Below are 72,089 nucleotides of genomic sequence, written 5' to 3'. Positions count from 1 at the left end.
TTTAGAAGTAACTTTGTTAGTTTTAGATATGCGAGACTTTGATGTAATTTTAAGCATGGATTGACAATCTGCTAACCATGCAAGCATAGACTGTTCCTGCAAGGAGGTAGTTTATAATCCTCCTTCAGTGGCTAGTTTCAAGTACAAGGGGACAGAGACTGTGGTCCTACCCAAAGTTATCTCAGCCATGAATGCTAGTAAGCTACTCAACAAGGGTACTTGGAGTATCTTGGCTAGCATAGTAGACACTAGAGAGCCTGAGGTTTCCTTATCATCTGAACCAGTAGTAAGGGAATACCCTTATGTTTTTCCAAATGAGCTTCTAGGATTTCTGCCTCACAAAGAGATCGATTTTGCTATTTAGTTAAAGTCAAACACTATTTCCATATTAAGAGCTCCCTATAGAATGACCTTAGTTGGGCTAAAAGAGCTAAAGGTCCATTTGTAGGAATTGCTGAACAAAGGTTTCATCCGATCTAGTGTATCATCTTGGTGAGCACCAGTACTGTTCGGGAAAAGGAAAGATGGGTCAATGTGCCTTTACATTGATTATAGAGAGCTTAATAAGGTGACAGTCAAGAACAAATATCCGCTACCCAGAAATTGATGATTTATTTGATCAGTTACAAGGAGCCACTATATTTTCTAAGATTGTTTTACGTTCAGGCTATCACCAGTTGAGGATTAGAGACAATGATATTCCTAAGACTGTCTTTCGTTCTTGATATGGGTATTTTGAGTTCATTGTAATGTCTTTTAGCTTGGCAAATGCTCCTATTATATTTATGAATTTGATGAACAGGGTGTTTAAGGATTTCTTATATACTTTTGTGATAGTTTTTATTGATGATATCTTGGTTTATTCCAAGATAGAAACTGAGAATGAGGAGCATTTGCATGAGGTTTTGGAGACTCTTCGTGCCAATAAGCTATATGCTAAGTTTTCTAAGTGCGAGTTCTGGCTAAAAAAGGTGTCTTTTCTTGGCCATGTAGTATATATTAAGGGAGTTTCTGTAGACCTAGCAAAGATTGAAGTTGTTACCAGTTGGTCTCGACCTTTTACAATCAGTAAGTTTATAGTTTTTTGGGTTTAGCAGATTATTACAAAAGGTTAGGGAAGATTTCTCTTGTATAGTTAATCCTTTAACTCATTTGACCAAGAAAGAGACTCCTTTTGTTTGGAGCCTTACAGTGCCAGATGGTTCTGGAAGTTTTTTCATTTATAATGACGCCTTTAAGAAAGGATTGGCTTGTGTTTTAATGTAGCAAGGTAAGGTGGTTGCTTATCCTCTCGTCAGTTGAATAGTCAAGAGCAAAGCTGTTTTACATACGATTTAGAGTTGACATGAGTGGTTTTCATAATTAAGATATGGAGACACTATTTGTATGGCGAAGAGATACAGATCTTTACTGACCATAAGAGGCTGAAATACTTCTTCACTCAGGAGTTAAACATGAGCTTGCGAAGATGGTTTGAGTTAGTAAAGGATTATGATTATGAGATTTTGTACCATCTATGTAATGTGAATGTGGTAGTTGATGCTCTTGGTACGAATGTATCACATTCAGCAACTCTTATTACTAGATAGGTTCCTTTACACAGAGACTTTGAGAGAGCTGAGATTGCAATTTTAGTAGGAGAAATCACTTCATAGTTGGCTTAGTTGTCAGTGTAGCTGACTTTGAGATAGAGAATTATTATCGCTAAGCTTAATGGTTCATATTTGTTTGAGAAGCGTCGCCTAGCAAAAGTAGGGCAAGCTGAGGAGTTCTCCTTATCCTCTGATGATGAACTTATGTTTGAGAGATGGTTATGCGTGTAGTGCAGTTAAGAAAGAGCTTTTAACTGAGGCTCATAGTTCCTTATTTTCTATGCATCTAGGCAATACAAAGATGTATCATGACCTTAAATGAGCTTACTATTTGGTGTACTCGTAGTTGAAGGCATGAAGACAAAAGCCAATAGGTTTGTTACAAAGTGTGCCAGAGTAGAAGTGGGAGAATGTGTCTATGGACTTCATCACAGGAGTGCTTAGGACCCTGAAGGGTTATATAGTGATTTGGGTTGTTATTGACAGGCTCATGAAGTCAGCACATTCATTCCAGGGAAATCCACTTATACTGCTAGTAAGTGGGAGCAGTTATATATGATTGACATAGTGAGACTGCATGGGATGCCCATATCGATCGTTTCTGATCGAGATTTCTGTTTCACTTCTAAGTTCTAGAAAGGACTTCAGATTGCCTTAGGCACAAGATTAAATTATAGCACAACATTCAGCCTCAAATTGATGGTCAAACACTGCGTTTGAACAAAATCTTGGAGGATATGTTGCGAGCTTGTGTGTTAGAGTTTTCAGGGAGTTGGGACTCCCATTTTAAGTTGATGGTGTTTGCTTACAATAACACCTATTAGGCTACCATTGGCATGACACTATTTGAAGCTTTGTATGGTAAGTGTTGTAGATCTTCTGTTCGTTGGAGAAAGATTGGTCAGTAGAAAATGTTAGGCCCTGAGTTAGTTCAGACCACCAATGAAGCCATACAGAAGAGTTACGTTGATGTACGATGTAAGGATCTCAATTTTTATGTAGGAGACATGGTTTTTTACTTAATGTTACACCTATGAAAGGTGTCTTTCGATTTTAGAAGAAGGGAAAGCTAAGTCCAAGTTTTGTAGGACCATTGAGATACTAGAGCGGATTGACCCCGTAGCTTATCGTTTGGCGTTGCTTCCGTTATTTTCTACAGTTCATGATGTATTCCATGTCTCTATGTTGAGGAAGTATGTAGCAGACTTGACGCATATAGTTGACTTTGAACCATCACAAATTAATGAGAATTTGAGTTATAAGGAGCAACCCGTTGAGACTTTTGCAAGAAAGGCCAAGTTGCTCCGTAATAAAGGAATTTCATTGGTTAAAGTTCTTTGGCAAAACCTCGATGTGGAAGACGCCACATAGGAAAGAGAGGATGACATGAAAGCCTAGTATCCCGAGCTGTTCGAGGATGAATGTTTCTCAAAGGAGGGAAGATTGTAACTCTAAAAAATAAGGTAATTTTAATTTTAAGTATCTTGGTGTAATTTTTATTGATGTTGAAATTATTTTGAGGTATTAATTTGAGATAATTTGAGAATTATTGTTTTTTGGAAATTAGGATTAATTAAATATTTATTGAAAGAATATTTAATTAATTTGAAGATTTGGGGATTTGATCTTATTTGATTTAAGTTTGAGAATTATGGTTTGATTTAATTGTTTTGGTGGGACTTAAGGGATTATGATTAATTATATATAAATGTATAATTTCAATAAGTATTATTGATTATATTATTAGTTTAGTCTTAATAACCTAAATCCAATAAACTAACATTCTAAGCTGTTTGATGAGTCTTGAACATTATGTAGAGACATACAAGGATCAATGTTCAAGATCAGCTTAAAGGGTCTATGGTATAGAGTTAAGACTGGGTACCTTATCCTAGTAACACTATGGATACGACTCACTATGTATTTGATACAAACGCATTAATCCAACATGTTTATATAGGCGACGTGCGAGTAAGGGTATCCTGTGTAATGACTTTGAATAAGACCGGACCACAAAATAATAACCACAAGATGTAACTCCATTAACTATTTGGGTTTTTAATTTCATTAGGATGACCTAGGTAATTTAGTCTTAATACTGAGTGTATTATGAACTCTTGTTCACAAGGAATTGTCCTTATGATTTGTACGGGTAAGAGTGGCCAAATTGCTGACTCAATCTGTTTATCATTTTAGAGACAAGATCGAGTAGGGAGCTAGAAAAATAATCACACAAGATGGAATTCACTATTTCTCAACTTTAGGGTAAATAGATAAGTGTTCCCTTAAATGGTGTCTCCAGAACTTGAATAAAGGACCCTACCCTTTCTATGGCAGGAGAGAGGTTTCTGTTTAATAGTTGTTCATGAGAGAAACACTGGTATTTAAGGACTAGAAGTAACTCAGGGGTAAAATAATAATTTGACCAAGTTAGTGTTACGAACACTTGTGATGGACTAACTTACTAGTATGGGTTTATATCAATGGACACAGAAATATATCTACAGTGAGAAGAGTTTAGCTGCAAGTCTTTAGTGGAGTGTAGACACAGTTAATGAATATTGATTAATGTGGTTAATGAGTTTAGCCAATTAATCTCATATCGTTGTAGCTTCTGATATGTAGATCCATTAGGTCCCCTTCCTAGCTCATAAAGGGTAATGAGATTTAATTGTATTAGTTGTAATTTGAAGTGTTCAAATTTACTTTAGGAATTAATATAATGTATGATGATACATTATAATATAAATTTTATATTTTAATTATACTTTATTATATACATTTAATTTTGCATATGATTCAAAATTAATTTATGAGAGAATAAAATATTTGAATGAGTTCCAATATTAAGAAGGGGGAGTTATACGCAACTTACATAATTGTTATGCAAACCGTACTGGAACTTAGAATTCTCTTAAGAAAAAATTTTCTCTCTAACAATTTCATTCCACACAAACCAAATCTCAACCGAAAGAATAGGAAGGTTTCGAATTGGTGGTACCCCAATTTAGAGTTTTGTAGATATAGAGACGTCAGCGTGAGTAAGTTTCTTACTTTTTCTCTGTAATTTTTTTAATACAGCATGCTTAGCCATAGCCATAGAAATTAGTTTTGTAATTTCTTTTGCCAATGTATTGGTATTTTTAGGTTCCCAATTAACTTGAGTTCAGATCTCTGTAATTCTTCTGCTGTACAAGGGCTTTCTAATTGGTATCAGAGCCATCTCAATTTTAATTGAGAATTTTAAAAATTTGCATTGGTTTGGTGAAAACTATACATTATGAATGTCGTTTGCAATTGAATATTATTTATAAAATTTGGCCATAGATTTACAATTTTTTATTTGATCAAATGTAAAGGCTCCTGTGTTTTTGGGCATTTTTTTTACTATAAATCTTGTAAATTAGAGTCCATATTTAGATTCATTGCGTTTTTCAGAGAATTTTCATACTAAATTCGTTCAAAACAGATAATCGAAATACTTGAAACGAGGAGTTTTTTAGCATTGCACGAAAAACGAGACGTAAAAATTTTTTGTAGCACGTCTGGAGATTGAAGAAGAGTTGATATTAGCATGACATCGATAGATATTCAAAAGGGCGATGCTTAGAGGCTTGACGATTCGACTTGGTGCGGCTTCGGTGATGGCTTGCACAGACGGCTCATGGACGACTTAGTTCAACTTGGTACAGCTCGCGGTAGGTGCTGATTCAGCTTGTTGGCGCAGTTCGGCTCCGGTTCACCATCTAGCTCGTGGCTGGCATCGATTCAGGTAGATTTTGGATTGGTTACATTCTTCATGTTTTGGGCTGGTTCAAGCATTTTTGGGCCAGTTTAGTGCTGTTTTTTACTGGTTCAAGGTTTTTGGACCCGATTTAAAGCTTTTTGAAGGTTTTGAGACTAGTTTTGGAGCTGTGGAAGAATTTTAGGATAAATTTAAAGCTTAATTAGTGTAAATTTTTGCTTTATTTTATCCTAAAGACCAATTTTACAGGCTCAATTGTTATTTGAATGCTTTATGGATGTCATTTAGATAAATCCCACCTTAGGTTAAGCATGTTCATGCATTTTTATATATTATAAATGTTATAATGTATAGTATTAATGCATGATTGTGAATTTCATGAGTTATTTAAAGTATGTTTATATTTTAAATATATGAAATTGGATAAGCATGATGTATGACATTACTTAGTTACATATGATTTGTTATATTTAAATTAATGTCTTGTAGATGGTTAATTGATTTTCATGTTTTTTTAATATATGTGTTATATTAATTAAGATGAAAATCAATTTATATTGAGCATATTACATCCATAGTTTAATATAATTGTTATATTAATGTAATGTTTTGCATGTAATATGGTTTTATTTAATTATAATTTGATTTTAGTTAATTAAACCATAGTATGCATAATTATAGGGCTAATTAACTAATTTTATAATAGTTATAAAATTTGATAATTTGAAACCGTCAACCTATAATAAAGAGTTGCATGCAAACATTGGATCTTAGGATTAATTTGGTTATTTTTAAATTGTTTAAAATTAAATAGACCTAAGATCACATTAATTCTAATAGGATTAGAATTAAGTTTTATTTTAGTTTAATAAAACTAAATAGGACAAATAGAATTTAAGGTTATAAGGGAACTCTACTGGTAAAATTATGTCTAAGGCCGAGGGTACTTAAGTTGACGGTTTACGATACACCTCCTACCTGGAAATTGACTTGGAACCGGCGTTGAATTAACCTTATTCCTATTAGCATAAGATGCAACTAGGTAAATTAAATGGTTTAATACACCTAGAAACTTTAGAGTAAAGTTTTATTATAAGAGTTATAATAAGAATAAAATTAGTTAGATTCAATTAGCCGAAATTTAGCTAAGTACAATAAAGCCCTAAATTAATTGAACATTTTAGTCGGAGAAAAATAGTATATATGATATATCAATTTTTAGATCTCATGTCCCTAAGAGTTCAGACGTGAGATCCATACTCAGCTTCATGTCGCCCTGGGCGCGACCTTCCATCGAAAAGTGTTTGTATGGGTCAATAACAAGGTGAATAGGGGAAATGTTCATAGTAAGTGGGAGAAGGGCGCGTGTCAATGTATCCTACAGTTTTCTTCATTAGGTTGTACCGTGATATTTCTATGATCCACCTGCGTGCCGTCCTGGAGAGACCATCCCTTCGGAGGGCCTCATCATTTAAGTCGGAACATCGCAAACTCCTGAAATGGGGTTTCTTAGGTTAATCTTCAAATGTTGTCTTTCCTAATGGTAGTCTCTTGAAGCATACCTATGGGATCTGAAAATGGTAGGATCACACTTATGGGATGAATTAAGTTAGTTAATGAATCCTTGATAAAACAATGGTAGCTAAGAACTTTTGGAATAAGTGTTATTATGGTATTAGTAAATAGCTGAGGTTGTCTCAATTTAGGAGATGAGTAGTTGATCACCCTTCGGTGACTGTTACTCTAAACTTCTGAGGTATCGTTGCAAAAAATAAATCATTTGTTTATTAGGGTTCTTTTATTTTTGTTTTTGCTAAATTGATTTGATTATTTTGTGTAATAGGTTAAGACAAAGATAACTAATACGGTCAATTGTTTGTTATTTCAGCATGTCTTCCTCATTACTTGAACTACTTAAAAACAAAAAATTAATCGATAAAAATTATGCGATGTGGAAGTCAAACCTAAATATGATTTTGGTTATTGATGATCCACGCTTCGTCTTAATGGAGGAATGTCCTCCTTCCCCTACTCGAAATGCATCCCGAATTGTTAGGGATGCATATGATTGTTGGACAAAGGCCAACAACAAGGCTCGTATCCATCTGTTATGGATTATGTCAAACATACTAAGCAAGAAATACGAGACCATGGTCAATGCACGTCAGATCATGGACTTCATCCAAGAGATGTTTAAGGAATGAAAAGAAGGAGAGGCAAACGTTGCCTATTCCAAAAGGTTTCAGAAGGGTTCATCCTTTGAAACCAAGTCTAAACCTTCATCCTCTGGGTTTAAGAAAATCTAGAAAAAGAAATGAGGAAAGAGGAAGCGTCCTGTTGTTGATACTAAAAGCAAAGGAAAGGCTAAGGTAGTCGATAAGAAAAAATCTTTCCTCTGCAATGTGAACAGACATTGTAAGAAAAATTGCCCCAAATACCTTGTTGAGAAGAAGAATGAAAAATAAGGTAAATGTGATTTACATGTCTTAGAAACATATTTAGTGTAAAATGACCAAAATACTTGGATACTTGATTCATGACCCATTAACTATGTTTGTTCTTGTTTACAGTAAACTAGTTCTTTGAAGCAGCTCGAGGAAGGTGAGATGCACTCAAGGTTGGAACGGGAATGTCATTTTAGCTTGTGTAGTGGAAGATGTCAAGTTCATTTTAGCTTGTGCAGTGAAAGATGTCATTTTAGTACCATTGTAATGCCCCAGGACTAAGATTTACACCAGGATTCAGAATTCAGATCCCCATAAATTCCAATAATCCCTTATGACCTGGTAATATCATCCTTACTGTCTTAAAGGCTTAAGAGAATGAAAGTTCTCCCTACAAACCAACATAAGTCCTTTTAGCATGCTTTGTCCACACTCACATGCATCCTAGGAAAATTTCCAAGAGGTCACCCAATATAGAATTGCTCCGAGCTAAGTAGGCTTAACTTTGGAGTTCTTATGATCGAGCCACCGAAAAGGAAAGTGCACCTTGTTGGTATAGGTATTAACTTTTAATTCTTTTAAATATTTCTTAACCTTACTTTCATGTCCTCAAGATCCCTCTCATTCAAATGTGATATCCATTCATTCATGTCTCCCTCTTAAACTCAGGGCATCATATGCCCACCAACTTCCGCTTGGTTTATCCCCAATCCACATCTTACTGGGAGAGGTTCTGCTCTAATACCATTTGGTAATAATGTAAGGATTGGTGCAGTAGCAAGCCTCTACTTAATATTCTGGAAACTACTCTTACATGTTGGACTCCAATCAAAAGGAGTCATTTTCTTGGTCAACAGAGTCAAAGGACTGGCTATACAAGAGAAATCTTTCACAAACCTTCTATAGTAACTTGCTAAACTCATAAAACTATGAACTTCACTGACTGTAGAAGGTCGAGGCCAACTGGTAACATCTTTGATGTTTGTTGGCTCTACAGAAACTCCCTCACTAGTTATTACATGGCCAAGGAAAGACACCTTCTTCAGCCAAAACTCACACTTAGAAAACTTAGCATATAGCTTATTGGCTCGAAATGTCTCTAAAACCTGATGCAAAATACTCCTCATGCTCAGCTTCTGTCTTGGAGTAATCCAAGATATCATCAATAAAAACTATCACAGAAGTACCTAAGAGTGAGTATATAAATATACTCAGTAAGGGACCCACTACTAGTCCCGCTTGGTGATCTGTTAACTTTCTGTTAGAAATATAATCATTATGTCGTGTATTTAATGGAGCACACCTGAGTGAGTGAGATCGTACGAACACCCCTAAATCGTGCGAGTGATCTTGTAGGAACACACCTAGTTGTGCGAGTGATCGCAGATACACACTCCATAAACATATATGTAATACGTAGGTATACCCCTAATCGTACGAATGATCCCGTCGGAACACTCCTAGTCGTGCGAGTGACCCGTATACACAATATAATTGTCCTCTAATCATGCATGCGATCCGTAGGTACACCCCTAAATCGGACGAGTGATCCCGTAGGAACACCCTAAGTCGTGCGAGTGATCCCATAGATAGAATTATAATACATGTGGGGTAAAAAGCTCAACATACACAGTTAATAGACACACCACAATCCAAAGCATGTAACATCATCATAAACATCATAAAATGACATGAATATTAATCATAACGTCCTTATTCATGTGATTAATATATCATGTATCATAAACATACCAGTCATCACCATCAATATAATATCAATCATCATCTATAACATCGCATCATGCATGTTAGCTACTATCAATGCATAATCGTAAATACATGTAGTCTCTTAAATTCCGTTCGAAGGTCCAGTAGTAGAATCTTTTACCTGGAGATTAGCTAAAAATATTTCTGTGTTGACAATAATTTTCTAATTAAAGCAGATCCTAAACAATAAGGAAAAATCAATAACTTAATTAATAAACTTTACCAATGGCTTGTAATTAAAATTTCCCAAATTAACTTATCCAAAATTTAAGGTTGAAATCAATTCAACCTTGATTGGAAAAAATCCAAGAATAAATCTAAAATTATTAGCCAATTAAACCGAAACCCCCAATTAGATCCAAAATTAAATTAACAAATTATTAATTTAATTACCCCGACTTACCAAACTTAACCTAATGGAGGTTGAAAAATCATCTAAACCTTGATGAGAAAATTCATCTCTTAAATCTTCAAGCTTTGCCAAAGGGACCAATCATAATTAAAACTAGTGAGGCGGCGGCGACAAAAGGCTATCTTAGTCAAGAAGATGAGGAACCTTTCTCTTTTTCCTTTTCTTTTCAACTTAAGCATTCCAATGCTATTTATAAACTCAAATAATAACAATAATATTTCTTGTTATTATTTTCTTTTCTTTTTAGGATATAAATATAATACCAAAATATACATATATCTTTATTCCCATTATCTTTCTTCAAAATATTTAATTATCTTCCATAATAATTAATTATTATTTATCTTTCTCCAAAATAATTAATTATCTTCCACAATAATTAATTATTATTTATCTTTCTCGAAAATAAATATCCTTTTATAAATAATTATATTCTCCCAAAATATAAATATTTTCCTTATCTCCATTAATAAATATCTTTTTTCTAAAATCAAAATAATCTTTTTCTTAAATAATTATATTTCAACAAATATAATTATTTTTTCCTTTCCCATAATAATTATATATATATATATATATATATATATATTTCCACATACATATAATTATCAAATCTCCAACAAAATTTCTCCTCTACAATTTAATTAAATAACATTCATAATTATTTTATTTAATTCAATGCCAACAACACTAAAAATCCACAACTTTACTTAATCCTCTTAACATACCATTTAATCAAAATTTCAACAAACACCACATTTCAAAACCTCTAATTAATTAAATATTCATCCAACAAATATTTAATTAATTTCAATCCTCACAAAATCAAATAATTCTTATTAAATGAATTCAAATCAATGCCCAATAAATTAAATGTAATTAAACAAAACTAAGATAATTAACTTCAAAATTATCTTAATTTTGGGGGCGTTACAGGCATAGCCTCTCTCGATACAACTCTGACTTTTGTCGACGCATCTCTGCATTGGTAGACCCCTACTTCATATAGTGTTTGTTAGAGGTTTGAGGAATGGTATTAAAGGATTTGTGCAAGCCTTCAAGCCATCTACTCAGACTGAAGCACTATGTCTGGCAGTGGACATGAGCACTCAGGGAGATGATGTTCAGCTAAAGACATCTGACAAAAAACGTTATTTAGACGAAGAGAAAAGCACATCAGAAGCCTGTTTAAGTTCCACAGAGGAACTTGAGGTCAGATGGAGACTTTCGCCGTTATTAGTAGGACTCTACCGAGGCAGGTAGAGCTACTAAAGAGAAACCTTTATGTAACACTTGTGGGAAGCAACATCTAGGTTGTTGCTTGTTTGGGACCAGAACTTGCTTCAAGTGTAGATAAGAGGGGCATACAACTAACAGATGCTCTATGAGGCTTACTAAGTTGAACAAAACTAGGAGGCAGGTACATCCCAGCAGGGTAGAGTCTTTTCTACTAACAAATCTGAGGCTGAAAGAGCAAGCATAATGGTGACAAGTACGCTTCTAGTGTTGAGGCATTATACTTTTTTTTTTTTTACTCTGGCTCATCTCATTCATTCATATCTTAAGTATTTGTAAAACATGCATGTTTAGAAGTGGAGCCCCTAGCTTATGTTTTATTAGTGTCTAATTCATCTGGAGAGGTCATGTTGTTGAAATAATAGATAAAAGCATGTCATATTGGGATAACGAGTCATGTGTTAGATGTAACTCTAATGGTTCTCAATATATGTGATTTTGATGTAATTTTAGCATGGATTGGTTAGCTGCTAATCATGCTAGCATAGATTGTTTCCACAAAGAGGTAGTGTTTAATCATCTTGCAGAGACCAGTTTTATGTATAAAGGGGTAGGAACTATGGTACTGCCCAAAGTGATCTCAGTCATGAAATCCAATAAGCTACTCAACCAGAGTACTTGGAGTATCTTGGCTAGTGTGATGGATACTAGAGAAGCTGAGGTTTCCTTGACATCGAAACCTGTGGTGAGGGATTATCCAGATGTTTTTCCATAGGAACTTCTAAGTTTGCCTCGTCACAGGAAAATTGATTTTGTGATTAAGTTAGAGCCAGGTACTATTCCTATATCTAAAACACCATACATAATGGCCTCAACAGAGCTAAAAGAACTGAAAGTATGCTTACATGAATTACTTAACAAAGGCTTCATTCGACCAAGTGTGTCACCTTGGGGTGCACCAATTTTTTTTTTGTGAAGAAGAAAGATGGGTCAATCCACTTATGTATTGACTACAGAGAGTTCAATCAGGTGGCTGTTAAGAAGAAATATCCTTTACCTAGGACTGATGAGTTATTTGACCAGTTGTTGGGAACTACAGTATACACTAAGGTCGATCTTCGATCAAGATACCATCAGTTGAGGATTAAGGATAGCGATATCACGAACATAGCTTTTCATTCGAGATATGGGCACTATGAGTTCATTGTGATGTCTTTTGGGTTGACAAATGCTCCTGCAATGTTTATGGACTTGATGAACATAGTGTTTAAGGATTTCTTAGATACTTTTGGGATTGTGTTTATTGATGATATCTTGGTTTATTCTAAAACAGAGACAGAGCATGAAGAGCATTTACGCATGGTTTTAGAGACTCTTTGAGTCAACAAATTGTATGCAAAGTTTTCAGAATGTGAGTTTTGGTTGAGGCAAGAGTCTTTTCTAGGTCGTGGTGTCTAGAGATGGTATTTATGTAGACCTAAAAAAGATTGAAGCTGCTACCAGTTGGCCTTGGCCTTCCACAGTCAGTGAGGTTCATAGATTTCTAGGTTTAGCAGGCTATTACCAACGGTTTGTAGAAGACTTTTCTCGTATAGCTAATCCTTTGACTTAGTTAACCAAGAAGGGAACTCCATTTGTCTGGAACAAAGCCTATGAAGATAGTATTGAAATTTATGTCCTAAAACTCATAGTTTGTAGTTTACATTACATTCTATTCAATAAAGTGTTTATTGAGGATTTATTAGTGAAAATAGAATATTATAATTTGAATCCAATAAACTAAGGTCCAAAGGCTATCTAGTGTAGACTTGAACATTGTGTAAAGAAATAAACTTGGACCAAGTTTGAGTATATAGCCCAAACGGTCTATAGTGAATGAATAAGGTTGGGCGCCTTAATCTAGAAACGCTATGGATGCAGCTCACTTTATAGTTAGTACAAACGAAGTGATACTAAATGGTTCATGTAGAGACATGAAAGTGGGGGCATCCTATCATGTAAAGAGTTTACATAAGATTGAAACCAAGAAATAGTCACTTTTAAGTTATAACACCGTTGACTATATAAACTGACTATTTCGATAGTTTGACGAAGTGCTAGAGAGAAGGCGTTTTGACTTGAGTTAGGCAATAAGAAACAGATGTTTGGAGTTTAATGCAAGATAAAGAGAAAGTGAGGAAAGCTTAGAACGTGGGTGAGTTTCTTTACAAACTAAAGACTAGGCGATGAAGAGTAAGGAAACTTCTAGGAAATTTCCTAAGATTACTTAATGGACCATATGTAGAAGTTTAAGCTAAGTATTGTTAAGTTAAACATTAAGCTTCCACGTACACCACTAAGAGTAGGAGCTGACGAGTTATTAAGAGTTTAAGGGATGACTAATCCATTTTGAGACTAGTATAAATAAATGAAGAAGTTAGATTATTAAGTAATATTACTTTGAGAATCTGAAGGAAAAAGAGTAAGTTTAGCTAGTTCTAGACGATAAGAAGAAAGTTGAATTACGCGTTTGGCGAGAAGAAAGAACAAGTTGTTGTGAGTGATTTCTTTTTAAAGTGTTATATATGTTGAAAGCTTTCTTTAAAAGTTTTTACTGATTTAAAATGATGATTTATATATAAGTCTTTCCTAAGAGATTTTGAATGAAAGCTTATGCTATGTTTAAGGTATGTTTTATGATGTTTAAATGAATATGAAATTGTGTTCAAACCATTAGTCTTCTTTCCATCAACGAGCTAACTGTTATGTGCACATAAGAAGTAAAGGCAGCCATGTAGAAAAGGACTATATGGTGGAATGAAGCCGACCAATGCACAAAAGATGTGTGTTGTGTTAGGCGGCTTGAGCAACAATGAATAGTCAGAATATTCTCGGATGCTATTGATAAAAAGGACGTCACAGTAGTCCAAACGCGAGATGATGAGCTTAGCGTAAAGAATGATTCAGGTTTTTGGCAGAACGAATATTTTATGAATAATGTGCATTTATTTTAAATGATGTGTCTATGTGATTTGATATAAAAGATGAGTTTATGAAATGCATTTCACAATGGTTTTCTTAAAACTTCCTCACTAATTATTTGACTTACACGTTTTAAGTTTTCACTTTCCAAGTGATCGAGTGTAAAGGCTAGTGAAAGAAAACGTTTAGAGGCTTGCTAGGCGAGGAGGTGCTGCCAGGCGTTTAGATTAAGCTCAGCTTTGTTGTGCCTTGTATTTTGTAAAGTGTTCTATTACCCATATTAAAGGTTAATAAAGAAATGATTTACTCTTTTATGTTGTGTTAAGTTGCTATACATCTCCCTAAGTATAAATTTCAGTTTAAGTATAAAGTAATTAGGTGATTAAGCAAAGCTTAAGGAACTCAAGCTAAGCGTTTTGACATTTAACGCATTAGAAATGTTCAATCATACCGCATCTCGCATTGCTCGCGAGACGGGTTGTGACATGACACTTGAGTTTCTGTAGTTCACGACAAGTTTTGTTTAGGGTTCAATTCTCTATTAGTTGGGTAAGTTTGTCGAAGTCACATTTGGGTGAATAGATGAATGTGTTTGTAAAAGTGATTGATTTTCTTTTTATGTTTAGGTTGGTTCATTTGGACTTTAGTTCCATCTAGGAACTTAGCTACGTTTGACGTACGGAATTTCTTCTACCGAACCTCAAATTAAGTTGAGATGTATCATATGAGACGATTTGACTGTTCATGCATAGTGTGAACATCCATATCTTGATTGTCTTGACTAGTTGTGCATAAGTTAGGATGTATTGATGACTCGCTACACAGATGATTGAATATGTACCAGCATGAATAATTTGACTACTTATGTGTTGAATTGAAATATTGTGGATGGGTTGGATCGTACTTTTGAGTTGATTGTATTGGACTATTTAGACTAGTATGAATTGATATGGACTAAGGGGAAATTGTTAATTTTAGCTGTGGGATTGTGTACCTTGCAGGCACGAGGTCCTACAAGATCACCACATGTTGTGTTCCTACGAGATCACTAGACTGATTATGTACATCCTTCAGGATCACTAAATTAATTAAGTGCATCCTTTGGGATCACTAGACTGATTATATTAATCTTCATGATCACTAAACTATTTTATGTGCATCTTCGGGATCACTACACTGAATATGTGCATCATTTAAGATCACAAGAGTAATTATGTGCATCCTACAGGATCACTAGACTAATTATGTTCATCCTACGAGATCACTAGGTTGATTGATGTGTATCCTACGGGATCACAAGACTGTTATGATGCAGGGTACCTTAAAATAGGAAGTTGATAGTTTTTACCCCAAGCAAGACCAATGGTGGGTCTCTTACTGGGTATATTTTTATACTCACCCTTTCCATGTTTAACTTTTTCAGGTAAAGGTAATACGAGAGGTAGATCGAAGAGGAACAAGAAGGACTCGTGAATGCCATATAGAAATATTTCAAAAATGTTTTCACTTGACGTCTTACCATTTGTTTTAGTTTGATGAACACATTGAGTTTTATGTTTAGAACGACTGTATGTTTCTTAGTGACTCAAAACACAAATACTTTTGAACTTTTATTTTTGTTTAAAATAGGGACCAAATTAAACTTTTCCTTGATTTTTATTTCTAAATTAAACCAATTATGTCTCGTGCGATTAGCTAATGTTCACGAAATGCTTTGAAATGGATTAGTTGAAAGATATTCAAGATAACGATCAAAATTTATTTTACACAACCAAATCGTTGTTTAAAAAAATCATATTAATGTTTGGTCTTTAAAATCGTTGATTAATTGTAATTAATGTTTTTAAACAAATGACCAAGGGAATAGATTATCCAAGAAAAAAAACTTTGAAATTGATTAATTTGACAATTTGTCATAAAAAAAATTCTTTAATCCCCGGTCTCTAATGTTTGAGGCACAAACTAAAAGTCGGCTAATGAAGTCATTTACAACCAACATATAATCATATCCATTACTTGTAAACATTTTAAATTGGTAAATAATTGATCGATTTAGAAATAAATTTTAGTGTTAATTTAAGATCGTACTATACAAAAAAAATTAGTATCCTTCATTTAGTATGTTAATTTAAGATCAATTTAGAAACAAAATTTAAAGTGTATGTTGAAACATTTTTATGGTTGTATTTCATTTAGTATCCTTCGTTATTCTAACAATCAAAAGCCCCTCCTATTTTATCACATATTTTCTTTTGAAATTGATTTAGCACCACTTGTTACAAACTAGAATTAATATAAAGTAAGATTTATTTTATTTTACATGGTACGTCAACCCAACCAATAGATTTCAATATTTTTATCATAGTTTAAAATCAGGTTTAAAAATTTCATTAATAATAGAATAAAGGAAATTGATTATATAATTTTTTGAGAGATAATTATTAATTGAAATGACAATGCTATCAAGATGTCAATCATCATCAAATATATGTTACCGTGGCTAATCTAACATATATGTATCCATTTAAATGACTTGAGGTTGATATTTAAGTTGCACTTATATAGCTACGAAGAAGCAAATCAAATTCGGCTAAAGTTAGCAGTGAACATACAAAATAAAATTAAATAGAAAAGCCCTTAAATTAGATAATCATTCATAATATAATGTTTTTAGTCTAAAAGACAAGAAAGATACAACACACATGGAATTCTTAAGCTTAATAGAAATGATAATCATCAAAGGAAAGGAAAGACAATATAGCCTTTGTTTTTTGTTGTGTCGTATATAAATGAATATTCAAATCCATTGTAACAGATCAAATATGGTACTGGAAGTTCTGTTCATAGTTGTGTGGAGTAGGGCATAATACTTAAGGGAAAGGCAAATTCTTTGAAAGCGAAGGTAAAATTTAATGTAGGAGGATGGGCAACTCAGGTAACTTAGGAAGTTCTGGTTTAGGCACATTTAAAAATTTTGGTAATTTAGGAATATGAGGTTTCGACAATTCAAAAAGTTTATGCTTCTCCAAAGGTGGAAGGTGAGACAATGAAGGTAGAACTCAACCTTTGGTAGGGAAAGAAGCTCGGACTTTGGCAAAATAGGTATTTGTGGTTTTGGAAGCTCGTTGGATACCTTAGGTAATTGTAGCTCTAAGAGATGCCTTGCACTCACTTTCGTGGTCAAAAAATCAAAATTCATCAACATAACAACACCAAGTATCAGAGGAATTACAAAGATGCGATGAGTAGCCATTGACTTTGAAAAAGTAGGTAAAGGAATTAACATTAGATTATAGATGATTGATATGAATTCAAGTTTATTTGATTATGCAAGTGTTGATAATCTCAGTTTATAGCATGCAAAAACTATTTATAGGTTAAAAGAAAAAGGTGGAGGAAAGCATATATGGGTTGTTAGACGAGAAATGATTGGTACAAAATGCGTTAGTTCGACTTTTCCACCTATGCATATGATTATTGAAAGCTAGTTGCCACTAAAGTTACGCTCCAACCTGTATGTGTACACTATGGATGTGCAAAACTTTGTACAACTAGACATTCAATACATATCACACCTGTGATAAATCTTGAACACCTAGTAAGTGGAAGTAAACGCATACATAAATTGTACAACACAGAATTGACATAAATGAAACATAAAAGGTATAATGTTGTTTAAGCTATTTGACATGTATAATGATGTTTACAAAAGGTATTTCATGAAAAGGGATTTATTAAAATCTCACTAAGTCTTCTGACTTATATATTCAAGTTTTACTTTCTAGGTTATCAAGCATTAAGGCTAAGTAAGGAAAGGGTAAAAAGCTTGCTAAGTGAGAAGAGTTGTTAGACGTTTAGCTTTAAAGTTTAAGTGTTGTTTAATGTATTCTTGTAAAGTTTTGTAATTGTATAACCTAAATAATAAAAGTTTATGAATTAGTTACATCCTTGTGCTAAGTTTGTATATCATCTAAGGTTTATATTAAGTTACAAGTTAAGTTAAGAAAAAGCTACTAGGTGATTAAGCAAAGCTTAAGGACCTCAAGCTGAATTTCTTTGGTGTTTAACGCGTCAATGATACTCTAAGTCATATCGCTTCTCGTATGGCAAGTTGGGTTACATAAGGGCAAGGTATAACATAGACACCCAACACGTACCTCTCCGCGAGATAATGAGTTGAACGCCTCGTAAGCGAAACTTCTCCAACCAATCTCCATCCCAGAGTTCCAACTTAAACTCAGGAGATCTTTATAACTCAAGAAACGGAAAACACTAAAAAAACCAAATTAGCTTAATCCCCTAGCATTCAACACTTAAACTTATTAGCTATTAAGTGATAAGCACAACGGGGATATAGAACACAACACAGCAGAAAGATAGAAAACACAACTCTGATTTTATTACTTGATCCTATATTTTACAATTACATTTCTTTTCTAAAAAGGCATAAAAAGAAAACCTAAGCTCTAAGCTTTACGTCTTCCTTCATCCACTGGGATGCTACTCTTGGTGTTAAGGTGTTTAGGAGTATAAGAACCCCTTTCTTATCCTTCTCCTTGATCGCTTAACAACTCATCTCAATGACAAGTCTCATCCCACACACACAACTAGGATGCAACCCTCTCCAAACATAATAACTTTAAACCATCCAAAGACAGATAACTTGATCAGCTTTCCCACGTTACAACCCATCTTACCTTTCATTACTTTGTCATACCTCCTCCCAAACTACCTGTTAGGTTAGCTAGAAAGACGACGTGAAGCTGACTGACACGCTTTCCTCAAACAATATCTGTCGACTCTGCTAAACTCTTGAACGTGATAAACTTGCTAATCTAGTATATAAACTATAATACATGCAACACAACACAGTGGAAACTAGACTAATCATATACATACATGAAGTGTAGCCCGGAAATAACTGATTTCGCAAATAAACCTAAAGAAACCTTAACCAATACGTAACCAACAAAGGTTTACACAACCGCAACTCCTAGAGCTTACGCAAACTGTAGAGTATCTATATCGTACAAAGAAATATACAACAGAACACAATAGACTATATGTACAACTCTAACCACGTACTAGCAATCGATATTGAAGCGTCAGCAGACTAAGGTAGTCTATCAGGCACTAGGAACTCGATCTCTACCTGGAAAGTGGGTAAAACATTTTGGAAAGATAAGTTATAAAGCTCAGTGAGTGAAACTATAAATTTAAAGGTAAGAGCACGTGAAAGCTTTCAACATATAAATCTATTTATACAAATCATAAATATAAACATATAATAGTAAGAATAACCTTCTCAAATACTCAGCATGTACGTCATTAAAATCTAGCAAGGCATATCAAGTATATCAAAACATTTTAACTAACATAACAAATCTACGTTATGCAGGGCATGCCCAGTACAACCAATGTTTACAAGCTCTACAATGTAGTGGGACCTGTCCAACACTCCCATCATCTTTGTTGTAGTGGAGCCCACCCAGCACTCATGACAACATCGTTGTTACAGAGTACACTTAACGTTAACAACAGAATCTAACCTGTGTGTACACAGTACCATATAGCCTCGGGCTCAAAATCTCAGTCACGTAGTTAACGAAAACATAAGAAAATCATACGAAAAAATTAAAACATGCCTACTATCTTTATCTTTCGTAAAGCTCAAGCTTACTTGGAATGTTAATGAAAAAATGTAGTTCTTAATGCTTTGGTTGAAACATTGTGGTTCAAATACTTTCCAAACATTCGATATTCACGTGCTAGCATAAATTTTTATTAAAAAATCTAATCTCCAAACTCATACTTGAAAATAGTCATGGAATTCAAATGATTTTCTTAGCTTCGTAAATAAATGTGTAAAGCGGTCAATTATAAATAATAATTAGGGAAAATATTTTCAAAACTGGTTCTGTCACTCACTTTTTTGAACTAGATCCTTGGTCTGTAAGCTCGGTTTAATTCTTCTTGGCCTGTCAATAACCAAACCGAGTAGTAGAACCCTAAATATTCTGGGTTTCTAAAGATAAACGTAACATGTCGCACTAAAGATGACGCTCACGAAATCAAAGCTCAAGAAATAAAATCCTATTTGAACAACTCTTTGCATTTTCCAGATTTCTAACACAAACTTCAAATACCCATAACTCTCTCAATACTTAATCAAAATGAGTGTTCTTTATGTCACAATCTTCATTTTGATGTTCTCTATAATTTACCTGAAGATATATAATCCAAATTCCCAATCAAAAAGTTCAGAAACACCACGAAACAAAATCACTCCAAAATTACGCACTCTACAGACCTTCAACTTGTCCTTATAATTTACACATTTCCAGTCATAATTGGCTCTCGGCATCTTCATAAAAAGTTATAGAAAATTGAATAATCTTTCCAACCATATCAATTAGAGGTTTTAACTCAACGTATACACACCGAAAAACTCAAAAAACCAGAGGATATCTGATTTCTCATGGAAAACACCTACTCTCCCTTCTCTGTCAAATATCACCAAATTAACAATAAAATTGACTCAAACATCCTCACAAAAATTATTTAAAAATAAATTAGCTTTCAGAAAAATCAAACCTCACCTCTTTGTTCTTCTTGAGAAGATCAAACCAAATAAAAAACCATAAATGTGTAAAGTGGGTCAAAATCTACCATGATTGAAACCTCCTTTGAGTTTTTTCCCTTCTTCCTCAATCTTAGAACTAAGAAATCTTCTTCTCCCTCCTCAGGTTCTCTCCAATTCTTCTCTCAAAATAAAGCTCTAAAATTTGGATGAAAATAGTGAGGAGTTGCTCGGAGGTAGAAGGAAAGAGAAGAAGAAAAAAATGGAATTCCCTTCTCTCTTTTCCTTTTTCTTCCCTTTTTATCATTTCTTTTCTTTTCTTTTTTTAATAAAACCTTTAATTATATAATAATGTTATATAATTAATTTTTATTTTCTTTTATTCCTTTTATATTTTTAAAAAAATCCAAAGAGAATCTTGGGTTTACAACTTACCTTCCCCTTAGAAAATTTCGTCCTCGATATTTAGATGTTCTTAACTGAAAAGTGTCAGGTATCTCTTCTTCATCTAATCTTTTGATTCTCAAGTTGCCTCCTTCACTCCATGATGTCTTCACAAAACCTTTACGAGTGGAGTCGTCTTGTTCCTCAAAACTTATTCTTTTCTATCAAGGATTCGAACTGCTTTTCATCGTAACTCAAATCTTCTTTCAACTCAATTGGTTGCTCTTGCAACACATGTGATGGATCTAGTATATATTTTCTTAACATGGATAAATGAAAAACATCATTATTCGAGTAAGTTCTGTTGGCAATTCAAATCTATAGGCTACTGGTCCCACTTGTTAGGTTATCTGATAAGGCTCAATATATCTAAGACTTAACTTACCTTTCCTTCCAAAACGAATAACACCTCTCCACGGATAATTTCAAGAAAACTTGATCTCCAACTTGAAATTCTAAGTTTCTTTATCCCTTATCTCCATAACTTTTCTGTCGATCTTGGGCTATTTTAAGGTTTTCTCTAATTAACTTAATTTTTTTTTTTGTAATCTGAACCAACTCAGGACCTACTAACTTCCGCTCTCCCACACGATTCCAACACACAGGAGTTCTACATGTTCTGTCGTATAAGGCCTCATATGGTGTCATATCGATACTAGACTAATAGCTATTATTATAAGCAAACTCCATAAGTGGCAAGTGGGTATCTTAACTTCCCTTAAACTGAAGGACACATGCTCTCAACATGTCCTCTAAGGTTTGGATGGTCCTTTCAAACTGACCATCTGTCTAGGGATGAAATGATGTACTAAACTTTAGCCTTGTTCTCATTGCCTTCTGCAAACTAGGCCAAAATTTAGAAGTAAACCTCGGTTCCCTATCTGAAACTATGGACACTGGCACTCCATACTGACTCACAATCTTGTTAACATATAATCTAACTAGCTGATCTAACGTAGATGTCGCTCTAACCGGTATAAATTATGCTGTCTTGGTGAGTCTGTCTACTATTACCCATATACCATCATGTCCACTAGATGTACAAGGTAATCCAAATAGAAAATCCATAGTAATATGCCCCCATGTCCACTTCGGCACTGGCAAAGGATTAAGAAATCCTCCTGACCTCTGTCCCATTGGTTTAACATGTTGACAGATCAAACATCTATCAATATATTTAGATATCTCTTTCTTCATTCCAGACCACCAATAAGTCTTCTTTAAAGTTTTTTACATCTTGGTGCTACCTGGATGCATAGCGTAAACTGAAATGTAAGCTTCTTCTAGAATAGCATCCTTAAGCTCACTGATATTCGAAACACATAATCTTCCCTGTTTAATAATGGCTCCATCTATTCTTAGTTCAAACTCCACCTCTAAGCCTTCCTTGGATTTTCCAACCTTCTTCTGTAAAATACTGTCCTCTTACTGTCTTCTCACAATCTCAAATACCAGAGAAGACTTGACCTGAAATTGAGCTAAGAGACTTCCTGAATCCTTCACAGTCACTACTTCCTTGGAACCTCTTAACTTACTCAACAAAAATACTCTAATACTACACAAAGAACTCTTCAAAAATCTTGACTTCCTACTTAACGCATCTGTTACTATGTTAGCCTCACCTAGATGGTACTCTATAGTACAATCATAATCTTTAATCAGTTCTAGCTATCGCCTTTGTCTCAGATTTAGCTCTTTCTGAACAAAAATTACTTCAAACTCTTATGATCTGTGAAATATGGCACTTTTCCCCAAACAAATAGTGTATCTAGATCTTCAATGCTAAAACAATTGCCGCTAGCTCAAGATCATGGGTAGGGTAATTACATTCATGCTGCTTCAACTGCCTTGAAGCATAAGCTATTACTTTCCCATCTTGCAAAAGCACACAACTTAATCCTTGCCTCGAAGCGTCACAATAAATCACATAGTCCTTCCCTATTACAGGGAGTGCCAGAATAGGTGTTGTGACTAATCTCTTCTTCAATTAATTAAAACTCTGTACGCATTTATCTAACCACTCAAACTTAGCATTCTTCCTTGTCAAAGTTGTCAAGGGAAATGCCAATCGTGAGAAATCCTTAATAAAACGTCTATAGTATCCTACCAAACCCAGGAAACTATGTACTTCTGTCACACTGGTTTCTCTTTCCCAATTAACAACCGCTTCCACTTTTTGCAGATTAACACTAACTCCTTTTGCTGAAATTACATGTCCCAAGAATACTACTTGTTCCAACCATAACTCACATTTGTTGAACTTAGAATCTATATAACAATCCTCAGATGTTCCTCATAGGCTTCCTTGCCAACTGAGTAAACTAGTATATCATCAATGAACATGATCACAAACTGATCTAAATACTGATGGAAGATCCTATTCATAAGATCCATGAAAATATCTAGTGCGTTCGTTAAACCGAATGACATAACTCAAAACTCATAGTGCCCTTACCTCGTTATGAATGTTGCCTTAGAAATATTTGATTCTCTAACCTTCTATTGGTGGTATCCTGACCTTAAACCAATCTTAGAGAACAATGATGCTCCCCTTAGCTGATCAAATAAGTCATCGTTGCGTGGTAAAGGATACTTGTTACGTATTTTAACCTTGTTTAACTGTCTATAGTCAATACATAATCTAAGGGTACCATCTTTCTTTTTCACAAATAGCAATGATGCTCCCCAAAGCGATACAATCGGCCTGATGTATCCCTTGTTAATCAGTTCTTGTAACTGCACCTTCAGCTCTTTAAGTTCGCTCGGAGTCATTTTGTACGGTGCCTATGAAATAGGTGTTGTCCCTAGAAACAATTCAATGGTGAACTCGATCTCTCTATCAGGTGGCAAACCTGATAGATCGTCTGGAAATACATCAAGAAACTCTTTCACTACTGAAACATCTTCTGGCTTCAACTTTTCTCTCTACACTTCTACCACGTGTGCAAGAAACATTGTACAACCTTTTCTCAGCTTTCAAAACTAAGGTTAAACTCCTAAGAACCTCATACCTCTAAAAACCACTTCAGCAAAGCCTAGTTTTCTAAAACCACTTCCTTCCTATGGAAATCCCTAAATGCATAGTGAGTAAATAAGAAATCCATTCCCAAAATTACAACTAACCTTTGTAACTCTAGTGGTAGCAAATCCACTATCATACCTATACCTTCCACTAAAACCTCACAATTACGCAACATCTCACTGACAAGTAAAACATCACCGACTAGAGTGTATACAGCTAACCCCTCAGATAAAGGCTCTAGCATCCTATTCAGCTTAGTCAGAAATATACTAGAAACAAAGGAATGTGTGGCACCTAGATGAAATAAAACAACTGCAAAAACATTATAAATAAGAATCGTACCAGTAATAATGTCTAGTGCATCCTCCACTTCTTGTTCAGTCATAGCATAAACCTTTCCATGTTGCCTAGGTCTTCCAACAACACCCTTTTGCCTACACTGTTGGTGCCTTCTGTCAGAACCACCAAAACTCTCGATTGCTCAATTGTTTGGGACCCTAATCCCTAATCCCTCTAAAGTATTGTGTTCAACTACGAGCAATCTTTCTTGAAATGTTCTGGCTGTCCACACTGGTAACACACACCGGCACCTACTAAACATAACAGGCATCCACGCGACACAAGACCATTTTTTCATCTGATAGTGAAATTGTGCTTGAAGGCATGTCCTGCGTTGAAGACCCTCCCTAAAACTACAAATAAGGATGGGGATTGCACAATTGCAAGCCTTAAACACATGATCAATCTCCATGAAAATAAGGCTAAAGACAAACGCCTCAAGACTAAGAAAATAAAAAAAATGTCAAGGAGGGTGATGAAATGAGATTGAAGGAGAAGAAGAAAGGGATCAAGGACCCACTTATTCACAAGAGGAAAGGTGAGGAAGAGGCATCTGGGTCAAGGAAAAGAGAAAAGAAACCCAAGGCAAAGGACTCTAGGGACCCTATCCATCTTGTGATAATCAACCTGCCTACTAACCAAACCACCACCACCTCGCCCACGCCTTCCAAAACGCCACCTCCTTCAATAATCCAAATTCCTTCTCCCCAAAAATCCAAAATGCCAAGACCTTTTGGCCAAATCCAAAAAACCACTTGCCACACCCCATCCCAAACACCTCCTCTTTAGGTCTGAGCAGCGACGTGAAGCCGACCAACATCATTCTCCTTTTAACAGTACCTCTCAACCCTGCTTAAACTTGAACTTAAAAATATCTCTTATAAAGACATTGCGGAAAACACTTAAAACATTATAACATAAAACTTTGGGATGACTCAAGCATCCAACCAATGGTCGACTTATTTTGAAAAAAGAGTCTTATATAGACATACATAATATTTGAAGTCTTAGAAATACAATGGGTTCTCACTAGTCTATTACAAACTCTTAAGCCAAGCTCAAAACTAATACAATTACAGACCATCATGCATGTCAAGAAATGTGTCATACTTAAACTCTAAATAAAGACTATAGCAGCATAGGAAAATCTGAAACTAGGCGCCAGAACTAAGATCTCTACCTGTAAGGGAATTAAAACATGAAAAGGTAAGCTATAAAGTCCCGTGACTAGCAACTTCTAAACAAAGTATGATAATGAAAAACTTGAGCAAAATGTGAACAAACTTAGAAAAGCAATTTTCTTCTCAATTTTAGCTTTCAACTTTCATTTTTCTTTTTTTCTTGCTATACCTTGAACTCTTGGTATCTATGGATTAAAACTCTAGGCATGGAAGCCCAATCCTTCGATAAATTACCAGTGAGATGAAACTCTAGGCATCCCTAAAGGCCCTTATCTTTTACCTAGTTTATGTAATGGAAACTTTAGGCATCTACTAGATACCCTCATCACACGACATCTATGCACAGGAAAATCTCCCTCGTAAGGTTGCTATCAGATTAAGACATCTCAATATAGACTTAAACATATTCAGAAATCTCATGCTAAAACTTTAACTTACTTAAGTTAGCATGCTTATGAAAAACTCTTGCATTAAGCAAGTCTCAATCTAGCTTTGCTTTAAATAATCTCTTGGCTCAAATATTTGTAGAAACTTATCATTCAAACACATTTTCATAATCTCATATTTTAAGAACATTTCTCAATTTAAATGCTTTTATAACTAAATAATACTTTCTCATAATTCTTTCCTAAACTTGGAACATATTCTTTGAAAATAATTTCATAAATCTAGCATATTCAAATGCTTAAACTCAAAGCATGCTTTAGAACATAAATTCTTAAATTAAACTTAGAAGTTCATTTAAAAATCATTTTAATCACTCATAACTTTTGATTAGGTTCTTGACTTATAGATTTTCCATATTTCCTCTTGCCCTGAAAATAACAAGAAAAATCAAGTTAAAAACTTGGTTTTAACCATGATAAAATCTCTTTAACTTCTTCATTTTCCTTCTTTCTTCATAAAGAAACCATTTTCAACTCACCTTAAACTCTTTGGACTCATGGATGGTCTTAGCTCACTCAAGATCGTTTCTACAAGCTTGCATTATCTCAAAATGAGCTTCTATACAGATTCAGAGTTCAAGCTTGCATTATCTCAAAATGAGCTTTTATACAGATTCAGAGTTCAACTCAACATCCAAATCTAGCAAAATTGCTCTAAAGCTTCTTACACAAAGAAAAGGAAGCTTGAACTTACTTGCTAAACCTCAAGCTCTAACTTTTCTTCCTTAGCTCAAACTCGACAAAACCCTCCTTCTGACAAAGAAACTTCAAACCAAGCTTGACCAAAACACTCTTTGTTGTGGCTTCCAAACTTCCAAAAATATCCAACTCTCACCATACTTCTACCTACTTTTATCTCTTAGCTAAAATGGTGAGAAATGAGAGAAAAGAGGGTTTGCGGATCTTAAAATGAACTTTGCTTTCGAATAATGCTAACCCTCACAGGCTAGAAATTTCTAGAAATCTACCTGTCACGAGTCCTTTAAGTGATCTCAATCGAAATTAGCCTGAGATCAATCAAGAACCCTAAAATTCCCTTTCCTACTTCTAGTCCCGATCAAGCATAACCCAAAAATGGCCCAAGAGTTACAAAAAAATTCTTTTCTCTTTCCAATCTTGGTCGAAACTTGAGTTCGAGATTTGCTTTCTACCTTTTCTATCGTTCAATCTCGATCTACCATGGCCCCGAGATGCTACGAGATTAGCTCTCTGTCTTTTCTACATTCTCTCCAGTCGAACAACACCTATGATTCTCACTTATGCCCCAAGACTTCTTTGCTTTTAGCCTGAGACTCTTAGCAAACTCATAGCTTATCTTCTCAACTTTCTAGCAAGCAAATGAAATGAAAAAAATGGGTATTACAGTAGTATTACTACTCCTCCTCAACGGAAAGAGGAAAATCCTCAAACTCTTGTTGCATACCTACCTGACCCAACCACCACTATGCCTTAAGAAGACCGTGAATCCCAATTTAACCAAGGGATAAACGATGAATTCATCCGAAACCCATGTGGCGATTTTCTCTGTAATCCACCTCTCACCAACGAAAAAATTATCAAGGATCCAGAGAACAAGACCCTAGTTCCTATTAGGTCGCAATGAGAAGAGGTCATGAATCTTCAACAACAACCTCCAACGTTTATGGTGTAACACCCCAAAATTTGAGGTATTTTCTCAACCTATTTGTCTTACTTTATTAAGATTTTAAATTTTGGGTGTTTATTTAATCAAATTGAAGAGTGAAAATTTGTTAGATATTTGATATTTTGGGAAGAGAAAAGTGATGTGATGGAAAAGGGTTAAAAAAGGAGAGAGAATGAATAAATATGTGTGTGTATCTGTGTGTGTGTATATATCAGGGTTTTTTCAAAAATATAACCAACCAGCAAAATATTTACACTATATAGAACAATTTTGAAAATAGAAAAAGCCCACAGATCCATAATGGAAAATACCAAAAATGGCTCAGTCAAACGCGATTAATTGGTCATATGCGCACATGTAATTCTTCTTCTAAACGATCATAATATGCGATCGTATATGATCATGTAGGAAATGATACACGATCGTATAGCAAACGATACACAATCATGTAGGTAGTATCAACACCAATCACACACACGCATGTTATTCTTCTTCTAAACAATCATGATACGCAATCTTGTAGGAAATGATACACAATCATGTAGTTTTTTTTAACGATGGAAAAAATACATCGTCTTGTTCTTCTTCTAAACGATCATGATACGCAATCTTGTAGGAAATGAAACATGATTGTGTAAGAAATGAAACACGATCGTGTAGGAAATAATACATGATCGTGTAGTTCTTTTTAACGATGGAAAAAAGACTTCATGTAATTCTTCTTCTAAACGATCATGATACGTGATCATGTAGGAAATGAAACATGACCGTGTAGGAAATGATACACAATCGTGTAGTTCTTTTTAACGATGAAAAAAATGCTTCGTGTAATTCTTCTTCTAAACGGTCATGATACGCGATCGTGTAGGGAATAATACGTGATCGTGTAGGAAATGATACACGAACGTGCAGTTCTTTTTAACAATGAGAAAAATGCTTCGTGCAATTCTTCTTCTAAAGAATCATGATACGTGATCGTTTAGAAAATGATACGCGATCAGGTAGGAAACTATACCCAATCGTGTAGTTCTTTTCAACTATAGAAAAAATACTTCAAATCTAAATTATTGTTTAAATCATATCAAAGTGATATTTAAACGATCTTCATATTCTAGAAGAAAAGCTGTAAGAAAGAAAGAGAAGATGAAGACAGAAGGAAAGAAAGAGAAGATGAATAAAAATAGAACAAAGAAAATCTGGAAGATGAGCTGAAGAAATTTGGAAGAGAAGAAGAATAAATTGCAAAGAAGAAGAAAAAAAGAAGTGACGAATCGTCAGCAATATCAAGGACAAATCTAAAATTTATGAAAAATTTATACCGACTTCATGAGCTTTTTGATTTTGTTACATGGGTCGTATATATTTTGGTGTTTTGTTATATTTCTAAATATTTACCTATTTATTAAACATTTTGTGGGAAATAATTTTGAGGAAAGAGAAGAGTGATTTATTATGTTGGAAAAAGAAAAAGGAAAAATAGTAACTAATAATAATAAAGTATTATATTGTTGTTGTTGTTGTTTGTATTGTTGTTATCATCATTTTTTAAATAAATAGAATCCTCGGTGCTCGTGCAACTCCTAAATCTTCTCCATTCTTCTTCATCTTTGTAGCTCTAGCTTTCGCTCAACTTCTTTCTTCATCTCTGTTCATCCCCGTCGTCCAAGCCGCCTCCATTGAAAAGTCCAACCGATAACCAAAAGCTTTCATTCGAGTTAACTCATTCTTCGCAAGCTATTTTGTCAAATGTTTCATCTCCGTTAAAGCTGAGACATTCACCGTTAACCTCCATCCTCTTTCGTGCAGCGTCACCGTCGACAAGGCCTCCGTCTGCCACTAAGCATCGCATTTCCATTAGCGTCCGAGCCGGTTTCCTAGATGAAGTTACGCACGTCCAAGCCGCATTAGCTTTGTCCCGAGCCAAACCTAAGTCGTGCGTTCTTCTCAAGCCAATCTTCCAGCCGCATATGAGTTTCCTCTAGCTAACCTAAGCCACACATGAGCCAGGCTTCCCAGTCGATTCAAGCCAAATCTTGGGTGAGTTTTTGTTGCTTTTGATTTGGATTTTGGTATTTCTATCAAATATCTATTTTTTTGGCTCAGTAAAATAATTTTTGGAATTAAGTTAGATTATTTTGTTTGAAGGTTGTTGACGAATTCTTGAAGCAATTGGTGAAATTTTCTCATCAAGGATTTTTAGCTAATCTCGAGTAAGGGATTTCTACTATCGAACCTTAGGTTGAAGTTGAAATGTACTGTATGAGATGGTTTGACTATTTATATGTAGCGTTAAAATGCGTAGAATTGAGAGGTTTTGACTGAGTTATGTAGTGGAATATCTGAGACCGACATATGTGTGAACTTTTGTATCTTATCCGTTTATGCATAGGCTTGGATGTATTGATGGCTTGCTATATTGTTGAAAGTACTGGGATATGTACTAGCATGCTTATTTTGACTGGTTATGTATTGAACTGGAATATTGTTGATAGTTTTGATCATATTCTAATTTGACAGTCTTGAACTGTTTAGACTGGAATGAACTTATCTGAGCTGAGGGAAAACAATTAGCTTTAGCTATTGGATAGTGTACCTTGGAAGCAAGGTGTCCTACGAGATCACCACATATTGTGTTCCTTCGGGATCACTAGACTAATTGACATGTATGCTACAAGATCACAAGACTCTTGTAGTGCAGGGTACCTCCTAATAGGAAGTTAAAAGTTTTTACTCCTAACAGAACCAGTAGTGGGTCTCTTAACAATTTTATACTCACCCTTTTTATGTTTAACTTTTTCAAGTAAATGTAATATGAGAGGCAGACCGGCGATTGATAACTTATAGAAATACAAGTTATTATAACCTCTTTTATAAATTAACGAAACCAAAATGTAGAAGAAGTGTATAAACGCCATGATTATGTTGAAAAAGCATAAGTATTTAGAAATATAATTTACATAAGTATCCATGCCTGTTTTACCGCATTTTAGTGTCTTAGCGCAGGAATAGAAATAAAAGAAGAAAGTAGTGAATCGTAAAGGATCTCATCCAAGAGTTACACGAGAAGAACTCGGTTGACAACGATAAATGTTAGGCAAGGATCTACATCATTATGCGAGAACGGTTCACTAGAAGACAAGATGGTAGTTGGAGATGATGTGACTCGACAAAAGTTACATTCGACACTGATATGATAAAAAAAAAGTTTCCCATAGAAAGTTGCCAATATAAAATCTCTTTCTACCTCAAGAGAAAAAGGTCTGAACGGACCCAAAAAAAGGCCAGATGTATGAAGAGCCAAACATCTGTTTCCGGTCAAATCTTAAAGGAAGGTGGAAAGAAGTAGCCTTTCTACAGTCTGTAAAGTAATCTTCTTCTTCTCTGGTCAACCTATGAGTGAGAGCTTAGAGTTTGAAGGAAAGGAAGTTCATTTCCTATTCCCCTAACTTGTAATCAATTTCCATTATCTTTTCTTTGCATTTTTGTATTCTTTGTAACATATGTTGTTCATATTGTACAATGGTCGAAGGCCTACATTCTTTAATATATTGCATGTTTATACCTTTTCAATCCACCATTTCTATACTATTCATCTGTCAATGTGTTATTTGTAGTTTAGTCTTGTGATAAGTTCTTGATAAGAAATTCAACTTATAATTCTTATCGCATTAGTTGAGCTATAGTCATCACTCTACAAGTACTTATCACAAACTACTCGAGAGGGCAAGTAGCAAGGATATGGCTAACGCATGTAAAGAGGAGATTAGAGATAAACTCCACCTTGGTAAGATAACTTCCACCATTTGTATCCCAAAAGGGGAACAAGTGTAGGTTTTAGGCATCGAGAGGTTGGCACCCTTAAAAGAGAAGTTCTATAAGCCTTATAAGTGAAACATTCTAGATATACCTCACCTAATAAAGTTGAGTCATTTGCACATCGACAGGAGGACAAGTGTGGCGTTTAAAGACTTCGAGAGGAGCTCACCTTAATCATAGACTAGTTATAAGAGTCACATTGCATCAAGACCTTCACGGCCTAACCGCCTAATATTACATAGACATTCCTTCACCCATTCTTAATACAAGTTAGTTTGCACCTTCATTTCACATCCATCTAATTCACCTTTTATATATCCTCTAGTGTAGATAAGTAGATATAATTAAAGATACGTTTCATCATACTGAATAGATAATTCTTTTATACCACTTGAATAATTAGTAAATCCTAGAACTAACCTTTGATATCAATTTCCTGTGTTCAGTTCTGGATCACCCAGATAAACCTAGTGTTTCGCTTATATTTAGGCAACCAATAGGAAAACTTGTACTCAACGAAGACTTGGCTCTCATGCAATAAAGAGATACATAATGAGTAAGTTGCATATAATAATCATGACCGATGACTTATCGTATAGGATTAATTATGCATATAAGTTGTTGGAATGTTCTAAAACTCATAGTTTGTAATTATATTCTATTCAATAAATTCGTTGTTGAGAAATTGAATAATATAATCTTAAATCCAATAAACTAACGTCCCGAAGCTATTTTTTGAGTAAACTCAAACTTTATGTAGAGACATAAACTTGGATCAAGTTCGAGTATATAGCCTAAATAGTCTATAATATATGAATAAAGGTTTGGCGCCTTATTCAGAGAAACTATGAATGTGGCCCACTTTGTAGTTAGTACAAACGAGGTGATCCTGAATCGTTCATGTTAAGACATAAAAGTGGGGGCATCCTATGTAAAGTGTTTATATAAGACTGAACCAGGAAATAGTAACTTTTACGTTATAACGTCATTCACTATTTAAAACTAACTATCTTGATTATTGATGACCTAGGTAACTTAATTTTAATCCTGAGCTAACTATGAACTCTTGTTCACACGAGATTATCCTTAGATCTGCATAGGTGAGGACAACTCATTAGCATTGGCCCAATAAGTCTCCCATTTCAGGGGTAAGATCGGGTGGATAGGTTGGAGCATAGAGTGCAAGATGGAGTTCACTCCTACCCATTTTAGAGTTAGTAGATAGGTTGTTCCCTTAAGGACTTAATCCAAGTCTTGAACAAGGGGCCCCACCCTCTCATTATCTCGAGAGAGATTCGGTTTGTAGGTTAGACCTTAAACTAATTGTTCAATAGTGGATCAGTAGGACTTAAGGAGCAAGATGTAGTCTCATAAGTAAAACAGTATTTTGACCCAGCTGAGCTTACGGACACCCTGGAAAAGATTAATTTTCTTATCATGATTATATTAAATGGACACAAATATATCTATAGTGAGGGGAGTGCAACTACGAGACTTCAGTGGAATGACTTATTGTTAAGGAATGTTGATTAGCTCGATCTAAAAGAGTTTAGCTAGTTAATCTCGGATCATTGGAGCCCATTATCTATAAGTCCATTAGGTTCCCCTGCTAGCTCATATGGAATAAACTTAGAACAATATGATGGAATGAGTCGAATTGTTCAAATTCTGCAAGGAGAGAGAAACTGACAAGTATATGTGATATAGTCATCGGATTTCAGTTTAGAGGTAGAAATTTATGTTTAAATGATATCTAAATATTAAAAATATGAATGCGGATTCATACTCAGAAGCTCGAAAATGATGGAGATAGACAAAGTTGTAAAAAGTCAAAATGTTGACTTTTTTACTTTGAAAAGTCAAACTTTGATCGACAATATATTCAAATGTGATTTGAATCTTGAGAAAATTAATGTGGTTTCATGCTCTAGATGTCGAAATTAGTCAAGACGGACAAAATTGAAAAAAGTCAAAATTTTGACTTTTTGGTTTGTAAAGTCAAAGTTTAACTTTGACCAAATGACAATTTTAGCTTTTGACCAAAGTTAGTGGAAAAATCCAATATTTTGTTGGATAATCCCACTAACTATAGTGGGCTAGGTGTTAGCACACTATGAAGACATTAAGCCCACAAATGGTTAATGGGTTATGTGTTATTGGTCCATGAGTTTGCATACACATGCATCCTTGCATGTGAATTCTCTATAAATTGGGCTCTTGGGACCTTATGGAAAAGGTTGGTTTTTTCTAAAACAAAAATTAGGCTACTGAATTTCACATTTGGTTTTCTAAAATCAAAACTAAAACTCAACCCTTTTCCATATAATTTCCATCTTCTTTCTTTCTTCCGGTTTCCTTCATCCAACGGATCCCACAACCCGATTCTAAGTCCAGAGGATAGTAGGTCAATCGTAGTAGTAATTCACGCATCAATCGGAGGTACAAACGTAAGTTTTTCTTAAAAAACCTATTTTTAAACTTATTCTGGTTTAGGCTTTCTTGTTAATTAATTGTAATTAAGGTAGAATTTCGGTCTTTCTTCTGCCATGCTCGTTTAATCTCTATCATAAACAACCCTGAGTTCGAGTGTAATGAGAATTAAGAATATCATTGCCTTCAACAACGAGGGACAAGAAAAACTCGTGAATGCCATATGGAAACCTTTCAAATGCTTCCACTTAATGTTTTGCTTGCTTTCAAGTTTTGTATTTTTATGTTTATTTGAAATGGGGATCGAACTAAATTTTTTGGATATTCATTTTTGGAATAGAATTTTGTAGTTTTTTGTATTTTAACTATTTGATTTGGTCTCTTATGAACTCGAAGTTTTTCTTTGATTTGTTTTGGTTTGAACTTTAAAGTATCTTTATGTTAAAGTAATGATCTAAGCTAGTTTTATAATAGTTGGGTCGTTAAATATGGACTACCACCTCTAGTGCCAAACCACGAATGGAAAGCACCATAACTACATTTTCCAAAGTTTTTCTCTTCTTTTCTTTGTTTAACATTTGAGGAATATTCTTCCAATATAGCTAAGTCAAGGTTTGGTGCCGCTCTACTATCACTTGTTATGGACAAGGGACCTCCATATATCTTCATAATTGTATGATATTGTCCACTTCAAATGTAAAAGCCTCATGGATTTGCTTTTGGCTTTACCCAAATGCATTGATAATAATTGTCCACCCTTACATATTTATGTTCATCATTTATTTAGCCAATGTGAAACTTTGATCTCATTTTCAGCACCAACATGCATGTATAATAAACCATAACGTGCAATTTGACATAAGATGTCGTAGAAAATCCAAGAACCCCTTGATGACCCACTTTTTTGTGCATATGACACTCATACATTCTATCATCGTGAAAGTATATTATAATTTTATGGTTTATGGCAAATAAAAATACGTTGTCTACCTCAAATATATACAATGTTTACACGTAAAAATTGTAAAATATAAGTGAATGATCTAAGTTGACATCACAAGTGAATGTTAAAATTTTGAAATAAAATATTTACACAATTGAAAGATTAAACAAAAAGTTAAAAGAGAAAAGGAAAATGCCTAATTCAGAAGCAAATCATAAACCTTGCTTTTTTCCAATAATACATGTGCTTTCTAAAAAAAAAATTAGTGAATAAGAGTATTTCAAAAAAGATATTAGTCACTAGAAAAACAGACTATATTTAAGTCGAAAAAACGGTACCCAAGATACTCCAAACTTTATAACCCAATTAAGCGCTGAACCATTTTTAACATGAGCAAGACCAAAACCCTAATGTTTGTTAGGCCTACATGAGTAAGGTCCAAAGAAAGGTCATGACCTAACTAAGTGTGAGTCTTGCACCGTCAAGGCCTCCTATCATTGGGCTAGGCTCTGTGCCCAATTTGTTCCTCTAAGCTTTAGAAAGCCACATGTCCAAATCCCTTAATCTAGGCTGAACTCCAAATTAAATAGGAAGGTAGAATAAGTCTTCCTCTTTTTATAGTGTCAAATGATAAAGGCCAAAGCTTTTGGCATTTTCAAAAATGAATATCTATCAAATAATATACATAAAGTAGCAAGATATAATCATGGAATGTGAGCCTACTCTTTATGACAAGTCCTAAGATATTCATGACAAATTGTTGTAATTCGTCCTTTCTTATGTAGATACTATGTCCTCGCTTCAGTAAAAATGAATCATATTTTCTATTATTTTTATTATCGTCATTATAAGGAACCATTATGAAATCATCAGGGAAATGATCCATCATCTTCCTAGGCACCAATGAGAATTTATCTTAGAAGTGAGAATCACGGAAGCCAGGCAAAACCGTCACAAGAGTTTATGTACAAAGAACAAGTACTCTAATGGGTCATATCCAACAAGGAAAAGGATATTGTAACAGTTTGATTTCACGCAAAAAAAAATCCAAAATTTGAGATTTTATCTAGAGGTTAATATAATATTATTTTGTAACTATAAATCCTACCACGTTAATATCCAATATAGAAGTAATTTATATACAATTTATCAGAAACACGCAACAGCTCACCCCATAAGGTCCATGATTACACCCCTGGACATCTCTCTTCATAAATAGAATAGTTATAAAAAGAAAGTCTTTGAAATGGAAGCCTACCGCTCACCTCACAAGATCCATAAAGGTCGCACGCCCCAACAAGCCATAGAAAGTGACCCCCCCATGAGGCATATTAAAGGTCCCTCTGGCGAGGGTATGAAACATGAATATCTAACTATCCAAATAGAGAAATTAAGAGAACACTATATTCAATATTATAGTTTTTGATTCCATACACATTATTTGTGTATGAGCAAACTCGCATGCATCTCAAAGATTTTCAGGGGGCAATGGCCCTGCTAATATTGTCCTTTTGACAAGAATCTTTGAATCAATCATATATATTTGAAAAAAGAACGATAGAAAATGTGACCGTTCATATTATTGCATTCAAAAAGAATTTCTTAGCTATTGTGATTTTCATTGCAGTTGTATCATTGTCATTGAACTAATGGGGCAAAAACCAATCTCATGGACGCTGAAACTAATGCTTCAAAATTTTAAAAAGAGCAAACAATATATACTTTCCGACAGCCAACCAAAGCAGAAAGATGCATTGGACCTTGAGGTAACACGATGCATTTCCTTTATGACTTCCCTGCTTCAGATGCATCCCCGTCTTCTGTTGCACTTCCAAACTTAACAATGTCCTCAACAAGTATCTTGCCTTCTGTAAAATGGAAAAAAGGAGAAAGTAGCTACATGAGAGATTCAGTAATGAAAATACTAAGACGTAAAAAATCAGATGGCCAAAAAAGGTGGGATTTGGTCTATTGTAACCATTAGGAATTATTTCTCCTTCATTAGGTGAAGCTTAAAGTTAATTCACAATCATGATTCATGACATCTTTGGTGTATCGCTTTCGTAGGGTTACTGAGTATATCATGGGCCTCCACTTCTTAGAATTTAGATTAGCCTCATGGCTGCCCCCACCTTTCTGATTCCAAGTGAGGCTTTGTCCTCTTTAAGGGTAACTCCAACAAAGATTTTAAGTTATTAAGAACACATTTGGTCAATTGGACTTTGTTTAATGTTTTCAGATTTATCGAGTTTCCAACAAATGTGTTTGACAAATAACCCAAATTTTATTTCTAAAACTGTTCTCATATTCTGTTTAACAGTGCAAATTCAAAAAGACAACATTTCTATGTTTTCATTGTTTTTGGAAATTGAAGTTTAAAATTTTAAATGCATAACTATATTAATTAAAGATAAAAATATTTAGATACAATACACCATGTTATAAACTCAGTTTGTACTATGTAAAGTATTATAAATTAGGTGAAATTCCAATTTTTGTCCCAATGGTCGGGATAAAAGCTAGGTTTTAGTGTGGTTTTTTTGTTATAGAAAGGAGTTCGTATGGTTTTAAAAGTTAGACTTGTCCCTGTGGTTTGTTAAAATCCTCTTAAATAATCCCTACCACAAAGACTATTTATAAGGCTTTTATCAAATGATTGGGACTAAATTTTACTTATAAATCATATGGTGTAGTTTAACTTCCTCCAAACTACAGGTACTAAATTTTCAATTTATCCTATAAATTGTATAATATTTACAAAATAATAATTAGAATCTTTTTAACATAAAACATGATAAATAAACTAACAATCATTTATTGTCCACTAATATTAATTGGGCAACTACAAATAGTTTACAGTTGTTTAAATAACAACTTAATGAATCTGCTATCAAACACATTGATTTTTTTCGTCAAAGCTACCAAACATATTTTTGAAAACATAAAATGCACCTTTGCTTTCATTTAATCTTCCGTTTTCAATTTTTAAATTTCAATTTTCAGATTCTCTATCAAAGAGCCACAGATTTCAACTAGGGTTTGAACCCTAAGACCCCGTAAAGTGTCTCCAAACATTCCCAACTCTAACCGACAAAGCACCCCTGGGTTAAACAATTCCACACATATCGAGGACAAAAAACAGAGATAGAAGGGTAAGACGATGCAACATTGCTTACCTCTATCCTTGGAGAGATTGCTGATAATTTCCTGAATGCCCTCCTTGCCCAAGGTGTCCTTGAGATACATAGCAGCAGATGCAACCTCCTCAGCTGTCACTTTTCCATCATAATCCCTGCAGAGAAGTACCATATAGACAGTTATACCCGCATGATTTGCCCAAAGTGGGATTCACATCAAATTAGAAAGTGACAGCTATAAAACCTGTCCAGCAATCGCCAACGGTCCCCAATTTCAGCATCAACATCATCAATTTCCTTTTCAAGCTTATGAAGCATCGTATCAATCTGAAGACATCATCAATATTGTGAGTTTTCCAAGTTGCAGAGAAGACATGGTAGAGATCAGAGACAGGTAAATCAACTATGGGTTTGGTTAGCATCAAAATAAACTCATTAAATACAGTTATGATGAAGACTCATGTTACCCTGTTAATAAGTGCTGAGGAAACCTTGCGACCTAAAGTCAATTCCGCAGCCTGGTCAGTATCCTGCCTTGCAGCTTTGTAAGCCCTTCGTGCTTCTTCTTCACCATCTTTACCCTCTTTCTTGACCATGCTGTTGTACAGGTCTATCTGTAAAGGAACACAATAGCAAGAAAAAAGCACCGACCAATTAGTCATGTACTAGGGTTTTCCAGATCCAAATACATTTTTTTGGGTCCTGAAGATCTTTTAGCTGTCTTGGAGACAAAAAATAAAAAATAAAAATCACCAACCTACGTACAGTTATGTTTGTTAGGTCAATTTGCAGTACACATCAAGATGGAATAATTTATACCTCTTTCTTTACTAGTTGTAAGAACTCCTCACGTTCTCTGCTGACCGACTATATATGAATAACAAGAGTGGAACAAAGCAAGTTAAGTCAACATCATGTGTAAATGTAAATAAGAAGGACGTGAGTGACAATGTTAGTCCTTCAAAACACAAATTATTGTCAATTCTTACAGAAGCAGATGCTAAAACTGCCAATGCACGACTGAGTTCACATAGTTGCTCTTGTTTCTCCATTGTTTTTGTTTTCTCTTTGGGTTCTTCTCCAATAGTTGGACTTGTCATCTCTTCTAGTGCTACATCCCTTTGACTACCAGCAGTTTCTTGCATCTTAGCCAGCTCCTCTTCTTCTTCTTCCTCCTCCTCCTATACATATATATACATCTATATATTATGAAGAACATCTAAATGCCATGAACCTTTTTGAAACGACTAGTTCAATAGAACAAGAATTAGAAACCTAGATCATCTTGGTAGAAAAGAACATGCAGTTTGACCTTTTAGGGGAACTGAACTCATACAGAATCAGCGATTTAAGTACATCAAAAATTTGGCTCATGAAAATAATTAATAGAACTTGGGGCATAAAGAAGGCATTTTGGAAGTTCTATTTCAGGCTTATTGTCCATAATCTATATTTTTGTATTTGTATATTTCAGACAATTAGTTTAGTAAACTTGATTTTATACTAAGTCAGCATCAGCAATCGGCTTACATTATTAAAATCGCCCAGTTCTAACTGTAAGCTCACATAGGGATGAAGGGAAACATTGACCTGACTCAAACCAAATTGGTAACTCCCCTTCTCCCATTCTCCCAGAAATTTTCTTATAATAATAATTACTTGTAATAATAAGGAAGCCCCCCAGTCCCCCTCCATACACACAACAATATATATATATATATATAAGTAAAAGAAAACCTTTATCATCTCTTCTTGCATTTCTAGGAACTCCAACTTCCTTCTTCTTTCTGAAACAGTATCTTCAGATGGCAAAGATGTCACCCCTACGGTATCCACGACCTCATCCGGCAGGGAGGAAAGAGTTGCTTGTACAACTTCCTCTGGTCTCACCTTTCCAGACACAGAGAAGGCTCTGCATTGGTTACCAATCAGAAGACATATTTCAACGTCTTACTATTACAAAAAGAAGCTGCAGAAAGTATTTAGTTACCTAGAAAGAATTAGAAGCGAAGATGGTACAGAGTAGTTGAGCGATAAATCCAGCCAATCACGCAGCTACAGGAAATAATCAAAACTTTACGTCAGAACTACAAGACATTTTTCCTTTATATCCATCCCTAAAAGAAAATAATATTACAGCAGAAATGCAAGTTTTACAGATACTTCTTTGACAACCAAATAACGCATTTGAATGTAAAGGAAACGTATTGAATCTTAGGTAAGTGGCCACCATGGATTAAACACATAACTTCTTTAGTTCTTTATCAAGACCATGCCCCTCTATTTACCACAAGTGAAGGGCTAAGAAGCATGAACACTTTAGTTTGGCTAGCATGTCCACATCCAACATGTGTCAAACACTTGGACACTCCAACTGCGTCAAACAGGTATTGAAGACGAACACTTGTTGGTGCAACAAATATGTTGGACATAGAACACTTGTTGGGTAAAGTAGAAAAACACATATATGACAATAAAAGTAACTTTTGAGCATGAAATACAGTAAGTTAAGTTTTCTAAGCATATAAATGCACCAATCTGTTTACTTTTAATTTTGTTTATATATAAAAAGAGTATATATTTTGAAGAAAAAATGTATATTTTAATGTGTCTTTGTTTTGTCAAATCCTAGACTTTTAAAATATGATGTGTTGTCGTGTACATGTCGTGTCGTACCCATGTCTATGCTTTTTAGGTGAGTGGAGTTTTAAAACAGTTGATATAATATTAATTTACCTTTACTAAAGCTTAAACTTTTGGATCAATCGATCATCAATCATTTAACAATGATTCTAGAAGAAAAAGGCAATTCATTTAGAACAATTGATATATAAAAAAGAAAAGAGGACCTGTTGTCTCATTTCCTCAACCGAAAGCAATCCAAGTAAACCTCTTTCTCTGCAGGCTTGTCGAAGCTCCGCTTCTGAAAGAGATTCCACCCCCTCTGACTGAATCATCCTATCATCATTCTTAATCCTGCAAATATAAAGGAACCCGTGCTTTAAAGAAAATTTTCCAACTACAAAAAAAATATGACTTCTCGTTGCTTTTGGCATCTCCCACCCAACCTTTTGTAAAGAAGAGAACACTTCTAATGTATCAATAAATTTCATCAGATGCAACCTCTCTAGTAAAGAAATATGGTTGACCACAGAGACAAAAGAGAAGACACTAAATTAGCACAAATTAATTAATGAAACAATTCACACAGAGTGAAAAAGTAACACTCAAAGTCGTTACGTTTATAGAAAATCTCAATCAGATTTTGTTTACAATCCGATCTTATTCTTATGAACTATGACTCCTTTGAGGGGGTTGGGCACAGTGTCCCGTACTCATATAAAATCAAGAACCATACGTGTCTTATCCAAATGTCTTACATAGACTCTCTTGTTTGTATTTTTAAACCTTCTTGATGGAAAAATAGGACACTATATTTACTTTTAGAACAATTTGTGGGTTCTGATATTTTGAGTTACTCCTTTCTTGAGAAACTGAATCATGTTAAAAGAAAGAATTTACATAAAGAGAGGGATAAAAGAAATCCACGCTAAGCTATTAAAAATACATTAAAAAAAACCTAAATTAGCGAAGATACAATTCATATAGCCGTTACAAAGAACAGGATGTAAGAGTACTCTGAACTCTGAAATAAGGCCAACCATTTAGCTTCCTCTCACACTTCTTCCCACACTGGGAACTGTTATCAAAGATACAGTACCTTTCATTTAACTCCGAAAGGATTTGCTAAATATGGTTGGACAGAGGATCTTGGATTTCATCCTAAAAACTTGGGCACAGAGCGATTCAAGCATAACATCTTTACTGTTAGAAGGAAGAGCTAAAACAAACTTAAGGCTTCAAACAACTTTCTCCAGCAAGATCAGGCCAGGTTCTGATCTGTTGCCAGCTATGAATTCCTAATTAACTGAGAGTTGGGTACCTGATGTTTAAGCATCCTCTGGGCATATTCCACTGGATAAATCATGGAACTTCTTAACATCCTCTAGGCACATTCCATAGATTCCAACTCTTACAACAAGAAATTTAATATCACCAAAGGCCACAACTTGAACAACCACAATTGCTTACATAAAACTACTCACGTGGCTGAAAGGAAATTTCCTCATCGTTGATGAAACCATATGTTTCTCATTTTTCAAAATAAATGTGGAACAAAACTTGAAACAAGGACATCATAATTAGTATAGAGAAAGCAGCAGACATAGAAAAACCAAGCACATAGAAGCTGCAATATATATACACATGCATGTATCAAAGCTGAAAACTTTAAATCCTGAATGATAAAATGCACAAGAGAATGGAATTGTGCATGTCATGTTCGTAAGGGACTTACTCTTGCAGTCTCTTCCTCAGCATAAAACGCAAATATGCATCAGTGCCAAATGGACTGATACCCATGTATTTGCACATATTCACCAAACGAGGCCTGTCAAATGAATGGAGGTTCACTGGAGAGATATTTGAAAAAATTCAAGCTAAAAGATAAAAAAACTTGGATAATAAATAAAAACTGGACCTGCTTATGTTATCCAAAGTAAGCTCATCGTTGAATAACTTGGCAAATCCCAAAATTTCCTCATTGTTAACACTAGCACCCTTTCTGACCTATATAAACATAATATAACACCCCCATTGAGCAAGATGCATCAGCTGTGGTAGACAACTGGTAAAATTAAATTAACAAACACAGCAGGAATGGAGGATAAAATCTACTTGCCTTAGTCATGAATTCATCGAGATCTTCAGCTGTCTTTTTAATTTCTCCACTTCTGGAGTTTTGGACTTCTTTGGCCATTTCCTTTACAGTATCCTGAAGAAATTTGGCATATTCTATTCTAGCATTTAGCCTTCTTTTCAATGCCTCCTGAAAGATGGAAACTAGAATCAGACCTATTCTGTCAAGAGAGAGAGAAAGCATATAACAGAGATCTATAAACTATCTCATCCAATAGAAGGAAGAGCATCAGATGCAAGAGCTACATTTAAAATCTTCCAACTCCATCCATCCACAAGTAATAGAGTCAGAATGAAAAATAATGTCGCACAACTAACTCTATTCAAAAGGATAAAAAGAGACATTTTAAGCTACTTGAAGGCCATAATGAAGCAAAAAATTTGAACCCGTCCCCAAAGAATCATCTAAAGTTTTCTCACTAAAAATTTATTTGTTTTTCATTAAACAAATCGTACAAATTTTTACCATCGCAAGTTCATAGAGTTGAGACAAAACAATGTTTTATTTTTGTAGGGGATAGGAAACAATTTCTATAATGCTCCGAGATTAGGAGGGAGATATGAATAAACTGAAATTACATCCGAATGAGAGAGATCTTGGGGATATGAAAGTATGCTTAAGAAAGTCTTAAAAGAATTGAAAATTACTACCCATACCAACAAAGTGCACTTTCGTTTTTAGTGGTTCAATCATAGGAACTCCAAAGTTAAGAGTACTCAGCTCGAAGCTCCTATGGTGAGTGACCTAGACATTTTCCTAGGATGCATGTGAACAAGGACAGAGCATACCGTAAAAAACTCACGTTGGTTTGTGGGGATAGCCAATGTTTTGAAATGCCCAAGGCACACTAAGGCGCAATGGCCCTTAGAAGCCTAGTCACAAGGCATAGGCTTTTTTTGTGAGGCATATTACATATAAAAATATTACATTAAAAAGAGAAAGCATAGTTGAAGTGGAAAGATGAAAAAACAAAAGACCCCGAACACAATAATTTTTGCATTTAGGCTTAGTAAACTCGATTTTTTAGTTAATAAAGAAGGAAAAACCTAATTATTACTATTTAGAAAAAGAAAAAAAAAAAAAAAAAAAAAAAAAGCCCCAAAGCCCAGAGCTTTGAGCCTTGGGGCTTCACAAAATGCACCCAAGAACACCTTATATTGTAAGCTTCCCCTTTAGACATGCACTTTGAGCCTAGGCATGCACCTGGGGTTTTTTTAAAACACTAGGGATCACCATCTTTCACTTTGAGCCTAGAAGCAATTTAAGATAAGCAAGAAAATGTGGCCAAGTCACAGAGGAATGTTGGGGCCATCTGGTGACAAATCTGAATTCCGAATCCTAGGCATAGGACACTACAATTTCATTCATCCAAAGAGACTACAAAAACTTTTCCAATTGAAAGGGGCAAAAAAAGGTTTCCATCCATAAGTTACATACTTCTTGTATTAGTTTGTTCGTGAAAAAGTAGTTTGTATACAAACAGCAATCTAAAGCAATAGAAATGAATGAACTAAAGCACTAGCACAAGAAAAAAAAATAGCAGGAGAATTCAGTTTCAAGAATTAAGTTCCAAAAATCAAATATCCAGAGAACAAACAGCCAATGAACTGCGAGATGGAGTAACATGTTTAGCAATCTCCACCCAGTTCTGCAGCATTTACCTGCTCCTTCATCTTGTCCTGGAAGGTTGATGGTAACATGTTGGGAAATAATTTCAGGAAGACGGGCAATAAGAACTCCATGAACGGAACTATAATAAAAACTGCAAAAGGAACTAGCCTGAAAATATCAGCTGTGGTGCGAGTGAGTTGCTGCCTCTCCCTTCGAGAAAGACCCTTCCCACTTGCAAGTTTTACCAATAACCTCGAGCTGATCCTAACATCAGCCCATAGAAGTTTTGTACCTAACCAATAGTGCTGCATTGTAGATTTAAATTCATCCTTCCAATGGCGAAGCTTCTTAGCCCAGTCTTCCCTACATGATACAATATTTTTTCAATGCACTGTGAGGGTCAAACTTTGGATCCAATATGATACAAAAAGAATAAAAGTTACAAACCTGCTCATAGAAGCAAGAACTCTCAAAGCAGGACCGATTCCTAGAAGCTTTGCCCATATGCTTTTCAACAAAGATTCAGCACTCTTCTGGGATTCTTGCATCTGCTTAGCTTGCGCCTTAACTGTACTCAAACCTTCAACTGCTTGATCACAATCTTCTGGTGACGGCTCTTTAATCCTATTTGTCGCTTGTTTTTCATTTCTATCATTGTCGCCACCAAATTCAGGTTGACCAGCTGTGGCCATTGTAGAATAATGTGAAAGTTGTAAGACATGCCTAAAACCCATACAGGAAGCTGAAGTTCCTCTTCCAATTCCATGGCCAAAAATTTGAGGTTTTATAAGATTAATTCGAAAATATTCTGCAGCTGGAAAGGATAAAAGATCCTTCCGACTATCTGAAGATAAGCCACTGTCACACCCTCCATTAATAGCTACAGGTGGAGGATCAGAAATGCAGCCCAATCTCCGTAGATCATCAGCTTGAGATGCTTGCCCGTGTTCAAATCTGGAGAACCTTAGGTATAAGCTGGTAGACAGATTCTCAGAACTGAGAAGGTGCCTTTTCTTTACCAAGATTGCTCTTAAAGCCATTTCTGCATTCTAAAAATTTGATTACTTAGGTTGAAATCAAATCCCACACATTCAGCCAAACCACTGAATTTTTACAGTTTGTAATCAATGAAGAAACAACCCAATAAACAACCTGTCCAAAAACAGAAAGGAAATTACCTGAGGTGTCAACTTTTACAGTTCTTCAATATATTAGTTCTACCTATATCATAACTTTAACAACATAATCCAAATCAATAACAAACTGAATTGTTGATTGGATATGATAAATTAAATGGTAGTGAAGCACTTAAACCCTGGAAAGATGAAAACAAATAAACAAGAGATAATGGAAAAGATTGCATTACCACATCATGGTCACAATTAAGATAATCCCATATTGCATAATTTTCCAAGCAAGAGGCAACTTCCCATTGACATTTGAAATTTGAAAGTTTACAAAGATAGAAAAATAAGAATAGCCAACATCTTGAAAGAATGTACAAAGCAAACCCAAAAAAGTAACCCCAATATATCGACACTTAGTTCTACAGGAAAGGAAAAAAAACACCCCAGCACACATACACTGTTAGCAGCAGCAATCCAAGAGTTTTCTGGCAAGCATTAAACGAAGACTTATAAAATATAGAACAGTAAATGTCTACCTTAATCAAAGTGCCAAAAAGTACTTCGATTTTCTTCCTTTATTGTAATGTTCTAATGTTAGTTTCAGGATTACATTTATGCTAAAATAGAAGTAACCTGTGTATAGAACACTATGAAGCACTCTCCTGTATTTTGTCATGCTCACAACCTCTTCATTAACTCAAACAATAGCATTAGTTGCTACATTTTCTTTTTACCACTAAATCACCTTCCCCAAACAGTCATTAACAGTACAAGCATTTTTTCTTCTTCACCATCTTCTTTATAAATTACACGTCCATAGGTGGAAGAACTATTTATAAGTCTGGTTTGCAAAAACCAAAAATCAGAAAAACAAATGGATAAACAGGGCCTAAGAAATTGAAAAGATTACAAAGCATCACCCATAATTCTCTAATCCAAATGCAAAGAAATGAAGATATGAATACTTTACAGCCTACTGATTTTAATTCAAGTGATCAAATGCTACTATTAGTGAGTTTGTTGCTTTAAATGAGGTTTTGATAATTTGCCAACCAAACAACCTTTGTAAGACAAGCAATATGAACCTTTAATTACAAATGTCCCTCCCACTCTCGCCTTAGGCTCATGTCCAGCATCACCTCAACAACACTGAGCCATATCCTTTTTTTTATTCTAAAGGAAATTCCTCTCTAGTTCACGAAAACTCGTGTTGTAAGGCTGATATTTTGGAAAAATCTAGTTGAAGACTGAAGGCGTCTTCAAATTAGGAGATATTGTCACGAGAATACGAGTTGAATCAACAAGCACTTTTTTCCTCTCAGTACACCAGTCAACTATTCTTCTTCGAAATCTAATGCTAACTTGATTGGCAGTGTTATTAACCATTCTCCTCCTACGGAATGTCCATTCTACATGTATTCATACTTTTCATTCCAGTAGGTGATGGAGATTCTGAAATTAGTACGAGAAGGATGTTCCCTATGGCATTTTTGGAAAAAAGGGTGTTTGGAGATCTGACATGAACGATCAAGGGATGGACTCGTATGTTGATGCTTTCAAAGCATTACCTAAGGATAATGTCCAAGATAATTATGACCAGTTATAATACCTAACTCAGTTCCTTCAAAGTTCCCATCTTAGTTGAGGTTTGTGAAATAAGGGCTCCCAACCACTCTTAAACATAACTGAAGCTCTCTTATTTCTCTCAACCCAAATGTTCCAAAAGACCCCAAAAGAGACTTCCCTCATTCATTTCATTTAACACATCACCTTCCACATCCACCCCAAATTGCACAGTACATATAAAACGTATTAGAACTCCAACCTCTATCACCATTTAGCATTTATCCACACTCATTAAGGGAATGCATACACATAAACATCAACTAAAAGTCTAAAAGGTAAAAAGAAATGGAAAAAAAATGAACAATTGACTAATCTACAACAATGGACAAACATCTATGCACAGTATGTACTCCCATGCATATGATGGAGACAAATACATGATGCACAAAGTAATTGATTACAAAGAAAACCATTACAGACAGCATATGAAGCAAAAAATGCAACATCCCAAATCCGGTCAAATGGGAATAGAAATAAGCAAAAAAGCACACATTAATGAAGGAGTACAAGAAAATGAAAAATAAAATGAACAATTTACACATATACTACGATAGAAAAACATCAAAGATCAAACAAAATATGCACAGTCCACACTCACTTATGTGACAGAACCACACACATACTCGGTTCAATTTGGGCCACCCACGAAACACACAACCATCAATTGATTACCAAATATTACGATAAAGGGTACCAAGAAGAAAGCGAATCCAATCAATTGAGGCAGTAACGAGGGAAACAGTCGCATTAAGGAAAAACAAAAGTGAACAACCTACTCATCTATTAAGATAGAAAAAACATGAAAAATCAACCAACTCAAGCACAATCCGAACTACCCTACATGTGACAGACACACACACACTCGATTCGATTTGGGCCACTGACGAATCGCACGCCAAGTGATTGAATACCGAACAAAACGATAAAGGGTACCTAAAGAACAGAATTCGGTCAAAACGGAAAGAAATACAGACGGCGGAAAAAAGTAGCAGAAACCCAAAGACGTACCATCAAAACTCAAAGCCAAGACACATGACCTGACAGCTGAAATGTGACGGATGATTCCATTAAGATGGGTTTCGAGATATTTGTACGAGTTTTGGAGAGGTTTGAAGGTTCCAAATGGAAATGGAATTCGAGAAATTAGTAGAACGAAGACGAAATGTTGAACTTGAAGCGGAGCAGTACGAGACGAGTGTCCGTGAAAATTTTAGTACAAAGTTTTATTTAGGTTAAAAATTAGTGTCAACTTTCCTAAAAGGTACTCGTTTAGTCCCTCGACCCTGTCATTTAGAGTTTGTTTGCATTAATTTTTAAACTGTTTAATTTTTAAAATAATTCATTTCAAAATAAATTGAGTTATTTGGCATTGAATTAAAATAATTTAAAAAAACAGATTACGAAATAAATCATTTTAAAGAAATCACAATCAACCAAATTTTAGAATAAATGTTTATTTGGTGTTTAATGAGAAATCTCTCTTAAATATCTATTTTTCTTCCTCTATTTTTTTATTCCTTTTTACTATCTATTTTTTACTCTTCTTTTTGTTTTTTTAAATACTTTGAATATTTTTTAATGTGTGTTTGTATACATTTAAACATAGGGATTTGTAAATGTTCCTCTCTTAGTCAAATCTCCTTCATTTTAACACCTATGAAAGAAATCATGAGAACGTCAAGAAGAACATTATCGTTCGGTTCGTGTAATGAAAATGAATGAAGAACGTGATTGAATTGCACATCTTCTTGTCTAGTTGATATTATATTGTATAGGAAAAATTATTTATCTCATGTATATTTTGTTGTTAGAAATCAATTATTTTTCTTTATGGTTATGTATTTACATTTCAAGATATTTGTGCTTTTAAAATTGAATTGTCAAAAACAAAACAAAAAATTGAAATTAATGTTTAGTTTCAAGTAACTAAAAATTAATAATTTAAAGATAATGTGAGATTAATTTTAAAATATATTTCTAAAAAAAAGATTCAAAATATGTGTATTTTTTTATAAAATTAATTCATAATGTTTATAGTCTTTTATTGTAATTTAACCTAAGTATAAACTTTGTTAGTATAAAATAAATTTCACACAATTTTTCGTATAAACATTTATAAAGAGGTCAAACTAAACATGTAAGTGTTTAGATGTTAAACTCATTTTACAAAAAAATGTTTTTTAAAAAATGTATTCTTAAAAAAACATTTTTTTCAAAAGCAATCCAAACGAACCCTTAGTCGATATATTCTTAATTTAAATGTAAAAATTACTCATTTAGTCCCTCCACTTTCGTTAAATGTAAGAGTATGATTGGTAATGTCGTTCCATGTTTTCTGTTTCTTCTTTCTTGAGAACAATAAATAGAAATAATATTTGATAAATGTTTCTGATTTTTTGTTTGTTGAAAAAATAAAAGAAACAGAAAATATGTTTGATAATTGTTTATGGACCGATATGATAACCCTAAAACAAAAGTTATGATAACTCTTCCCCAAACAAGGGTTACCATAATCCAACCTAATAGTGATAACTCTTGGGCCAAATGTCTCCTTATTGTTTTTTATTTTAGTCACATCGAATTCAACTAAATATTAAATAAAAATATATATCCTACATTAAACATAAAAAATAAAATTATTAAAAGTTTATATCATTTAATACAAAGTCCCAGTACACAAATAAAAAGAATAACATAAACATAAAATTGTATATATCCTTCAAATATTGCCCAAATTTGATTGGCAATATCATCTCTCACTTGGATCATTTTTCTTAGATGATGTTGACTCACATCTAATTCAATTATATCACTCTGCAAATTGACCGATAAATTATGTGTATCTTTAACGATCATTGATTCATTGCTAAAGTCATTAAATAGATCATCTTGATGATCATTCAATCTAAAATAATTGTGGATTATGCAACATGCTATAGATATATATTTTTATGTCTTCATCGTGTATGGAGGCATTTGCTTAAGAATAAGAAATCAAGCCTTCAACACACCAAAACAATGTTCAATGATATTTCATGGTGAAGAACATCGATAGTCAAACACTTCTTCTCTACCTCGAGGGCGGTGTCTCCTTTCTCTAAAATCTCGTAAATGATATCTTTGACTGTGAAATGGTGCTAAAAATCCTAGCATATTTGAATATCCTGAATTGATAAGATAGTATTGATCTGCATATAATATAGTCAATAAAAAATTATCATAAAGTCATCCATTTCAATTGAAGTTATAAAAACACATAATTATTTACCTCTCTTAGGCATAGGAAATTTATTGTCGAGATTCTTGATACATTATAGAAGTATGTGAGAATCATTGGCCGATCCTTCCCAACTAGACATGACATACTGAATAACATATCAAATGAATAGACACAAATTATATTCCATGTTGTGTTAGTTTTTCTTTCACGAAATGGTAATTGTTTACTTTGGGAAATACTTGCAGTAATGTGAGTACCATCAATAAAATCAATACAATCCTAAAGGATAATCATAAATACAAATATATTTTGATTAGTATGACTTTTGTGCAAGAGAGGGTAATATTTCAAAACATTAACGTATTACATTAAAGAAAGGGAAATATTTTGAATTTGATACTGGTACAGTGTCCATATTGGGTAGGCTAATAATTTCTAGTCCAAGCTTGAAAACCTTCCTCAAAACATGGTTAAAAGCTAGAGAAATAGTATAACATGAATGTAGAGATCTTTCTGTTGTTATACGATTGTTTTCATTATGTGATATGATTAAGAAGAATATAGCAACTTTTTTCTTAAATGGTCAGATACCTAGATGCTTTCAGATTTGTCTTGGAATTTAAATATTCACAAAACCTTACGAGTGTAACTCTGTTCATCATAAAACAATCAAAATATTTACTATGGTTTCCATCTAACAACTTAATCACATAATCATGTCCTTTAGTTGCAGAGGTTCTATAGGTTGTTTACAAGATTGTATCTTGTGCAAGCTCATATAAAATAAAGTGAAAATGATGCATACAACCTCGTCATTGTCGTCAGAATCAACATCCTCAAAATGATTGGCTTGAATCAAATCCATTACAATTCACTTGTATATCCTTAAATCAAACACACAAAAAACGTACAAATCCATCTCATCACAAAAAATAAAAAAACGTAGCCATGTTAAAAAACAACACAAAACCATAAAGTCAAACATACAAAATCCATGTTCAAGTCTAATATTAAAAAGTAAATGATGTAATCCTAAAACATCCCTAAGTGACATCTAGAGACTATTTATGAAATCTCTTTTCCTTGAATCGAGCATGCATAAAAATAGTTTTCTCCAAGCAAGATCTCTGTGCAAAAGTTTTAGTATTTTGGAATAAGTTTCTCCATCAACATCCTCTATTGTATTTAAAATGTTGAAACATTTCAGCAACTCTTCATCGAAATCATCTTTTTTGCTTGATGTTTAGCTATCATCAACTTAACTAGATGTACAACCAAAAGAACTTTTTCTCAATGATGTCATTTTTTCTCTTTGCATTCTCAACATATATATCTCTATGAATGTAGAAAAGAAACTGTCAAATTTGTCTTTCTTTCTTTGAACTTGTTTTTTTTTGCTTTTTTTTCCCTTTATCATATTCTTGAACGTCAAAGTTTGTATTGCTTGCAACATCATTTTCATTTTCATCTTCAGAATCTGAAATAAGTCTTATTGATGGACAAGCATTTACACCTGTTGCAGTAATATCTCCAAAAATGCTCACGGGCTTTTCATAATGTGGGCAACTACTTTTCTTAAACTTTTTAGCTCTCTTATTCACCAATAGAAAATGAAAACTTTTTACCTCTCATATTCGCCTATATATGATTAGAAATGGAAAAAAAAATTGCAAGTATTATACCTTAAAAAATTTATTCCATTGCTCCTCTTTAAGATTGATAGTGCCTAATAATGGAACCCAACCATTTCTTGTCATATCACTCGATGTCTTTTTAAAGTCTTTGTAGATTTATCTTAATTTATTGAACTTGTTTTTCAATTGATCATGAGAATACCTATATCATGTATTAGCATTTAGTTGGCTTCTCATATAATTCAAACTAGTCTTTGTAAATGTTGTGATTGGTCAATTGCTTTTTGCAATCTCTTCATCCATTAAGTCTACAAATAGAGACTCACTCTTGTCTGACCATGGTCCCTCACTTCTTAATCCATCAATTTCAACAACCTCATCAACACAATGTTGTTCAAATGATTTTTGAGACAACTAGATTGTAATATTAATTTTGAAGTAAGTTATTATGTCATAAATACTCAGAAGTTATTATGTCATAAATACTCAGAAGTTATTATGTCATAAATACTCAGAATTGAAAGAAACAAAACAAAATGTATGATGCTTTAAAGAAAAAACAGACAACGTAACAACATAATAACACCAATCAACGTGAAGAGCATCTAGACATGTTTAGCAATAGAAAAACTTATAGTTTGTACAGTTTAGCACAAGCAAGTTATTACAAACAATTTTTAGATCAAACTATATATAAAAAGAAAAACTATGGATCTAACACCAAACAAATAAATAAATTTATAGAAAACGACGTAATAATTAATGAAAATAAAGAGAAAGAAACCAACTTTTGAAGATTCCCGACGAATGTAAAGATTCATTTTCAAGACGTGAAATACTTAATTCCATATTATACAAGAAACAACCAGGAAAAAACATAATCTATTGGGTTTTTTATGTCTTAAAACTCGTAGATAATAAATGTAATCCGTTGACCGTTATTAATAAATGTTACTATATAATTTCAATAAATGTTATTGATTATATTATTAGTTTTGTCTTAATAACCCAAATCCAATAAACTAACATCATAAGCTGGGTATCTTATCCTTGTAACACTATGGATACAACTCAATTTGATTTCGTACAAACACAATGATCCAACATATTTGTGTAGGTGACATGGGAATGAAAGTATCCTATACAATGAGTTTGCATAAGACCGGACCATGAAATAGTTATCACTAGGTGTAACTCTGTTAACTAGGTTAGGTTTCTATTTCATTAGGATGACCTATGTAACTTAGTTTTAATCCTGAGTGTATTATGAACTCTTATTCGCGAGGGATTGTCATTTGATTTGTATGGGTGAGAGTGGCCAGATTGTCGACTCAATATGCTTATCATTTTGGGGACAAAACCGAGTGGAAAATTGAGAACATAATTACACAAGATAAAATTCGCTCCTACCCGATTTTAGGGTAAGTAGATGAGTGTTTCCTTAAATAGTGCCTCCGGGACTTGAACAAAGAGCCCTACCCTCTCTATGGCACAAGAGGCTTTCTATTTAGCGGTCAAACCATCAACAGGTTGTTCATTAGAGGAGCACTGATATTTAAGGACTAGAAGTAACCCAGGGGTAGCATGGTGATTTAACCCAGCTAGTGTGACGAACACTTGTGAAGGATGCGATTAACTTGCTGTTATTGGTCTATATCCATTGATGTAAAAATATATTTACAGTGAGAAGAATTCTGTAACGCCAAAAAATAAGGTAATTTTAAATTTAATTATCTCAAGTTTTAATTTTAATCATTTTGGAATTATTGGGGGTTTTATTTTGGGAGAATAATTAATTAGTTTGAAGATTTGGAAATTTATGTTATTAAGTTTTGGTTATTGGATTTTCGTGAGATTCAAGGATTTTGGATTAATTATATATATATATAGTTAATTTTAGAGGAAGGGTAAAATAATTATATTATAAATAATATAATTATTGAGAGTTTTATTATTTTTGGGAAGAAGATTGAAGTTTTAATTATAATTATTAATTTTGGGAAGAAGATTGATTTAATATGAATTTAAGGAGGAGAGAGAATAAGTTTGATTTGTTTTATTTTAAAAAGACGGAGGAAAAGGAAAAAGAAAAGTAAAATAATAATAATAATTATTATTATTAATATTAATAATAACAAGCTCCATCACAAGTGTCCGTCTTCATCTTCGTCTCTATTGTGCTAGGTTCTTCGATCGTTCGTACCTCGTCCATTCGTTGTGCTATGACGTCTCCGTCTCACATCGTTGATTAGCTACCGTCCGAGCCGCACGCGCAAGTGTCAAGTTTCCATCACCCAAGCCGTTGCTTCCTTTACAGCCGACGTTAAGCAGTACAAGTTGCACGCGAGTCGTTCTATTCATTTGAGCCACCATCTGAGTCGCATGCATAAGCAAGCCGAGCCTCCCCCTTTGCGAGACGCGCACACCAGTCATCAAGCCACTGCATCCTTGCTTAGCTGAGCTGCCAACCTAATTTTGGCCATTTTTCCACCTATTTTTAGTCTTTTTAGTAAGTTTTCACTACAAGAAAACGGTGGTTTTCTGACGCAAAAAAGATGTCAGCACAAAAAACGTAGAGAATAAGGGTATTCCGATACCATGCACACTGCATCGAGAAAAAGGGTATTTTCGATGCCTCAAGCACGCGTCGGCTAACCGGCGTTGGAAATAGGCCAAATTAAATTTAAAATACACCTTATTCCCAACGGCATGCAGAGTGCATCGAGAACGGCAGCGGGCATAAGGGGTTTTTTCGATGCACGGTAGCGCATCGTGAAACCCTTTTAATGAGCGTCGGGAATACCATTATTCCTGACGTCTTTTTAAGGATTTTCTGACGCCGCATGACTGCATTGAGAAATCCCCTTTATAGACGATTCAATTCTTTTTTTCACAGAACTAAAATCGAAAGGGAAAGGGAGAAGATCAAAACGTCGAGGCTTCACCATCCGTAACTCGCCGCTATCCGTTCTGTCATCATTGCCGTCCCTCGCCATTGTTCCGCCGTCGTCTGCCACCTTAGGTAAGTTTAAATATAAAGTTTGTTTAGTTTAAATTTATGTTTTAGGGTTTTTTAGGAGAATTGTTTTAATATTTTCTTTTGGAATAGATTTTTGTTTGTTAAATGTATTTTTGTATAGAATCTGTGTAATTTGTGGTTGAATTTAAATTTGAAGGGTTTAGGATTTATAGTTAAATTCAAAATTGAATTGAGGGGAGGGGGGGGGGGGGGAGGGGAAGGGTTTATAGTTAAATTGAAAATTGAATTGGGGAGGAGGGATTTATAGTTAAATTGAAAATTGAATTTGGGGGGAGTGGGAGTTTATAGTTAAATTGAAATTTGAATGGGGGATTACTAGCTAAATTGAAATTTTTGTAGAGGGTTATGGTTGAATTCAAATTTGAATGAGGGGTTATGGTTGCATTCAAATTTGAAGGGGGTTTATGTTTTGAATTAAAAATGTAATATGTGTGTTAAGATTTGTTTTGGCTATCCTGCAGTTATGGTAGCTTGTTTGTGTTGAATATTTTTGTTGTTGATTTGAGATGACTATCATGCAATTATGGTAGCCTTTTTTGTTTTGAATTTGTTTATGTTTGGGATGACTATCCTACAATTATGGTAGCCTTTTTGTTTTGAATTTGCTTCTGTTTGGGATGGTTTCAAGGGGTGGTAGTAGGATAGCTTGAAGTATTTTGTTTTTAATAATTAGGTTGTGTTGGCTATCCTGCAGTTATGGTAGCCTCTGTAGTTTGAAGTTAGTTATTAAAAAATAGTGAAAATTCAGGAGAGTAAGTTATGGATGTGAGAGAGTGAGAGAGATATGTTTCTAATCAAACCTATTTATGTCTTAGGGACTTAAACGATGGATAAGAGTTTGATGGAACTTAGAAATATGTTCTCCCTTGAGTATAGACATGGAGTGACCCAATTTTTAGAATTTGCCAAGTTTCACGTTGATGCCTACGAACGATTAAGGTGTCCATGCAAGAGATGTTTGAATTTAAATTGGAGCTCATTAGAGGGTGTCGAACGACATCTACTGACTATTGGAATACCCCCCTACTACACAGAATGGGTGTATCATGGAGAGTCATTAAGCTCTGGAGGTTAAAAAAAAGTTTGAGGAAGGAACTAGTAGTAATCCTTTTGATGAAGGAACTAGTAGTAGGCAATTTAATGAAGAATGTGATATGTTTGGTATGCTAAATGATTTACAAGCCCCTATTGAACATGAAGAGGAAACAGAGGAACTACGTTTGGAAGATGAAATGCCGATGAATGTTGGGGTAGATATAGATGAAGATAGAACAAACAATATATTTCAGGACTTATTAAATGAAGCACGCAATGAGTTGTACTCCGGTTGTTCTGAATTTTCATCGTTGAATTTTTTGGTTAAGTTGATGCATGTGAAAGTTCTAAATGGTTGGAGTAACAAGTCGTTCGACATGTCGTTAAAACTCTTAAGAGCAGCGTTTCCAATGTGTAATACTACTATCCCTAATTTATTTTATGAAGCAAAATGAGTTGTACAGCGACCCGAAGAAGGCTCATGCCAACCCACCAAACACATTGGTTGAACGTCATGAGAATTGACACTTCCTTTGCGACCACTATATGAGCCGTGCATTTCAGATATTTGTCATGATTAATTATGATAACAAGTTTTAATATGTATAAGAAATAAACAATATAATTGTTTTCATGCAGGAGCAATTACGGACGAACAAGGTTGCTAGATAGAAGCAGTCTTATAATCATAGTAGTGGGTCCAAGTTGTTTTTACAACGACAGTATGAGCTCGCTTAGAGAAAAGGGGAGCTGGTCGATTGTGTGGAGTTGTTTCGAGAAACACACATTCGAGCTGGGACGTTTGTGTCACAGGCCGTAGAGGATGCGCATGTAAGTTATGCTCTTATTAATTATCCTCTTTCATTATATACTTTTGGGTGTTACCTAACATAGTTTTTAAAATTTGTTGCAGAATCAAATGCTGGAACTCCAATCCTAGCTTACCCTAGAGGGTAGTTAGCCACTCTCTGAGGATGAGATATGCGATCATGTGTTGGGTAGACGACCAGGCTACTCAAAAGGCCTTGGTTGGGGACCCAAGCCGAAGGCCCGCAGGATGGCGAGCAGTTCGTCGACATCTTGTTCGCAGTCCACACAAAAAAAGATTGAATTACAACGTAAACTTAATGAAGCTTTGGAACGAATTGAAGTGCACAAGATAAAAATCACCAAGCGTTAGCTTCACGAGTGGAACGAATGCAAAAGTTGATAGAAGAATTCACTCGTGCACAATAGGGACCACCACATGATCCCTAGCTCTGCGGTACGTATATATGTCTCCATTGTTCTTAAGTTTTTGCAATGATAGCATACAGTGAACATATGGATATATGTACTAAACTTAGTTACTTTTATATCATTTTAGGATCGAAGGTGTAGAATGACGCGTAAGCACCTCGTTGGGAGATTTTTTGTTATGATTGTGTTTTTTTGTATTATGAGAACTACATTTTTTTGTATTAAACTTACTAATATTTTGTGAACTTATTCGTATTATTAATTTTATTTTTTTTAATTTGTGTTTGTATTTCTTAATTTATTAATTTATATTGAATTTGTTTTAATTTAATCCAAAATGTCGGAAAATATATTTGAGCAATCCGAACGTCGTTGTGAATGTTTGAGTAAAATATTTTAGGGGAAAAAATTTGAAATTAAATATTAAAAAAAATTATAAAAAGGAATTTCCTACGCAATGAAACATCGGGACTATGATGCATAAGATACGTCGGGAAAGGATGTCCCGACGCACAAAAGACGTTGGAAAACAAACGTCGGAAGAGGCATTCTCAACGCTGCGTCATGCGTCGGCATAAGGTCCATCAAGGAAAAGGCACTCCTGATGCCACTATGGCCGACGCATGTCACAGCGTTGGAAGAGGCATTCCTGATGTCGTATTGGTACAGTGTCGGGAATGCCTCTCCCAACTCGGTTCTCTCGATGTTTGTCCCGACGTCATGAAATACGTCGGTATATCCTTTCCCGACGTATTTTTTATTTTCGCCAACGTTTTTGTGCGTCGGGAGTGCCCCCGTCTCTTGTAGTGTTTGGAGAGTATTTGATTGGATATTTGGTATGCCCATTATGTATTATTTTTTAACCTAAATAAATTAAATTTGAATTAAGTTGGATTATATTTTCCATGAAGGCTTGGTTAGATCTAATTGGAAAAATTGAAAGCTATGATTTTTTCCAATCAAGGTTGAATTAGAATTCAACCTCAACTTTGGGTAAGTTGAATTAAATTTATTCTTGGGTCATTAGTCAACCATTAAAATTATTATTTTTAGTTATTAGGTTCCCTTATTGTTTAGGACTTATTTTTGAAAAGCTTGACCCTGATTGTTAGGATAATTTTGTTAAGCTAATCTTGAGGTAAGAGATTCTCCTACTAAACCTTTGAACCGAAGTTAATAGCTTGCATGTAATTTCTCCATTATGAATTGATGTAGTTAAAACGCATAATGTATTGATGACTAATAGTTGTGACTAATGTTATGTTGATGATGATGACTGATTTACGTTAATGATGATGCCTGAAATATTAATCACATGATTGAGTACATTATGATTAATATTTATGCCAGGTTTATGATGTTTACGATGTGCTACATGTTATGAATAGGTGTTATGTTAACTTTTTCTATTTGGGTCGTACCCATATGGGTGTCCCTCGGGATCACCATTTTTTTTTATGATTATGTGGTTCGACAGGATCACCAGTCTGTCATGATATGTTATATATATAAGTGGTTCGAGGAGGTCATATACACCCGATTGTCTTAAGTGTTTCTTCGAATTCACTGAATACTAGTTTGTCTTAGATGTTCCTTTGAGTTCACCAAAGATCAGTTTTGTCCTTGGTGTTCCTTTAGGTTTACCAAATACCAGATGTGTTCCTTCGGAATCATTAGATTTCGTGTGTTCGAGAGCACACCAATTTAGGGGTACTTCTTTACAGGACCCTAATGGGACATTAACATACACCTAGCGGGATTAGTAGTAGATCCCTCACTGAGTATATGTTTATAATCACTCTTTTTATGTTTAATTTTTTAGGCAAAGGTAGAGGTAGAGGGAAGCTGGCAAATGACAAGAAGTTACCTCGAATTGCCATAGGAATTTTTTACTTTCGCTTTACTTTACAGTTTTGATTTTAGTATTCTTGTATTATGTGATTATTTTTTTCTTTAAAATTATACAGGACCAGAACTAGGATTTTATTTTTTTCTAGATTTTATTTCTACATACTTTTATTTATAATTACTATTTGAGGTTTTCAATGAAAGTTAGTTATTTTCCATTTTGTTAAGAAGGTTTTTGTTTTTTTGTAATGACATCAGCTTAGTACAAAGAGTTGAGTTGTTACAAGTTCAATTGTGAATCTTTAATGCAGTATACACACAGTTTATGAATATTAATTAATATGGTTGATAAGTTTAGTCAATTAATCTTATATCGTTGTAGCTTCTGATCTGTAGGTCCATTAGATCTCCTTCCAGCTCGTAAAGGACAATGAAATTAATATATATATTGGTTGTAATTTGAAATGTTCAAATTTACTTTAAAAATTAATATAATGTACGGTGAAACATTATAATGTAAAGTTTATATTTTAATTAAACTTTATTATATACATATAATTTTGGATATGATTCAAAATTAATTTATGAGAAAATAAAATAATTGACCGAGTTCAAATATTAATTTAATGTGAATTAGATTCATATTCAAACTATATGTCAAAATTTAATGTGTATGTGTACACATTAAAACTATAGGTTATGAGAGATTTATATTTGAATATTATTTAAATTTGGATTAAATTAAATATAAGATAATTAATTTAGAAATTGATTAATTGGAGAATTAATTAATAGTTTAGTTTAATTTAATTTTATTAAATTTGATTTAATTAAATTAATTAAATTACAACTATAGATTATTTGAGAGATATTCATTTAAATATGATTTAAATAAAATATTAATTAAATATGATTTAATTAATTGTTTTAATATTAATTTAGTTAACTTAATTTAATTTTAATTAAATTAAATTAATAACTCCCTTAAGTAAGGTATTTATTTAGGGAACATGGGTAACTTTTCCACGTATCCTAGAATCTCTCTAACTCTGGAGGTAAGGTGCGAAAGATATAGTCTGAAAAGCTTTCAGTGAATTCTCTCAAAACAAAATTCTCTCTAAAAATTCATATTCACACGAGATTTTCGAAAAAATTTAATTCGTGAAGTTGAACTTGTGTTGATATTGTATTTTTGTTGGTTTGATGCGATGTGGTTCGATCTCTAGTACTCGATCCTCTGATTCTCTATCGGTTGAAGGCTTACGCTTGATTTGAAGAATCAGAGCATGTAATGTCCTTGAAGTTGGAGTCTTTGAAGAAATCTTGTATCTTTAAAGGAACTTTTGAAGTTAGATACTTGGAATAAATCATGTATCTTCAAAGGAATTTTAATCTTCGGGGATAGTCGACTATAGGAGTTAAGGAGTCTTTTGGCTCTTAGAGGATTCTCTCTAGACTTTCTAGAGTAAAAAATTTCCAAAACCCTACAAATGAAGAGAACTTCTCTATTTATAGAGTTATCTTGTGGGCTTTATGGACTTGAGCTTGGGTGGTCCATGGATCAAACTTGAAGGCTCAACCACATAAATTTCGGTCATATTTAGCTTTTGGGTTAAATTAAGCTTATTTTTCTTTTGATTAATTGAACTTTAGCCAAAATAAATAATATTTAATTTGACGAGAATAATTAACTTGATCCAACGGTCATAATAAGCATGTGACATCATAGAATTGGCTAATTTATGTCTTCAATTTTAATTTGGAACACACGCCAATTTTTAATTAGTCTAAAATTCAATTATTTATATTTTCATCATTAATTTAGTAAATGACGTGGCAATTTGTAATTGGTCCCAAAATTTCTTATTCAACAATTTCTTTTCTCCATTTTTTGGTTCTCACGAATCAAGATCTCTAGCTCAGAGAATAAGAAGGTTTCCAAGTGATAGTGTCCAAACTTGGTGATTGGTAGATACAAAGTCGACAGCAAAAGTAAGTGTACTTTTTCTCTTTGTATATTTTTTAAGCATGCTTAGCCATAGAAGAGTGATTTGCATTTGTATTTGTATTTCAAACAATCAAGAACATAATTTTGCTATTTGTATTTGTATTTCATAATTTCCTAATAATTGCAATTTGTATTTCAAACAATCAAGAACACAAATCACACAAACAAATTTGTATTGCTACAAATGCTCATTACCTCCTCCCTAAAATCACAGCTTAAAGGGGTAGCCTAAAATCACAATCCGAACCAAAACCCAGAAAGAAATAAAGACATACCTTTGTTAAAAGAGAAAGAGAATCGAAGAAGATGGAGATATGAAGTAGATGGAGATCAGATCAGAGATGGAAATCTGGAGTAGATGGAGAAACCCAGAGGACCAAAACCTTAAGGACAGAGTCGATGAAGAGGAAGACAAAAATTCGCATGCGAAGACGAAAACCCAAAGGACCACCAACAAAGAGGAAGACACCTAGGGGACAAAAACTCATAGGACAACCGAGGAAGAGAAAGACACCCATAGAACAAAAACCTAGAGGGAGAGCCGACGAAGAGGAAGATGATGTGTAGCCGACAGAAAAGGAAGACGATATATAGTTAACGAAGAGGAAGACAATGTATAGCCAGGGACGATGCCAAGAAGAGAAAGATGATAGAGAGAAAGAGGAAAACCAAAGTGGAAAGGAAAAGGAAAACAATAGAAATAATGAGAACGGAGCGGATGAAACTATTTTTTTTGTTGCCAATAATTCTTTTAAAAATGAGAACGTTTCTAATCTTTTTTAGAACGAGAAACAAGGAACGTTACCAAACACCTCCGTTTTTTAAAAAATGAAAATAGAAACAGGAAACGAGGACGTTGTAAAACGAGCCCTTAGTTCTTGTATAAACTTTTAGTGATTTAGTCCTTAGCTCTAGTATGTAATAAAATTCAAAATACAGAGACTAAATTGTTACAAATCAAATTCAAGGATTGAATTGTTACTTTCACGAAAATTTAGGAACCAAAAGTATTTTTAACCATTTTATTTACATATATCACTATGATTTGGTTGAATTATTAGAAAAGCGAGTTCTTTCAAAAGTTTGGTTGATATTTTCATGGGTAACTGAACGGGTAATCTTCTACATCGTTGATACTCTTATGAGTGATATGGTCTATTGTTGAGACTTTGGCAAGTTATTGGAATTGAAGAATTCCACGTCGATTAAATTGGAGAATGAGGATGGTCTCCAAGCTTATAAAAGGAGTCCATAACCTAAACATTAAATTTTAATCTATAGTTTTAACGTGTATCACATATACATTAAATTTTAACAGATAATCTAAATAAGAATCTAATTCACATTAAATTACTCATTCAAATATTTTATTCTCTCATAAATTAATTTTGAATGATATCCAAAATTAAATTTATATAATAAAGTTTAATTAAAATATAAATTTTATATTATAATGTATCACCGTACATTATATTAATTTCCAAAGAAAATTTGAACATTTCAAATTATAACCAATATATATATTAAACTTATTTCGCTTTAGAGCTAGGAAGGAGACCTAATAGACCTGCAGATCAAAAGCTACAACGATATGAGATTAATTGGCTAAATACATTAACCACATTAATCAATTTTTGTTAATTGTGTGTACACTCCACTAAAGACTCACAACTGAACTCTTCTCACTATAGATATATTTTTGTGTCCACAGATATAGACCATTAACAGTAAGTTAGTCACATCCTTCACAAATGTTCTTAACATTAGTTGGGTTACATTACTTTTTTACCTCTTAGTTACTTCTAGTCCTTAAATACCAGTGCTTCTCTAATGAACAACATGTTGATGGTCCATTCACTAAATAGAAACTCTCTCATGTCATAGAGAGGGTAGGGTTCATTGTAAGTCCCAAAGACACCATTTAAGGGAACACTCATCTACTTACCCTAAAGTTAGGAATGAGTGATTCCATCTTGTGTAATTATGTTTCCAACTCCCCACTCAGTCTTGTCCCCAAAATAATAAGCATATTAAGTCAGCAATCTGACCACTCTCACCTGTACAAATCAAAGGACAATCTCTCGCGAACAAAAGTTCATAATACACTCATGATTAAGAATAAGTTACCTAGGTTATCCTAATGAAATATAAACCTAACTAGTTAACGAAGTTACATCTAGTGGTTACTATTTTTAAAAGGTAGACCTAAGAAATAGCTACCATCAAATTAGAAAAAGACCGGAAGATGAATGGACAATGGCCTTCAAGATAAATGAGAGGCTATTCGAGTGGCTAGTGATGCCTTTCGGCTTGTCTAAATGCTTTAAGTACCTTTATACGGTTGATGTATCAAGTGTTGAATTCATTCTTAAACAAATTCGTAGCAACATATTTTGATGATATCTTAGTCTATAGGAAGAATGAAGAGGATCACATACATCATCTGAATCTGGTTTTTAAAGCCCTTCAAAGGAATGAGTTGTTTATCAATTTGAAGAAGTGTATATTCTGTACTAAAGAAATATCATTCCTAGGGTTTATTAGATCAAAAAATTAAGTGAAGATGGATGAAAGCAAGGTTAAGGATGTGATTAAATGGCCAATTCCTAAGATAGTAAAGGAAATTCAAGATTTCATGGGGTTGGCTTCTTTTTACAGGAAGTTTATCTAGAACTTAGTTCCATAACAGCTCCTATGACCGATTAGTTGAAGAATGAAGCTTTTTATTGGGGAGAAAAGGAGCACTAAAGTTTTAACTCCATAAAAAGTAAACTTGGCAGTCGGCCAGTTCTCAAATTACCAAAATTTAACAGCCCTTTTGAAGTGGCAGTAGATGGCAGTGGAGTGGGAATTGGAGTAGTGTTTTCCCAAGGAGGTCATTCGGTTGAATTCTTCAGGGAAAAGTTGAGTACCTCTAGGCAAAACTAGAGCACGTATTAGCAAGAACTTTATGCATGTTAGGGTCTTAAAATAGTGGGAGCACTACTTATTATCTAAAGAGTTTGTGTTGCTCATTGATCATTTCTCTTTGAAGTATCTCCAATCCTAAAAGGGCATCAACAAGATGCATGCTAAATGGGTATTTTATATCCAATATTTTGATTTCTAAATTAAACATCAAGCTGATAAGGAAAACAGAGTTGTAGATGCCTTAAGCAGAAAATGGACTCTTCTATTTGTGCTTTTAGCTGAGATTATAACTTTTAATCATCTTCCAAAGTTGTACGAGAATGATGAAGACTTTGGGGAGATTTGGAGTAATTGTTCTACTCACATCCGAAAAGGAGTTTATCATTTGGTGGAACGATTTCTCTTCAACGGAGATCAATTATGCATTTCTCATACTTCTTTAAGGGAAGCCCTAATAAAGAAAACTCATTTAGGAGGCTTAATAGGACACTTTGGTCAAGAAAATACCTTTTATTGGCCTCACGCAAGAAGAGACACTAATAACTTTGTGAAGAGATGCCCTATTTGCTAAAGAGCAAAAGGCTCTTCAACCAATACCGATCTCTACACTCCTCTACCTATTCCAAACAACATATGGGAAGACTTGTCAATTGACTTTGTGGTAGGTTTACCTAAGATTCAAAGAGGACTTGATTTCGTTATGGTTGTTGTGGATAGGTTCAACAAGATATCTCATCTCTTAGCTTGCAAAAGACTACAGATGCAGTGCACATTGCTACTCTCTTCTTTAAAGAGATTGTTAGACTACATGGTATTCCAAAAACTATAGTTTCTAACAGAGATACTAAATTCCTTAGCCACTTTTGGAAGACCTTGTGGGAAAAATTGGATACCATTTTGAAATTTAGTACCATTGCTCATCCACAAACTGTTGGACAAATAGCGGTAACTAACCGGTCTTTGGAAAATATAATACGCTGCCTAAGTGGAAGCCATCCTAAGCAATGAGACTGATGGAAAAAAACATCAAGAGACATGCTGCAGCGAAAATAAAGGATCAAGCTTTACTCTATATGCATCTAAACGGAAGACAACATGCACATGCTATGATGCATCTAAACGGAAGACAACATGCACATGCTATGTGATGGACTTAAACGAAGAGCATATAAGGTAAACGATGAACTTACCTTTTATAGTTATGAACTTCTTCTTTGATCCAAAGTTTCTTCTTTGCCTGAAAATCACAAACAAGAACAACCACCAAGTTGACCTACTAAGCTCAGGACCAAGAACAGAGTTGTGGGACTCGGCTTGTGAAGTAAAACTTTTAAAAGAGGGGAGGTAGTGTATCGTTTAGGGGGTTTTTCAGAATAATATCATCCTTTCTCATTCTGTAATGAGAAATGTTTTATATGAAATTTTCATGCAAATTATTTCATATATGTTCAACATCTAATTAATCCATTAATTTTTAATGGAATTAGTGGCTTCAAATTCACAATAATCTGCCACATTTCCCATTAAACTGATAATTAATAAAATAAATAGTCAAAGGCCCATTTTGATCATTTGACCAATTAAGTCAAAGTCAAACTTTGACTTTTCATAGTCAAGAGTCAACTTTTTGACTTTTTACTATTTTTTCCGTCTTGACTAATTCTAACCTCTCGAGTATGAATCCACATTTATTTTCTTAAAATTCAAATCATATTTGAATATAAATCTGGTCAAAGTTTCATTTCTCAAAGTTAAAAGTCAACAAGTTGACTTTTACAACTTTTACTGTTTCAGAACTTTCCAAGCTTCTAAGTATGAATCTATATTCATATTTATTTAAATCATATTTAAACACAAAGCTTAAAGTTTATATCTACCGACTTATATCATATATATTTGTAGGTTTCTCTCTCTTTTCTTAATTCGAACAATTCGAGTTACTTCAATATATTGTTCTTAGTTGAATCCATATGAGCTAGTAGAGGAACCTAATGGACCTATAGATCATGGGCTCCAACGATTCGAGATTAAGTGGCTAAACTCTTTTAGACCAAACTTAATCAACATTCGTTAACTAAAGAGTCATTCCACTAAAGACTCTTAGTTGCACTCCCCTCACTATAGATATATTTCTATCCACCTGATATAACCATGATGAGTAAGTTGATCCTTCACAGGTTGTTCGTAATCTTGGCTGGGTCAAAATACCGTTTTACCCCTGAGATTACATCTTGTTCCTAAAGACCCACTGATCCACTATTGAAAAATTGGTTTAAGGTCCAATCATAAACCTGAATCCTTCTCGGGCCAATGAGAAGGTGAGGCCCCTTGTTCAATACTTAGATTCAGTCCTTAAGGAAACAACCTATCTACTATCCCAAAAATGGGTATGAGTGAATTTCGTCTTGCACCCTATGTCCCTAGCTATCCACTCGATCTTATCCTTGAAATGAGAGGCTTATTGGGCCACCGATGATGAGCTGCCTTCACCTATGCAGATCTAAAGATACTACCGAATGAACAGAAGTTCATAGTTAGCTCAGGATTAAGATTAAGTTACCTAGTCATCATAATTGAAATAGTCAGTTTATAGTTTACGGTGTTATATCAAAAAATGACTATTTCGTGGTTCCAGTCATATGCAAACCATTTACATAGGATGCCTCCACTCCCATGTCTCTACATGAACGATTCAGGATTACATCATTTGTGCTAACTACGGAACAGGTCGCATCCATAGTGTTTATCCAGAATAAGGTGCCCAACCTTATCCATATACTCTAGACTATTTGGGCTATGAACTTGAACTTAATCCATGTTTATGTTTCTACATAAAGTTCAAGTGTATTTGACAAACTTAGTAAAATAGCATCAGGACCTTAACTTATTGGTTTTAAGATTATAGCATTCAATAATAAATTTTATTAAATCAAATAACAAAGTACGAGTTTTAGGACACAAATTCCAACACGGGCATGGTACTTGCCCAAGCTGAATTTGCTTTTAACAATATGAAGAATAGAACTACAGGTAAATGCCTCTCTGAGATCGTGTATACCAAGGCATTGAGGCTTACATTTGACCTAACTAGCCTTCCTAAAGAAGTAAAAATCCAAGAAGAAGCTGAAAGACTACAAAAGCTCCACACCGGAGTCAGTGATCTCATCACTAAGACTACCGAATCCTACAAAGAAGAGAAGAATGAGACGAGAAAGGAGGTTCATTTCCAAGTTGAAGATTTTGTAATGGCCCATTTGAAGAAGAATAGGTTCCTAATTGGAACTTATGGAAAGCTGAAAGATAAACAAATTGGCCCATGTAGAATACTTGCTAAATATGAGCCAAATGCCGACAAGATTAAACTACCTGAAGGATTCAACATCAGCCCAATTTTCAATGTAACAGACCTTAGAAGCTACAATGCATCAGATGGGTTCCAACTCTCTTGACAAACTCGAGATGAGTTTGATGCTAAAGGGGTGGAATGATGTAAACTGTCTTTTAACCACTGTTAGTTAACTACAACTACTATTATGATTTAATTCATTGTTAATTAACTACAACTACTTAGTTAGTTACTATGATGTAACCAACTACTTGTACTAATTTTCCCTATAAATAAAGCATCTCCTCTCACATTCAAAGGCAGATTACTCATTCAAATAAAAAGATTTTTTGGTTTACACCAATTCTTTATTGTTCTAAAGGGTTCTTGTCAAATGTATCCTAACACTTTCTTTCAGTGTTATTCTATTGAAAAAAATCATATCGGGGTTACAAATTTAGTGAATGAGAGTGATATTTAGTGGATAAAATTTTGGCTGCCACTGTAGAATATGGTACACAAAGGATTGAGGGAGTGTATAATAAGAGAAAATCGATGTCATACTCTATTAAAGGGATTTGATGTTACATTGCTTCAACTAGATAGTACACTAAGCATATTACTTTATCTTTTATTCTAGTTGTGAACTTTTGTCCCCGCCATTTAGTCAAATGGTATTAATATAAAATAATAATTGTCCAATTCTAAATTGGTATTAATATAAAATACTTATATTAATACCATTTAGTCAAATTGAGAAGTTGCAAATAAAATTGAGAAATAATTCCTAAAGTTTCAAAGTTTGTCTTCTTATATATTTTTTGCTTTTATCTATGAATATTTTATGCTGAGAAATAATCTGAATTCCAATGGATGTTGGTCACTACAGCAAACAAAATCAATTTACATAGTTGTAAATGTTATTTGACTTATTTTATATTACTTTATTGGCATTCATTCGCATCAATGTTTACTGAATCATTGATGAATTGGGGATCATTTTATGTTTGTGCTATTGGTGGATCAGTTGCTAACAGAATCGAACCTTAGCTTGCAGCTACTATCAAGTGAAAAAATAGAATTTGTCACCCTATGGCCTAAACAAATGCAAAATATTTTTCTTTCTTTCTTTAATATTGATGTCAAATCCTCGTTACCTTCGAATATTGTTCAAGGCAGAATCTTTTATGAAGAGAATGATGTTGTTGTGCATTTTTCTTTCCTTGCTTTTTTATCTTTAGTTATTCTTTTAATGTTGCATGTGAGAGAGAGAAGGAGTGTGGGCTTGAGGAAGTTTGAGAGGTAGATCTTCTTGTTTCTAATGTCGATTTTTTTTTATAACAAATGAAGATTATTAATGTATATTTTGTAATTAAGAAGATATTATCTTGAAGATATTATCTTATTTTATCTTGTATTATCTTGTATTATTTGTTGCCTTTTTCATTCCATAGAATCTTGTATTTATACCCTCTTTTTCCTTGATGTAAAGACACAAGACAATATTCATCGAAATAAAGTCACATGGTATCAGAGCCACTAATTTAAGCCACTGTTCAGCCGCCGTCGCTGCCACAAAAAATCATCGTCGTCTGCGACTCTGTCTCTTTCCCGCACTCCGATCTCTTCATGTTCCGACTTGCCGTCGCTCAGAAGCCCCGACCTCTTCACGTTCTGACTTGCCGACCGCTCAGAAGCCCCGATCTCCATCTCAGTGATACCGATCCTTCAGCGCTATAGTTGTCGGTCTGTTCAGCTCTGATCTCCGTGAAAACCATCGTCAACCATCTGATCTCTTCATAGTCCGATCTCCGTGAACCGCATCTCCACGTTACCACCGAACCATCTCTCTGCGTTGACGTCTCTACGAGTTACCATCAGATCCGTGGTTACTGTCTCTCCGCGATCCGAAACCCGCGTATTTTTCCATCGGACCCGAAGCCAACCCAAAACCTGAAAAATCTGCTCCATCTCCATGAAACTGAACCCGTTTCCTCACGTCTAAAACCCGAACCGAATTTTCATGTTGGATTTTTCCTGAAACTCGACCCGAAATTTCCTATTTTTATTTATTTATTTATTTTTGATCGCTGACTTGGTTTCTTCTTGTGAGTAGATGAAGAAAAGTGAAATTGCTCATTAAATTAGCACAATTCTTGAGGGCTCTAATTATATTACATGGACAAATCAAATGAAAAGCTTCTTAATTGGACGAAAATTATGGCGCATTATCACAGGAGATATTACCAAACCGACCAAACGAGACAAGGAAGATGATAGCAAATTTATAGAACGCCTAGAAGAATGGGACAACAAAAATCATCAGATTATTACTTGGCTTAGTAACCGTCAATTCCTGCTATCCACACACAATTTGATGGTTTTGAAAATGTGAAGGAGTTATGGAATTTTTTGTCTACACGATTCAAGTCCGTCAGATTAGCGCATTACTATCAGTTGCACCATAGCCTTGTTAATCATAATCAAGAAGCTGGTCAATCAGTTAATGAGTATCTAGCCGTGCTTCAACCTATCTGGACTCAACTTGATCAAGCTACAATCAGTAAAGATCATCTTCGTCTTATTAAAGTCCTTATGGGACTACGTCTAGAATATGAATCTGTTAGGGCTGCCTTATTACACCGCAGCCCCTGCCCTCATTGGATGCTGTTATCCAAAAAATATTATTTGAAGAAAAATGTCTTGGCATCAATCTCTCCAAACATTCTGATGCTGTTCTTGCCAGCACTTATTCACCACCGGGAGCATCAAGCACATTTTGTAAGAATTGTAAGCTCACTGGTCATAAATTTATTAATTGTCTTAAAATAGAATGCAGGTACTGCCATAAGCCAGGTCACATCCTGGATAATTGTCCCATAAAACCACCTCGACCTCGAAGCTATTCTACAAGAGCAAAGAACTTTACTAAACCTAGTAACTCCTCTGTTGCTGCTGCTGCTCCGGATAATTCCACCACCCTCTAGTTTCAGATAAGTGATCTTTAAAGTTTACTAAATCAGTTGATTTCATCATCTTCCTCTGCACTTGTCATCTCACCAGGTAATCGATGGCTTCTTGACTCTGGCTATTGCAATCATATGACATCTAATTACTCTCTTATGAACATTCCTAGTCCTACTAAATCTTTACCTCTCATTTATGCTGCTGACGGTAATTGTATGAATATCACTCACATGGGCACCATCAATACTCCTAGTTTGAATCTTCCTCATACTTACTGTGTCCCAAACTTAACATTTAATCTAGTATCTGTTGGTCAATTGTGCGACCTTGGCTTAACTGTCTCTTTTTCTTCCAATGGTTGTCAGGTTCAGGATCCACAAACAGGACAGACGATTGGGACGGGTCACAAAGTGGAAAGATTGTTTGAGCTCCTATCACTTCAGGTTCCTGCTCCATCAATCTCTGCCTCTGTCACTGACTCTGATACATATCAGTGACATCTTCGTCTTGGTCATGCTTCTCTAGAAAAATTGCATCATTTAATCTCCATTAACAATTTAAATAGTATTACCAAATTTGTCCCTTTTAATTGTTTAAATTGAAAACTTGCTAAGCAACATGCTTCGTCATTTTCTAAATCCACTTCTATTTGTGATAAACCTTTTGATTTAATCCATTCCGACATTTGGGGGCTTGCCCTTACCTCCACTGTCCATGGTTATCGCTATTATGTGTTATTCATTAATGATTTCTCTCGATTTACATAGATTTATTTTCTCAAACACCGCTCTGAATTATCTCGCACTTATATTGAGTTTGCTAATATGATTCGTACCCAATTCTCATGTCCCATCAAAACCCTTCGCACTGGAAATGCCTTGGAGTATAAAGACTCCACTCTTCTATCTTTTCTCTCCCAACAAGGCATTCTTTTTCAGTGCTCCTGCCCCCATACTTCTCAACAAAATGGACGTGCTGAGCGCAAACATTGCCACATTCTTGACTCAGTTCAGGCCCTTCTTCTTTTTGCCTCTGAGAAATTTTGGGGTGAAGTAGCTCTTACATCTGTCTATACTATCAATCGTCTTCCTTCCTCCATCCTTCAAAACATCTCTCCATTCGAAAGACTATATGGTACTCCTCCTAACTATTCCAACCTTAAAGTCTTTGGTTGTACTTGTTTTGTTCTCCTGCATCCTCATGAACACACTAAACTTGAACCCCGTACCCGCCTCTACTGTTTTCTTGGCTATGGCACAGAACATAAAGGTTTTAATTGTTGGGATCCCCTTTCCAATAGACTTCGTATATCTTGCCATGTCACATTTTGGGAGCACACTATGTTCTCTCGTTTATCCTCCTTCCACACCTCCTTCTCTAGTCCTTAATCTTTCTTCACTGACACATCTATTGACCTTTTTCCTCACTTTGAGTCCTTTCCTGATAATGAGCTTGCTCAATTTGCACCTACTTCTGCAACCTCGGACCAGTCGTCCATCTCTGATGGGAGTCCTGACCCTCTTCTAGACACCCCTCTTCGTCGTTCTACTCGGGTAAGGGAACCTCTTATTCATCTCCAAGATTATCACTGTTTTTCTAC

The 72,089-nt window shown here is 34.3% G+C and overlaps 2 protein-coding genes across 6 annotated transcripts; one reads left to right on the top strand and one right to left on the bottom strand.

Annotated features, from left to right (window-relative positions):
• Positions 1-36,559: 36,559 nt before the first annotated feature.
• Positions 36,560-48,471, bottom strand: LOC103485905 (uncharacterized). Of its 5 annotated transcripts, none has more exons than XM_051085467.1 (16): positions 48,272-48,471; positions 48,105-48,196; positions 44,958-45,559; positions 44,561-44,873; positions 42,882-43,028; positions 42,681-42,769; positions 42,498-42,590; positions 40,990-41,116; positions 40,131-40,195; positions 39,878-40,052; positions 39,130-39,321; positions 38,960-39,007; positions 38,608-38,754; positions 38,385-38,467; positions 38,180-38,295; positions 36,560-36,871 (listed from the first exon to the last, which is right to left on the bottom strand). In XM_051085467.1, exons 3-16 carry the CDS (start codon positions 45,548-45,550, stop codon positions 36,789-36,791), a joined length of 2,271 nt encoding a protein of 756 aa, XP_050941424.1. In that variant the 5' UTR covers positions 45,551-45,559; positions 48,105-48,196; positions 48,272-48,471; the 3' UTR covers positions 36,560-36,788. The 5 variants fall into 5 exon arrangements, with proteins under 5 accessions (XP_050941424.1, XP_008441905.2, XP_008441904.2 ...); XM_008443683.3 differs by having other exon boundaries at positions 44,958-45,662; positions 48,272-48,466; XM_008443682.3 differs by lacking the exon at positions 48,105-48,196 and having other exon boundaries at positions 44,958-45,662; positions 48,272-48,467.
• An 18,701-nt stretch (positions 48,472-67,172) lies between these two features.
• LOC107990547 (uncharacterized) lies at positions 67,173-67,646 on the top strand. Its single transcript, XM_017044000.2, has one exon. The coding sequence runs from the start codon at positions 67,173-67,175 to the stop codon at positions 67,644-67,646; it is 474 nt and encodes a 157-aa protein (XP_016899489.2).
• The last annotated feature ends 4,443 nt before the right edge of the window (positions 67,647-72,089 follow it).

Source organism: Cucumis melo, chromosome 5, assembly GCF_025177605.1.
Source record: "Cucumis melo cultivar AY chromosome 5, USDA_Cmelo_AY_1.0, whole genome shotgun sequence".
NCBI classification, from domain to species: Eukaryota; Viridiplantae; Streptophyta; class Magnoliopsida; order Cucurbitales; family Cucurbitaceae; genus Cucumis; species Cucumis melo.
Note: the sequence above shows the minus strand (reverse complement) of the source record. Positions and strands in the feature narration are given on the sequence as shown.

Excerpts from the sequence above, each read along its gene's own strand:
- LOC107990547 (XM_017044000.2), top strand. The coding sequence starts at position 67,173 with ATGGTACTTGCCCAAGCTGAATTTGCTTTTAACAATATGAAGAATAGA.
- LOC103485905 (XM_051085465.1), bottom strand. Across the intron at positions 43,029-44,560 it reads AGGACAAGATGAAGGAGCAG|GAGGCATTGAAAAGAAGGCT; the intron begins GTAAATGCTGCA and ends TCCATCTTTCAG. Across the intron at positions 40,196-40,989 it reads TTGAGGAAATGAGACAACAG|CTGCGTGATTGGCTGGATTT; the intron begins GTCCTCTTTTCT and ends TATTTCCTGTAG.